Source organism: Haliotis cracherodii, unplaced genomic scaffold, assembly GCF_022045235.1.
Source record: "Haliotis cracherodii isolate W230 unplaced genomic scaffold, xgHalCrac1.p SCAF_39, whole genome shotgun sequence".
In the NCBI taxonomy this organism is placed as follows: domain Eukaryota; kingdom Metazoa; phylum Mollusca; class Gastropoda; order Lepetellida; family Haliotidae; genus Haliotis; species Haliotis cracherodii.
This window is the reverse complement of record NW_027266296.1, coordinates 524,711-585,658: the sequence shown is the minus strand read 5'-3', so window position 1 is coordinate 585,658 and position 60,948 is coordinate 524,711. Positions and strand designations below refer to the sequence as shown.

Sequence of the window (60,948 nt, the reverse complement as noted above, 5' to 3'; positions counted from 1 at the left end):
ATGATTATATGTGTATTCGAGATTGCGAGATCGTTTGCATTCGTATAGAATAAACCCTTAGTGAATGTCAAATTCTTGCATGTCGAATAGTATACTGACTGTAACGTTTCCCAAACTTGGCGCCGGACCCGTGAAAACCCGGGGTAGAATAGGTCTTCAGCAACCCATGCTTGCCGTAAAAGGCTACTGTGCTTGTCGTAAGAGGCAACTTAAGGGGATGGGGTGTCAGGCTCGCTGACTTGGTTGATGCATGACATCCTATCCCAATTGCGTAGATCGATGCTCATAACATCAATCACTGGATTGTCTGGTCCAGACTCCAGGTCCTTTTTGGCCGTAAGCCGTTTTAGCCTAATGCCACCACGAGCTGCGTGGAGCTTGGAACGGCGCGTGATCACAAATACACCTACCGAGATGGCATCCGCAAGAGCGCAGTGAGTACTTCAATTAAGATCAAGGCTATAGCCTATACTAGTATATCGTGTGGCATCTTTGTTAGCGTAGTAATAATTATGTAACAGCTCTGATTTGCAACTTAGGTAATATGTATAGAAACAAAAGTAGAAAAAAATCGCATACGGGTCATTCTCAAAAAATGTCGGAATTTCAACTAAGCAAAAACATCAAAATTGTCTTTTGTAAAATACCTTTTTTATTGACTCAGTACGCAAAGTAACTTCTGAATAACAATGTTAAGCAAAATGACACCTTAATAATCAATGATGTCCTAATTATGATAATTAACACTGAATAGGAAAAATATGTCTGTCCTGTTTCCATGTTAAAGGGGCACTGATCTAACGCAATTCCCCGGACTGGTTGTTGCCTTTGTTATTGTTTTTTCCCCCGTGAGTACCCGGATGATACGTAACGCAACTGAGCGTGACCAGAGACTGGCTACCGTCTGCAAGGACAACTAAATAAACTTGGAGGCTGGAGGCAATATTTGTTTTACGCATTTTTGCATAAACACTGATTGGTTAACTGTGATCTATAAAGATTTCGACAAAGGGCGCATGTTAATTAATTTCTTCAGCCCAAGCAAACAGACAAAAAGAACGGCGGAGCTCATCGTCATTTGGAAATACCCCAGATGGTTATAGTTTAATACTAAAAAAAAATATTCATGCAGTGAAAGCATTTTTGGATTTCGGATTGAGTCTATAATACGATTACTACTCCCTTGTTGTCATCCACGTTTTCTCGTATAACCCTACACTTGTGTATTTGTCGTCATTCACTTGATGCTAAGTTAATGAATTTATTACAGGTACAATTAGTGGTAGCACCACTTAGATTACCTGACAAAGGTTCCCATTTGGCATTTATTGTGTCGGGGGTAATTATTCAATCTAAATCCAGGTTTGAAGTGAGGTGAAATGTGTGTTATGTAATATGCACGTGGCAGCCCAGCAAGAGATGAATGATCAGTTGATTTACTTTTTTTTGTAAATCAACGGATCGTTCCTAGTCATCAAAGGATTAACAGCAAATACGTTGATTGATTAATCACTGTTATCTTGCACAGTTGATATGTCAAAAGTGAGTGTTTACATGTCTAGGTTTACTAAAACAAAGGGAATACACTCATACCATGGCGTGAAGTGCCGATGTAAAAACAACATACTTTGTTCAAAGGGTTAACTGATAATACGTTGATTGATTGATCATTGTTATCTATCAATGGATTTTTTAGGAAACGTGGACGTTATGAAAATAGTTGTCAAGTGGGCTTTCTCAGCCGACCCTTGAGACTTGACACCTATGTGAAACACCTGAAACAATCCAAGTGATCAGTTGAGAAACGAACATGGGTTATAATATCCCGAAACGATATATATCTTTTAAAATATTTGATTGTTACAGAGACACGTGACATCGAATAAGTTTCTTTGTACAGCTGCAGACGAGTGGGATATTGTTCCTTTGTGTGGATATTCACGGATACATTCCTCGAACAAGGAAGCTGCCTAAAATTTATACACATAAATTTGGTAGGTTGAAATTATAGTATTTGCATTTTGTTTTCCTTCTTTTGAACCGATTCGTTCTTGTTTCTCTACGTCTTAGTTGGGAAATTCTTCAATGCGCGATAGACTTTGTTTTCACAGGTCTTTTCCTTTGTAAGCGTGTATATATTACCGTCAATTTTTAAAATGTGATTCTCTCAGGCAATTTATAAAATGTGTTTTTGTCTAAAAAAATCTGTCCAGATTGATTAAGGGCCTATAAACATCACAACAGATTATTTTGTAGTATTAGAAGCCAAACAACATAGAAATGTACTTTTCAACGTAACATTTTCAGTTTCTTAGTGATGATATTAAACATAAAATTGTTTGGAGTTCGTTATTATAATAGTACAGATGGAAATGTTTTTCAGTCACTTTGTAAAATAACTGAATATTTAGACGTTTAATAAATTTGAAAATGTTACACATTTTGACAGTAAAAAAATATACACACTATAAAAAAGCAATGCTCAGGTGAAATATTTACTTTGTGTTACAAGTCAAAATAGTGTAAACGAAAATCGCAAAATTGCCAAGCAAGTTACTTATCAAAACTTCGTCACCATTACCGATGCTACCCACAAAGATACCTACATTTCCTTATTATCTCGAATTTTTTTGTTGATCAATGTGACCATACGCCCTTATTACTACCCATAAAAGTGACTAATGCGCTTACGAATGGCGCTGCAGAGGTCGCGAACTAGTCTAGATTTCTGCTATACATCCGGGTACTCACTGGGGAAAAACAATAACAAAGGCAACAACCAGTCCCGGGGAATTGCGTTAGATCAGTGCCCCTTTAACAATTATATTTTCTGCAGCAATATTTTTCAAAGTTCAACACAAATCATGTCAGTTCTTGTTTTTAAATGTATTGTTTTATATTTCAATGAGTACAATTAAAAAGAGATTGATACATTATTTTATGGACAGATTTGTCCAGCATTTGAGTCAAATGAAAACATTTGAATTCATTCAAATCCAATATGACAAACATACCCTGATTATTGCATCATATATTTGACACATATACTTTATTAGATGACTTATGTTTGAATTCAAATATGTTCTTCTGAAAAATAAATAAAAATAATCAGTATATTTCTATTTTAAGTGCTGGTAACAGGACAGACACCGTAGTAACAGGACGGACAATTGAAAGTAACAGGATGGACAATCGGCTTTGATTGCAGATAACTATAACGTTCAGGAGTTCAAGATTTTGAAATATCTGACAAATACGAAAAAAGTATGTGCAATTGATTACACCTGAACATATAAGGTGTAATTAACTGAATATTTTTGTATGTAATCTGAACTATAGAAACCGGTTGGTAACAGGGCGGACAATTGAAAGTAACAGGACGGACAAACTTATGTTTGCAGTCAACTATCCTGTTCAGAAGTTCAAAGTTTTGAACTCTGACAAATAAGAAAATGTTTTGCTTAATTAACAGTATCTGATCATATGGATGTTATAAACTGAATGTTCTTTTATGTAATCTGAATGTAGAATACTTGTAGGTAACAGCACAGACAGAAGTAACGCCAAAGACAATAACTTTTGCATTTTGGGTTAATCCCTATAATTACAAAGAATATAAATTGATTTAAACTTACACTAAATAGTCATGGGACAGTTTTTGTCATGAAGCAACAACATAATAACCAACTTTATCCATGTCAAACATCAACATAATCTGGAGAAAAAAACTTGTCAGAAGATTTCCTGTTGAAGCTGTATTCTTTTGCAATTGTATTCGCAAATACTCAAATAAACGGTCTGCATGGGTGAATTATAGTTTCCTTAAAAGTACAATTCACTTGTATCTATGATTATTTGATTAGTGCCAAAATTAAATGATGCCTTTCATTCACCCAGAAACCACAGGTTGTTTATTGTTTCTGTTTTATCATATCTGTAATAGCTTCCCAGTAAAAAATTTCAACACTGAAGTGGGAAGCAGTGCCTTCAATCTTCTTTGGTTCAGGAATGATGGTAATAATGTCCTCGTGCTGGTACCAGCATTTGTCCAGCAGGAGTCTTGGCCAGAATAATAATTTTTGATCCCATTTTTTGCCAGGCTTGTGCATGCATTCCACATATATATCATAGGTAGAAACATCTATGTATCCAGGATATGGAAAACCATCATATAACACACCAACACATTTTCCAAGACACTCTTCTGTATCATCTGGAACGGATAGTAAAATGTCACTCTCACTTTTCTCAACCTCACCCTTCTCCACAAAACCACCTGTCCTCTCCACACTTTTCTCAACCTCACCCTTCTCCACCACACCACCTGTCTTCTCCACACTTTTCTCAACCTCACCCTTCTCCACCACACCACCTGTCTTCTCCACACTTTTCTCAACCTCACCCTCCTCCACAAAACCACCTGTCCTCTCCACACTTTTCTCAACCTCACCCTTCTCCACCACACCATCTGTCCTCTCCACACTTTTCTCAACCTCACCCTTCTCCACCACACCACCTGTCCTCTCCACACTTTTCTCAACCTCACCCTTCTCCACAAAACCACCTGTCTTCTCCACACTTTTCTCAACCTCACCCTTCTCCACCACACCACCTGTCTTCTCCACACTTTTCTCAACCTCACCCTTCTGTTGTTTTTTCATCAGATAACTATCTTCAAGAAAGTAGTCTATTTTTTATGTATATATGTTTTTTCTAAACTGTGATAAATTTGAAAACATATCTCTTAATGTTTCATAAAATTAGAATATTTAGTGATTGGATAAGAAAAGTTAGATAAAGATGACCAAATGTCTGTGCTGTTACTTTTAAGTCTTAACCAACTTTTTTATATTTTGCTTGGAAGATTTGTACAACCACAGCCTCTTGAATGCCTGTGTTATTTCAAAGGAATTATTTGTGTTAATATGGTAATTATATTATTGATTGGTTATACTAGGAAAGACAGTTTAAGGTGATGATAAGTCTGTGCTGTTAGCCTGTTACCACAGAATGTCTGTGCTGTTACTTTTTCATCAGATAACTATCTTCAACAAAGTAGTCTATTTTTTATGTATATATTTTCTTGTAAACTGTGATAAATTTGGAAACATATGTGTTAATGTTACATAAAATTTGAATATTGAGTGATAATACAAGAATAGTTAGATAAAGCTGACCAAATGTCTGTGCTGTTACCATGGTTACCATAATTTGTCTCTGCTGTTACTTTTAAGTCTTGAACAACTTGTTTTTATTCAGCTTGGAAGATTTGTACAACTATAGCCTCTTGAATGTCTGTGTTATTTCAAAAGGAATTATTTGAGTTATTATGGTAATTATATTATTGATTGGTTAAACAAGGAAAGACAGTTTAAGATGATGATAAGTCTGTGCTGTTACCACCAGTGTCTGTCCTGTTACTTGTTTGAAGGTAACAGCACAGACAGTAACAGCACAGACAAATTGACATTAATTACAGTTTTTTTTAATGAGACCTCCCTTGAAATGTTGAGACCACATGGCATTGTGAACAGTTCATATTTTCTAATATTCGGAAAAATGCTTTTAGAAAAAAATATTTGTTTTGGCAAAAATGAGCAGTAACAGCACAGACATAAGAAAAGGGTATTCATGATAGGAATAAACGTCGAGCAGAATTATCCAAGGTCTTCTCTCACTTGAAGGACACTGCTGCCATGATAGTACAGGAAGTAAGCTGTATTTCTGTTATTTTGAATTATGGGAATCTTGAAGGATTATCTATTTTTCAGTATTGATCCATCCTGGTAACAGGACAGACACTTTTTTATGTACAAGTGTTTCTTACCAAAAACCAATATAAATAAAAGTGTGTATCTTTAAAAGATAATTTTATTCCAAGAGTTAGAAAGGTAATGTACAATATATCAACATTTTTTACATAATATTTTTTATAATAATGTTGATGTGCAAACATAGGGTTACGGACACACCCTTCAGCTCAATTTAACCGCAATTAAGCAGTTTTAATTAAAATAAAATACATAATAAGAATTACTGAAACTTAACTGCTAGACACCATGGTATGTTCTACAAAAAACACTTGTGTTAAAACATATCTAAAATAAATATTTTAATTGTTATTCAACACGGACTAAAAATCTCACTTTTTTTTTAGAATGACCCATACACGAGAACGATTCAACTAGGCTAACTGAAGCTTGTCATGTAATTTTCCTCGTTGGCCACCTTTGGACTCAAATCGGACCCACATCACGTATAGGCCTATATGTGATTAGTCTGTTTTATGAATATTAAACTAAATGACAGGTTCTGGGGATTCATTGTCTTACTGCTGTTGGTTTTGTTTCCAACTAGCTTTATAGTGTAAACATTTTAAGATTACTTCATTTGCCAAATCGGCAAATTCTTAATTTCTAAGGTAGACGATTAATACAAATGTTCATAGATCTATATACAGTTACAGGATTGATGATCATATGCTTAAAAAATATATATGAGTATTATCAATCACTGATGCTAGTTGACACTAAATTCTCTTTTAATGAAAACATGTTTGACAGTTCAGACCTGAAAATGTGGAATATTAGCAAACACTAAAAGATCTATGTTCAGCTTATCACATTATTTGATACTAATTTTTAACAATTTTACTGACCCATTTTATTAAAAATTTTTTATATAGAACCACCCGATTCAAACTCTTGGAATTGACATGATTGAGGGAAAGTAGTTTTTTTCAAATGTCTAACTACTTTACTGGCTAGCGACCAGTTATCACCATTTTTTTTACGTGTTATTTCTGAAATATTCCATTTACAGAGTTGACAGTACTAAATAACTGTTTCTGTTATAACGTGATAAGAGGGATTCCAGATAGTTGAAGTAGAACTTTCCCGTTGACTAACTGTACCAGTTAATGTCATCGTTAAACAAGACGTGCCACGTGATCACTCTCACCACTTAAGTTACATAAATTACATTATCATCTCTGATATCGCACTCAATTATTATATTCATTTAAATTAATAAGAAATGTTTTTATCAGTTTGTCGTCTGCCCACTCACATGAAAACCTATATTCCCAAAATTTGATCTACACATGCTTAACCAAAACACTATGTACTGGTATAATGTTTCTGCTATTTCTTCATCCTACAAATAAAACAACATTGTTGAATGTGTGGAACGACCTTTGGTCATGACATTGTGAATATCAAAATAACAATTAACAATCGGTAACCATAGCTTCTTATTACTAACATCCAGTTTGGGAAATAAAACACCAGCTGCCCTCGGGCAGTTCCACGCAATACATGCCTGTCAGGGAGAATACCCCTGAGAAAACAGCTAAAGGCATCTTCAGCGTTGTTTTGGGCGGTTGGGTAGCCTAGTGGTTAAAGCGTTCGCTTGTCACACCGAAGACCCAGGTTCGATTCCCGACATGGGTACAATGTGTGAAGCCCATTGCTGGAATATTGCTAAAAGCAGCGTAAAACCATACTCACTCACTTCAGCGTTGTTTTAATGTGATATAAGTTGTGGACACGGAAATCAAATGGATGAACAGACGAAAAAAGACGTAATATAACAATTCTGAGGCAGAAGCAGAGAGACTAGTCGTCGGCCGATCATCATGATTGTTCAAATTGCGCAGTGTTTCAAGCACCAGGAACCCGTTTAAACCCAGGATAAAAGGGGAATCCCTTCAGTGGCGGAACGTTTCATTTGGGGGATGATTTTGCCTCACGTTTTTTATCATCTGTTTTACACTGTTTCCGTTTTTCAAATTTAATTTTGGTCAAGCATTTGTGATTAAGTGTGCCCTAAAGTATTAAAATCTGCAAAGTTGCTTTGTTGACTTCACTTACCCGTTAAGAAAAAGCAATCCATTGGTCAGGAGAGCCAGTTAATATTGGAAAAAATGGCAATTCTAAAACATGACTGTGGACAGACCCCTATGGACAACAAACTACTTAATGGGGTTGATATTGAGGGGAGTGGTTCTTGAGGTCTTCAATGGTGTTTGAATTTAGGGTCCCCCTTAATTTTGAACTTTGAAGATTTGGTTTTATGACAAGGATCCCTTGACTTTCATGCTTAAATTGGATCCCTGCTACTTCATACCTATGTGTCTGATGTGAAGGATAAAACACGTTCCGAGGTTTTGGTTGAAAATGTAAACCCGCCTGGGAGGGAAGATCCTAAGGGCCGTGAGCGTCTCTGTCATAATGTGGACAGCTTACAGTCGAGTTTCATTTAGTGGCAAGATGTGGGAGAGAGAGGAAGGTGACGATTTATTTCTCACACAAACGAAAACTAAAAATGCAGATGACTGTGACACAGGAAGGGGGGCCTTCAAAGAATATCATTGTAAATGTCTACTTCAATTAAAGTGAAGAAAATCTAGTATTGCGGGGTTTTTTTAAAAATAAAGGGTATGGAAGTCCTGGGGACTTGATCTGAAATATGTAACTTTTCATAACGATGAAAATCAAGTCCCTGGGTCTTCCACAGTAAGTCCTGGGTTTTCTACGCAAGTAAAACCTCATGTGGGTCTTTCTCAAGTTTGAAGAAACCTAATGATCAATACAAATGAACACTCTGAGGTTTATAAGTGTAGGCTGTCAACTGACCCTCCAGCCCTTTACTTCAAGTTATAGGATGCCCTCCTCCTTTTCTGGTAGCCACACGTTAAAGGGCCAGCATATTTATTTGCAACTCAGTTTTATTTTATTTTGGTAATATTGAAACCATAAATGACACACCATCCAAGCAACAACATGACTAAAGAAATCCTTTGTTACCATGGTTACCAGGCCAACATTCTGCCGGGGGACTCACACCCTGTCAGTTCCGATGGAACTGTTCCGGGAAAACAGTCGACGCTTGAGTGAACGGCTGAGAAAGAACAAGGACGTCCCTGATGCTGCCTACGTCCTGCTTCAAGGGGGAGAGTCAACGACCAGATACTGCTCGGACAACGAGCCCATCTTCAGACAAGTAGGAAGACTCAGCTTTAGAAAATTATGTGCTCTTAAGACTTGTTGGTTGGTTGGTTGTTTAACGCCGCACTCAGCAATATTCCAGCTATATGACGGCGGTCTGTAAATAATTGAGTCTGGACCAGACACTCCACTGATTGATATCATGAGCATCAATCCACGCTATTGGGATCGATGACATGCTTCAACCAAGTCAGCAAGCCTGACCATCCGATCCCAATAGTCGCCTTTTATGACAAGCATAGTCACATTTTACGGCAAGCATGGGTTGCTGAAGATCTATTCTACCCCGGAATCTTCACCGGTCGCTCTTAAGACTAGTCAAGCTCTTAAGACTAGTCAAAAGGACCAGTGGAAACCTTACTTCACTAGTCCTCAGAGTTTGTAGCTAGTCCTGCTTGAATAAGACAAAAATGTTTTCTATGTTTACAGTTTCTGTCAGTCTTATTTTTATTCATTTGTATAAAAATTGAAGCTTTGAGAACTGGTTCAGAGTTATAGCCCTCATATGTCTTTGGCTGGCGGACTAGCAGGAATTTTGAAGGCTGTGTACTTGGATAACAGAGAGGAATCAGATGCCTTTGACCATGTTGACTCTGGACTTACATTCTTAAATATTTAGTCTATTATATCAGCCTTATAAATTCATTTTTAAGACTTGTCAATATGACAAGTGCAAAACTTGAGTTTGTAACTAGTCCTGCTAGACTGACAGTGATAGAAACTAATGGTTGTAGTCCACTAGTCCTGATAATGATAACATATCATATAGCAAAACCCTTAAAAAGGGAAAATTTCTAATAGTCCTTATTTATAGGATAAAACACGCCTCCTCGGTTTTGGTTGAAAATGTCAAACTGCGAGCGAGGGAAAAGCTCAAATTTATCAACTGTGAAGAGATTGGTTAGAATAGGTCTTCAGCAACCCATGCTTGTCATAAGAGGCGATTATGCTTGTTGTAAAAGGCAACAAATGGGAACGGGTGGTCAATCTTGTTGACTTGGTTAATGCATGTCATGGTATCCCAGTTGAGTTGATCGATGCTCATGATATCAATCACTGGATTGTCTGCTCCAGACACGATTATTTAAGAGACTGGAATATTGATGAGTGTTGAGTTAAACAACACACAATCAAACAAACATGCAATTTATTAACTGCAGGTCTGCTGGTATTTTTTCTATCTGTACACAAACAGAATAATTAATTACTGTGTGAGTGTCAGTGTGAGTGTGTGTGAGTGAGAGTGGGAGTGTGTGATTGTGAATGTGTGAGTGTGTGATTGTGAATGTGAGTGTGTGATTGTGACAGTGTGAGTGTGTGATTGTGACAGTGTGAGTGTGTGATTATGACAGTGTGAGTGTGTGATTGTGACAGTGTGAGTGTGAATGTCAGTGTGAGTGAGTGGGTGTGTGAGAGTGTGAGTGTGAGAATGTGTGAGTGTTAGTGTGAGTGAGTGTGAGTATGAGTGAGTATGAGTGTGAGTGTGTTAGTGTGAGTGAGTGAGAGTGTGAGTGTGTTAGTGTCAGTGTGAGTGAGTGGGTGAGTGTGAGTGAGTGTGTGAGTATGAGTGTGAGTGTGAGTGTGAGTGAGAGTGAGTGCGAGTGTGAATATGTTAGTGTGAGTGAGTGGGTGAGTCATAGTGAGTGTGAGAGTGTGAGTTTGAGTGTTAGTGTGTGAGTGTTAGTGAAAGTGTGAGGGTGAGTGTGTGAGTGTAAGTGTGAGTGTGTGTGAGTGTGAGTGTTAGTGAGAGTGAGTTTATGAGTGTGAGTGTGAGTGCTAGTGTGTGTGTGAGTGTGAGTGTAAGTGTGAGTGTGTGTATGAGTGTGAGCGTTATGGGAGTGTGAGGGTGAGTGTGTGTGGTAATTAATTATTCTGTTTGTGTACAGATAGAAAAAATACCAGCAGACCTGCAGTTAATAAATTGCATGTTTGTTTGATTGAGTTGATCGATGCTCATGATATCAATCACTGGATTGTCTGCTCCAGACACGATTATTTAAGAGACTGGAATATTGATGAGTGTTGAGTTAAACAACACACAATCAAACAAACATGCAATTTATTAACTGCAGGTCTGCTGGTATTTTTTCTATCTGTACACAAACAGAATAATTAATTACCACACACACTCACCCTCACACTCCCATAACGCTCACACTCATACACACACTCACACTTACACTCACACTCACGCTAACACTCACACACACACACTCACACTAGCACTCACACTCACACTAACACTTACACTCACACTCATAAACTCACTCTCACTAACACTCACACTCACACACACACTCACACACTCGCCCCTCACACTTTCATTAACACTCACACACTAACACACTCAAACTCACACTCTCACACTCACTCACACTAACATACTCACACTCACACTCACACTCACTCACACTCACACTCACACTCATACTCACACACTCACTCACACTCACTAACACTCACCCACTCACTCACACTGACACTAACACACTCACACTCTCACTCACTCACACTAACACACTCACACTCACACTCATACTCACTCATACTCACACACTCACACTCACTCACACTAACACTCACACATTCTCACACTCACACTCTCACACACCCACTCACTCACACTGACATTCACACTCACACTGTCACAATCACACACTCACACTGTCATAATCACACACTCACACTGTCACAATCACACACTCACACTGTCACAATCACACACTCACATTCACAATCACACACTCACACATTCACAATCACACACTCCCACTCTCACTCACACACACTCACACTGACACTCACACTGACACTCACACACACTCACACTGACACTCACATGCTCCCACTCGCACAGTAACACTCACACTAACATACATTCGCACTCACACACTCCAACTCTCCCACTCACAGGCTCCCACTGTGATTCCAGGAGTCGTACTTCCACTGGGCGTTTGGTGTGGAGGAACCAGACTTCTACGGGGTTGTGGAGGTGGCAACAGGGAAGACCATTCTCTTTGCTCCCAAATTGCCAGCCTCTTATGGTGTCTGGATGGGCAAGTAAGAGAACCGTTTATCATTTTCAAAGTGTTTATGTCAGCCATGTGTTTCAGAGAGGTAAGCTTAACTCAAAACATTCACTAGCCTGAATAGTGATAACATACCGAGTCTGAAATTCCAATAGCCCTTGGGATACTGATAGCATTAGACAAGTAGTGGGTTGGTGCGAAGTTGCGTCCCTGTTTCCCTGTTTCTGTAAGTTTAAATTTCACTGAATTATTAATCAGAACGGGGGATCCAGATATTGGGGGTGGGGGGGCATTTTGTATTTAGTAAATTATCATTCCCTTTGGTATTAGTAGTTTTTTGAGGGTATTCAATATGTTTTTACTCTCTTGGGTTATTTCCTGTCATGGCCGAAAAGTTGTGGTTGGTGACGTGTCTACACGTGACACTGAAACTGAGACATTTACTCAGTGAAATTTGGTTTGGGAATTTGTCACTCTTTGAGGTGATTTTTTTGTGGTGACACTTTGTCCGACATATATGCATCAGCATCTGAGGCAACTCATCGTCTAAATGCTGTGCAGAGTTACCTCCCTCATTAATGCCAGAATCCTATGATCCTAGGTTCGAATCCCGAATTTGCCCTGATTTTCCATCTTGGTCAGTGCCATACCCATGCTTGTGGGTTTCACCGAAGTGGTGCATATCTGACGTCGGCATCACTTCAGGCCCTTTTCCCAATTATCCCAACAATCACATAGTGAAATTACTGCAATACTGTATGAAACTCACTAACTAGGGATGGGACGGGTAACTCGGGTACTTGGGTCAGGTGGGTCCTGAGTAGGACCCGGTACCCACAGGACTACCCGGACCCGTGGTTAGTCACGTGATATATTGTTTAATGACCAAAACTCACTATAGCTCAGTGGTTACACTACAAGTCGCTAATGTTCGCTTTTCTTTCTGACGATGCACACATTCCTTCTGACTTGTATATGTTTGAGTAAAGCTAAAGCTAAAGTCAACATCAGTGTACGCATGATCTGATCATTTGATACATGTATATAAATAGGTCTTGCCAGGGCTGTGGTAAAACAATTCCCAATCAGACATCTTGTTCCCAATTCTTCAGACCTTCAGTGGGTACCCGGGTAGGGTTGGGTAATAGGGGGTTGGGTACCCAGGTAGTAAATCTGGACTCGTCCCAGCCCTAACACTCAACACCACACATATGCAGTGATCACACTGTTTTTCTTACTAAAAAATCTGTACGATATATTACTCTCTTTTTTCACAACAGATTGCTGACTTGTGAAGATTTCCGTGTGCGCTATGGTGTGGATGAAGTCCATTTTGTGCCTGATGTAAGATTATGTTCATAGTCCTCAGTTGTTTTTTCTACAATAATATTTGATCAGGATTCACAATGGTTGATGCATGTCATCGTATCCCAATTGCGTGGATTGATGCTCATGATGTCAATCACTGGATTGTCTGGTCCAAACTCGATTATTTACAGACCGCCGTCATATAGCTGGAATATTGCTGAGTGCGGCGTTAAACAACAAACCAACAAACAAACAAACACAATCTTCACACTAATATGTTTTGTTTTATATCAGATTTAGAATCATCAAATAAGGTTTAGAAATCTGTAATTCACTTGGAACACAAGTGGCATATTAGTGAAAGAAACTGTGAAATAGCTCCAATATACAGCCAAACCTTGCTATCTCGAACACTTTTATCTCGAATGTGTGGATATCTCAAACATATTCTCCAGTCCCGACCGCCTCACTGTATCTCTATCTTACCTCATTATCTCGAATGTCCGGATATCTCGAAGTTTCAACACGGGCGTTAGGTTTGAGGTAACGGGGTTCGACTGCTCCCTAAATCAAAATGTCATCATGTGTGTGCATCAGACCCTGATAAGGCTGAGATGATACACCAACTGTGCGATAACTATCCCGATACCTTGCTCACGATCTGATACGTAACACGATACCTTGCTCATGATCTAAAACGTATCACGATGCCTTGCTAACAATCCAATACGTATCACGATACCTTGCTAACGATCCGATACGTATCACGATACCTTGCTAACGATCTGATATGTATGACGATACCTCGCTCACGATCAGATACGTATCATGATACCTTGCTAACGATCTGAAATGTATGACGATACCTCGCTCATGATCTGATACGTATCACGATACCTTGCTAATGATCCGATTTGTATGACGATACCTTGCTCACGATCAGATACGTATCACGATACCTTGCTAATGATCCGATATGTATGACGATACCTTGCTCATGATCTTATAGTATCATGATACCTTGCTAATGATCCGACACGTATCACGATATGTGCATGTGCTCTTATCTAGGGTGCATAAGCCATCTTTTTCATAGACAGCAAGGTCAAATACCTGGCACACTGATGATTTACAGTTGCCAGTGTGAGGTACAGCACAATGTAGAGCTGGGATGGGTATCTCAGGTACTTAGGTCGGGTGGGTACTGAGTAGGACTCGGGTACCAACAGGACTACCAGGACCTGTGGTTAGTCACATGATTATATTGTTCAATGGCAAAATTATCTAGAACTCTATAAGTGACAAATGTTAGTCATGTGATATATTGTTTAATGACAAATATTCCCTTTAACTCCATGATAACACTGCAAGCACTATGTTCAGATTTCTTTCTGACTATGCACACATTACTTCTGACTTTATGATGGATGTTTGCATAAAGATAAACTTAAGTCAGCTTGTGTATGCATGACCAGATTGGTTTATAGGTGGATCTAAATACATTTTTACAGCAGTAGGGTCAAACGTTTCCCAATCAGACATTTTGTACATTTTTGGTAATAGGGGTTTGGGCACCCGGGTAGTAAATTTGGACTCATCCCAGCCCCAGCACAATGGATGAAAATATTTACCTTGTCACTACTTATTTTCACTAGTAGTTAATGTTTGATGTAACATTTAGTCATTTATTAAAGAATAATTCAAGGTAAGAACTGTTGCTTTTGGCTCTGTGTGCGATTGTGAACGATTGTATCGAGGAGTAAACAATCGCGATCCACCGATGCATCTGTGTTTCATCCGACTACTACCAGTCATCTAATGGTTAGGATGAACCAATCACCACTAACATACTCTAATCATATCACGTGATTACGGTGCCCAGTTATTTATCAAGCAGACCTGCTTAACATTACTGATCTGTGTCTGTTTTGTTTTTGTCTCTCTGCCCGTGATATAACTGAAATATTGCCCATAGCAGTATTAAACCCAACTCACTCACTCAGTGTATTCTCTCAGACTCATCCAATATGTCCCCACTGTGTCTGTTTTGTTTTTGTCTCTCTGCCCGTGATATAACTGAAATATTGCCCAGAGCAGAATTAAACCCAACTCACTCACTCAGTGTAATCACTCCCTCCTCGGTCTAGTGGTAGAGCGTCCTCCCGGAGAGCGGAAGGTCCGGGGTTCGATCCCCGGCCGCGCCATACCAAAAGACGTTAAAAGATGGTACTTGTTGTTACCCTGTCTGGCGCTCTGCATTAAGGGGCTAAAACAAGGACTGGTCGGCTCGGAGTCAATATACTGTGTCTGAGTGGGGTATTCATGTTAAACTGCGGCATGGTATCTCAGTGAGCTAGCACTATAAATCAGCGCAGTCTGGACTAGTACAAGCAGCCACACACACACACACACATACATGCACGTCGCTATATAAGTGCAATAATCTTGGACGCGACGTTAAACCCCATTTCACCTCACCAGTGTATTCACTCAGACTCATCCAATATGTCCCCTCTATGTTGGTGTAACATTAATCTGGCTTTATTTTATTTTCAGATTGCCAAGGTGCTAAAGGAAAAAAATCCATCTGTTATCCTAACCCTGGTGAGTGAGATGCTCAGCTTCATGTGGATTTAATAGGATAAAATTAAGCATTTCAGCTGAACGTTTCTGTTTCTGTTTTTTACTGTTCCACGTTTGATGGGGATATTTTTATCTTCTTGTGTCATTATCCCTATCAAAAGTATATTTAGAAAAGTGTTGGTTGGTCTGAACATTGTGCAATGTGTGCAGTGTTAGTTAAACCTCTCTTAGTTTTAACCAGTTGTAACCTTTTGTGTTAGTTAAACTGATATATCACAATATGTTACTGGTAAATACATACGTTTGAATTCAAGAGAATAACAAGAGTTTGCCACTAATGTGGCTATATCCCCCGCCCCTGTTGCAGAATTTATAACATAATTAAATCTAAACAAACCCTCACCTTTTTTAACCGAGGTGGAACTTGCCATGGAAACGTAAAAAATAAAAATTTCTAAAATTTCTAAATAGCAAAAGGCACCAGTTCATCATGTACCTCACAGACCTGCAAAGTTTGATGAAAAAATATTGAACGGTTATGTTATGGTTATGCTCCGGAAATGAAATGTGACGGACAGACGGACGAACGGAGCCCGTTTCTATATCCCCCGCCAACTTTGTTGGGCGGGGGATAATTAAGAAATAGCCTCTCAGATTTATCCAGTATCAATATGGCCATTTTATTATGGCAAATACACTTGACCCACTCGCCACCATAGCTGTGTTTTGAATACTGCTTCAACATGATGAATGATGCTGTGCTTGAAATAGCTTTCCAATCAAAGTGCTTATAAATGAGAGACATTTTGTGCAAAGTTACCCATTGGAGAGAAGGAGTTCGTGAGGTCACATCGGAAGTGAAGCTATGGTAGCAAATGGGTCCAGTGTTACGAGGTGGTTTCCAAATTGGTATCCAAACTGCACTTGGCAGGTAGACCTTTAAGAAAGTCTTGATTTTCCCTCCTCCCTACTAGAAACTGTCCCATCCAGAAACTTCTTGAATGATCAAGTCTGCCCTGTTCATGTAAACAACAAAGGGCAGATAACTCTAAATTTTCATACAAAACATCTGAAAAGTTCCACTCACTGCGGTTCAAATCCTGTCACGACAGTGGAAAAGACTACCAGTTGTCGGACTTTCCTTTTTGTGGAAGCTGAGTGGGTTAGATCGCTGACTTTGTGTGCTGGCAATTAGGTGCCTCACTCTGGCAGTGTGGGTTCGAATCCCAAATGGGACTCAAAAGTGGGTACGAAAAATAATTCAATTTTTTTATCTGACTAACCCAACATCGATCGTTGAATACACTCAGTACCTCAAAGCTTTATTGTCCAAACTTAATAGATAATCCCTTCATGACAGATCTGAGATGTGCCATCTGTTTCCAGTTTATGCATCTATGTTTAACTATGTTTGTTTTGATTGCTGTAAATACATCGTACCTAGAATGATAGTCCAATCGGTCAATCACTGTAATAGGCAATAAACTGAGTTGACACTGATTAATCGAGGATTTATTACTGAGAACATCTTGGAATTTGAGTAAAGTGTGTTTACTAAAACACACTGTTTGAAGGGGGCGTGGCATAAATGTAAATGTCCGATTGGGATTTTAAATTTTCCGGACCCCTGGTTTAAACTTTGCTAAATTTATGGAACCAGGATGCAGCCTGGTTTTGTCTGATGCAGCCTTGTTTTGTCTGATGCATCCAGGTTTTGTCTGATGCAACCAGGTTTTGTCTGATGCAACCAGGTTTTGTCTGATGCAACCAGGTTTTCATGTCAACATGCACTTGGTGCAAGTTAAATAACGTTCCTTAAACTGAGCCCTGTCTACAAATTTCAGCATGGGTTGAATACTGACAGTGGGAATTACAGCCGTGAGGCAGCATTTGACGGAATCGGAGAGTGAGTAATAATAATATCTAACTTATCAAGTCATAATAGGGCAGAAACATTGTCAATGTGAACTAAATTTCTCACTCAAGCAAAACCCCTTACATACATTCTAACCTATTTCTGGTGTGTCATGTTGGAATATTGTGAAAGGCAGCATTTAATACTTGTAACTGGTACTGTTGACTGTTTGACTGTGGCTGAAAACTAAGAGGAGAATCCTCCGCTCGATATCCTTATTAACATGGATATATATATCCTCCTGCTACGGGTTTTCGAGCCCCAATTAAATATTCCTGATTACGTGTCTGATAACAATCCCAATACTCTAAAATTAGAATTCCTTTTGTTCACATTGTTTCCTTTTTTTTCAGATTCAAAGTTGACAATAAGCTACTTCATCCAGAGATCACGGAGTGGTAAGGAGAGAAAGACTAGTTTTCTTGTAGTTATATGTACGCATATTTCTCTACAGTTCTCTTTTTTAAGCCATAAAGACCCAGGTCATCATGTCTCAATTGCGTGGATCGATGCTCATGATATCAATCGCGGGATTGTCTGGTCCAGGCTCGATTACTTACAGACCACCATCAAATGGCTGGAATATTGCTGAGTGTGGCCTTCAACAACAAAAAACAAACAAAATCATATCACTGAAATATTGCTGACAAACAAACAAACAACCCTTATTTTGACGTGAGTGGAAGTTGGGTCACACAGGGCCCCAAATACCTCATGCTTGTCAAATGAAGATTGGGATTTCAGGCTTTGTGATGGCTGATTGTGAGTCGTCATACCCTGACGGCAAGGGACGTTGCTCAACCACGGGTTTGCCTGGCCAAGACTATTATGTCGTTACATAGCTTTGTAAAGTTACATGTTTGGCCATATTTTCTTGTGGTTTGCACAATTTGAATGATTAAGGTGTTATCTCCCTTTGCATTCCACACGTCAAGCTCCTACCAGTTACACTCTTGGTCAAATTGCTGACGTCAGTGTGGGAGCGGCCATTACAAGGAGATTGAAATTTTCCCTCTTACCCCAAATGTTGTAACATTTATATTTTTGTTTATGTCTTTGGGAATGCCATCATAGTGAATTTTGAAAAGGTCACGACTGACCAGATTTCCCAGATGAATTTAAATTTTTGTTTGTTTGATCAAATTGGTTTGAGATTGCAAACGGAAAATCACCCAACTTACAATGCCATACTTGTTATACCAGTTACATGCTAGCTGAAATGAAATAGAAATTCAAAGTGACAAAACTGACAAGAGTTCAGGTAGGGGAAGATTATTTGGCATCCCACGGCAGTCATCACTTGTTTGTTAACATAGGGAGCGTCGGGTGGCCTAGTGGTTTAAGTGTTCGCTCGTCACGCCAAAAATCCGGGTTCGATTCCCAACATGGGTGCAATGTGTGAAGCCCATTTGTGGTGTCCCCTGCCATGATATTACAGGAATATTGCTAAAAGTAAAACCATACTCACTCACTCACTGTTTACATAGCAGTCACTCAGTTGCGAGTTCAACTTCAAACATGGCTGTGGCCACCTATCACTGTGGGGAGCTTTCACTGGTAGGGACAGCTCTGTGAACAGGCAAAAGCTGTGAGGATCTTGTCCACACGTTATCACTCTGTTTCTTTGAATGTGATTAGTATCCTAGACCTTGGATTCTACACATTGTGGGGCTGGCAAAAAAGATCGATAATCAGAATTATCATCGATGAAAGAAATATTTACGATTATCAATTTGAAAACTGTCATCGATAATACCTTACATATAATATTGTGATGAAATAAAGTTTAGATTTTCCAAAACAGACTTGTTATTGTCAACAATTTTAATTGCTAAAGATGGAAAGTAACTGTTTTTGTTATCTCTTAAATGTCCACAAAGTAATCTTGTGCCACCACTCACCAGTGGAGTGAAATATGTAGATTTATTTTGGATTTTTTTTGAGCATATTTACTCTATGATACTTCTCCAATATTTTTCGATAATTGATTGATATTTAGTTAAAGATTATCGATCTCTATGATCTGTATCGATAGCCAGCCCTAATACATTCTGTTTTGGGTATGTATGTATATATTCTATGAGATTATGATGTAATTGTGTGACTGAGTGGGTTGTTTTTTTTCTCAAGGGCAGAGTCCATTGTGTTTCTGTCTGTGTGTTATTGACAGTAAATCTGTTTATCGAAATAGAAGTGCAACTCTTGTATCCTGTGTTCATGTTTTAATTCATTCACCTTGAATATTTCTGATTTCCGTACAACAAACACACCAAACTTGTCACTTCTGCTACAGCCGGGTGTTCAAGACTGACTACGAACTGGATGTGCTGAGATACGTCAACAGAATCTCCAGCGAGGGACACAAAGAGGTAGGCTTCTAACACAGGGCTGGGATGGGTAACTCCGATACCAGTCCACTTCGGGCTTTCCTCCCACATTAAGCTGACACGCCGCAATATTACTGAAATACTGTTAAAAGCGGCGTTAAACCAAACTCACTCACTCACTCACTCACTCACTACGATACCAGTGTTCCCGCTGGCTTTTGCAACCACCAGTCCTGGTGGACTGGCTACTCCAAAAATTACCAGTCCCCCCTTAATTATTGTCAGTCTCATCTTTCAACGATGTATGAAAATTACCTCGTTTTCATTCTTTCAACGTCAGGTTCATTGCAATGACTTCATGTCTGAACACATGCTGAAGTAACTTAGTTAGATCTGCACGTCATTCACCCAAAGTTCAGTCAAAATTTTCTACCCTGTTTTGAATATTTCGAGACTAAATCACAACAAATATATATTTAACCTTGAAGCAAAGCAAAATGTTTTTCCTTGCATTAAAAAGGGGAAACCCTGATGGTAACAGACAAGATGACTTTGTAAAAAAATATACTTATTTGAATATCGCTAATGTTTTGTTTAACAAGAAAGAATTATTAGGTACTTTATTTGCTGATCTGGCAGTCTCACGAGATACCGGTCCAAGCCTAATTTTACCGGTACTTCCCGGGAAACAGGAACACTGGGTACTTGGGTCAGGGGGGTACTGAATAGGACCACGCTACCCACAGGACTACCTTGACCTGTGGCTAGTCATGTGATATATTGTTTAATGACAAATATTCCCTTTAACTCCATGATAACACTACAAGCACTATGTTCACATTTCTTTCTGACTACGCTCGCAATACTTCTGACTTTTGTGTGTTTGAAAAAAGATAAAGTCAACTTCGGTGTAGGCATGACAATATTGCTTTTTACTTGTCTGTAAATACCTTTTGCCAGGGCTCCGTGAAAACAATTCCCCCAAAAACATTTTGTCTGTAACTCTTGATACCTACTGCGGGTAGGGTTGTGTAAAAGGGGTTGGGTACCGGGGTAGTAAATTTGGGCTTGTCCAAGTCCTATTCTTCAACACAATGAAAGGGCACAATTGGTCCAGTTGTCTAGTTCACTGTGTAGAGTTGCCTCCCTTAGGTGCACCAGACAGCTATGATCTATGCCCAGTTCATCATCACTATAACTAAGCTTGGAGTTTGCTCCAAAGTGCTGTGCATGTACAACCTTCTGTTATGTAATATATTTTACTTGTGAATGTTTACTTCAGTGATTTAGTTAATACAAATTAAGGACCCATGAAGATCTGGGTTGGAATAGGTATTCAGCAACCAATGCTTGCTGTAAAGGGCAACTATGCTTGTTGTAAGAGGCGACTTATAGCTGGAATATTGCTGACTGCGGCATTAAACAACAAACAAATAAATAATACAAATTAAGACAAACCTCCACAAAAATCATGTTATGTTTTGACGCCTATCACTAGTTTGACACCAAATAGAATTAATCACATGACTAATATTATGACATGTGGTTGGTTAATTGTGATGGTAGAGTGAGTGAATAAATGTGACAGTCAAGAAATAGAAGCATGTGTTTTTCTGAATATACATCCCTCTCACCAAGGGGGGCTCAGGTGCCCAGTCGTCTAGGGCGCCGCGATTCGCTGTGCAGAGTTGCGTCCCTTGGGCACGCCAGAAACCTATGATTGTGGGTTCGAATCCCGGTTCGCCACGATTATGTTTCTAGGTTTGTCAGCACCATACCCGTGCTCGTGGGTTTCACCAAAGTTGTAAACGTCCGAGACTCGCATCACTTCGGGCTTTCCTCCCACATTAAGCTGACACGCTGTGATATAACTGGAATACTGTTAAAAGTGGCGTTAAACCAACTCACTCACTCACTCACTCACTCACTCACTCACTCTCATCAAGGTGCAGACCCAATCACATAAAACTACGTAAGTTTTCATCCTAAATTAAGCTGCCCTGCCATAATGTAACTAAACACACTGTGGCATCACGCCCCACTTACTCCTCTAGAAAAGGGGAAAAACAGAAAATTTCATGAAGATAATTTGCATCATGTCGCTCTGTGTTTCAGATCATGAAATGCATGAGGCCTGGGCTCTATGAGTATCAGGCAGAAAGGTGAGATCAACATCATCAACTTGAAGATTTGTAATTATTTTGTTTATTATAATAATCAAATGGGAAATAAAATTTTAAAGAATTATTCATGTTATTTGTGTAAGAAAAGAAACCCCAAATGAGGTCAATATTACAAGCAATGTAGTCCTCTCACTTGTCATTACCAATCATGCTTTTCATTCTTTCTTTATCTCACTTCCATCTTCCTGAGGCAAGGGAGTTAACTGACTATAAAAGTCCAGTTTCCACCCTTGCCTAACTAGGCTGGTATTATGGTGTTACATTTTGACTGGAATAACGAGTCTATGTATAGTCCAATCAAAATCGCGCAACATAATCGAAATCCGGTTCGTAAACTGTCGCATAGATTACGGTCAATTGCAGGATTTTCGACTTGTTGTCAACAGATATTTGCCAAACCTTTTCATGTTTTTAATGAAAGTGCTCGCGTGATGTAAGACCCGTTTTATCACAACATAGATCTTGATTATCGATCAGTCGTCTTGACTGGGCGCCACCGTTTTGTTTGAAACAAATGAAAGTGATGGAATCTGATTGGTCCATAGGAGAGGCTTAGAAGGGACATTACTCAAAATAACCACTACGATCAAGCCAAGGAATTCCAGCCAAGTTCAGAAAGGGTGGAAACTTGACTTTTCAAATCAGTTAACTCGGGAAGATGTCTCACCTCAGGCCAAAATTACTGAAAATCATTTTTTTTTATATTTCATATGTTGACTGTTGACCCACACTTTTGAAAAATATTTCTGTAAAAACAAAACATCAATACCAGAGAACAACTAGCCTTGATTATCCACCGAAACAATGTGAGATTAATGTCTGAAAACATTCTGGAAATGTCCAATATGATACTAAGACCTCTACACATACGACTTATCTGGTCCATCTTCTTTCTCTTTCATATTTCCACAATTGGCCACACAATTTCACCAAATTTATCCTTCGCTCATCATTCAAAACATCAATCAGTCATATCATAAATCCCTCAAAATATCAATCTCCCAAAATATCAGTACCTTAAAGCATGCCTTCTGCATGTGAAAGTCTTGGGTATTTTTCAGCCTGTTCCATAACTATCTTTCCTTCAACGGTGGACTAAGGAATTTGGCGTATACCTGTGTCTGTGGAAGGTTAGTGTGAGATCTTGCTGTCACTCTGACTTAAATTTGTTTCAGTGTATTCTGTCACTATATTTACTTCAATGGCGGACTGAGGAATATGTCCTATACCTGTATCTGTGGAAGGTTGGTTGACATCAGTTTCTTTGTTGAAATAGGTAGAAGCCAGATACACCAGCATGTATGCACTGTGTGAATCATGGTAGGATGCTGACTGACCTTAAAGATCCGGGTTAGAATTGGTCTTCAGCAATCCATGCTTGTCGTAAGTGGCGACTAACGGGATCGAGTGGTCAGACTCGCTGACTTGGTTGATGCATATCATCGTATCCAAACTGCTTGGATCGGTGCTCATGATATCAATCACTGGATTGTCTGGTCCAAACTCTATTCTTTACGGACCGCCGTCATATAGCGGGAATGTTGCTGAGTGCAGCCTTAAACAACAAACCAACAAACAAATGGTTGTTAACTATGTATAGGTTCACAGCAAAGTACTTTCTTATACTACAAAATATAGCACTAAATCTGAGGATCAAATTGTGATGGTTTGTTTCTAGGACTATGCGTTAGATATGTTCTCCAGGAACATGTGATTTTTGTGAGAGAAGACGGACAACAGAATGATACCAGGTGGTGGTGGTGTGGTTGATGCATGTCATTGTATCCAAAATGTACAGATTGATGCTCCTGATGTCAATCACTGGATTGTCTGGTCCAGACTTGATTATTTACAGACCGTCATCATATAGCTGGAATATTGCTGAGTGCAAAACAACAACAAACACAACATGAACAAAGTTCTTATTATTAGCAGAATTACTTGGCAATTATCTTGAAGATTTTAATATCAGATAAGGCCATTTAGAAGGCAAATAAACAATTTTTTATTGTGTGTTGTTATAGTTGTAAAAGGTATTTGTTGTGAAAGTTAGACACCAACACATCAGCAACTCTACTGATAAACAACTAGAAACCTTATATTTCTTTTGTTTGGTGGTGATAATTGATGATTTTGTTTTGCCAGTGGTGACAATGGATCGATTCTACATTATGGCCATGCTGGAGCCCCAAACAGCAAACTGATCAACGATGGCGACATGTGGTGAGTGTGCAGCAGACAGTGTGCTTGCTGGAATTCTCTAGCAGGTTCACTAGGGGATGAGTACAGTGTCTGGCAGGGTTGTTGTCAAGGAAGCTCCTTGTCTAACTGTAGGGGAAATGCTTTGTCTGGGATGAACATTGTCTGGGATGAACATTGTCTAGCAGGTCACTGTCAAGGGATGAACATTGTCCAGGATGAACATTGTCTGGGATGAACATTGTCTAGCAGGTCTCTGTCTGGGATGAACATTGTCTAGCAGGTCTCTGTCGGGGATGAACAATGTATAGCAGGTCTCTGTTGGGGATGAACATTGTCCAGGATGAACATTTTCTGGGATGAACATTGTCTAGCAGGTCACTGTCAAGGGATGAACATTGTCCAGGATGAACATTGTCTGGGATGAACATTGTCTAGCAGGTCTCTGTCTGGGATGAACATTGTCTAGCAGGTCTGTGTCTGGGATGAACATTGTCTAGCAGGTCTCTGTCGGGGATGAACAATGTCTAGCAGGTCTCTGTCGGGGATGAACATTGTCCAGGATGAACATTTTCTGGGATGAACATTGTCTAGCAGGTCTCTGTCAGGGATGAACATTGTCTAGCAGGTCTCTGTCGGGGATGAACATTGTCTAGCAGGTCACTGTCGGGGATGAACATTGTCTAGCAGGTCACTGTCTGGGATGAACATTGTCCAGGATGAACATTGTCTGGGATGCACATTGTCTGGCAGGTCACTGTCCAGGATGAACATTGTCCAGCAGGTCATTGTCATCTATGAACATGGTATAGCAGGTCATTGTCCAGGATGAACATGACCGCCTCCGTGGTCTAGTGGTAGAGCGTCCGCCCGGAGAGCGAAAGGTCCGGGGTTCGATCCCCTGCCACGTCATACCAAAAGACGTTAAAAGATGGTACTTGTGGTTACCCTGTCTGGCGCTCAGCATTAAGGGGCTAAAACAAGGACTGGTCGGCTCGGAGTCAGTATACTGTGTCTGAGTGGGGTATTCATGTTAAAATGCAGCATGGTATCTCAGTGAGCTAGCACTATAAATCGGCATCAGCCCGGACTAGTACAAGCAGCCACACAAACACATACACGTACATGCACGTCGCTATACAAGTGTAATAATCTTAGACGTGACGTTAAACCCAATTTCACCTCACCTCACCAGCATGAACATTGTCTAGCAGGTCATTGTCATGGGTGAACATTGTCTGGGATGCACATTGTCTAGCAGGTCATGGTCCAGGACGAACATTGTCTAGCAGGTCATTGTCATCTATGAACATTGTCTAGCAGGTCATTGTCATATATGAACATTGTCTAGCAAGTCATTGTCATATATGAACATTGTCTAGCAAGTCATTGTCAGGGATGAACATTGTCTAGCAAGTCATTGTCAGGGATGAACATTGTCTAGCAAGTCATTGTCAGGGATGAACAATGTCTAGCAGGTCATTGTCCAGGATGATCATTGTCTAGCAGGTCATTGTCATCTATGAACATTGTCTAACAAGTCATTGTCAGGGATGATCATTGTCTGGCAGGTCATTGTCAGGGATGAACATTGTCTGGCAGGTCATTGTCATAGATGAACATTGTCTCACAGGTCATTGTCAGGGATGAACAATGTCTAACAGGTCACTGTCAGGGATGAACATTGTCCAGCAGGTCACTGTCAGGGATGAACATTGTCCAGCAGGTCACTGTCAGGGATGAACATTGTCCAGCAGGTCATTGTCAGGGATGAACATTGTCTGGCAGGTCATTGTAATAGTTGAACAATGTCTAACAGGTCATTGTCAGGGATGAACATTGTCTGGCAGGTCATTGTCATAGATGAACATTGTCTCACAGGTCATTGTCAGGGATGAACAATGTCTAACAGGTCACTGTCAGGGATGAACATTGTCCAGCAGGTCACTGTCAGGGATGAACATTGTCCAGCAGGTCACTGTCAGGGATGAACATTGTCCAGCAGGTCATTGTCAGGGATGAACATTGTCTGGCAGGTCATTGTAATAGTTGAACAATGTCTAACAGGTCATTGTCAGGGATGAACATTGTCTGGCAGGTCATTGTAATAGTTGAACAATGTCTAACAGGTCATTGTCAGGGATGAACATTGTCTGGCAGGTCATTGTCATAGATGAACAATGTCTAACAGTTCATTGTCAGGGATGAACATTGTCTGGCAGGTCATTGTCAGGGATGAACATTGTCTGGCAGGTCATTGTCAGGGACGACAGGAGAGATGTAGTTGTAGTTGTAGATGTAGATGTAGATGCGTTGTGTTGCAGCTTGTTTGACATGGGAGGGGAGTACTACTGCTACACGTCCGACATCACCTGCTCCTTCCCTGCTAACGGCAAGTTCACCCCCCAGCAGGCTGGCGTGTACAACGCTGTGTACAAGGCAAGTCGGGCCGTCCTTGACGCCATCAAACCAGGTACAGTTGGCCACTCAGGCATTTGTAGAGTAATCACATGGCACAGAAAAACTAGGGATGAGGTTAAAGGAAGCCATCTATTCATACATAACGGATGGTTGGTTGGTTTGTTGTTTTACGGCGCACTCAGCAATATTCCAGCTATATGATGGCGGTCTGTAAATAATCAAGTCTGGACCAGACAATCCAGTGATTAATGTCATGAGCATCGATCCACGCCATTGGGATCGATGACATGCATCAACCAAGTCAGCGAGCCTGACCACCCGATCCCGTTAGTCGCCTTTTACGACAGACATAGTCACCTATTACGGCAAGCATGGGTTGATCTAACGTGCCATGTGACCTGAACACGTAGCTTTAGAATTCCTTTTCTGCATATTCCTGGTTTTGGGATTAAGCAGCCCTAGCAGGCATTTATCTTAACCTGCTCAGAGGCCAATATTCAGCCCCAAGTCTGCAGCAATGTGAGGAAAAATTCCAAAATTAGCATAAGAGGTTGCCAATTCAAGTCACCATGTCATGTTGGACCCAAATTGGATTTATATATTTCCCAATTCATGTAATAACTAATAACAAATTATATGGCTGATATCAGTGATAACAGGACGAACTGGGGATATTTGTTTAGTCGATTACAAGTTCTTAATTTCAATGCTAAATGGACGGCCTATATATAATTTGGACCTAAGACAAAGTACTACATCCCCTGACTTCCTGCAGGTGTGAACTACGTGGACATGCACAAGTTGGCGGAGAGGGCGATGTTGGGGGTGCTGAAGGAGCTGGGGTTGGTGCAGGGTGAGGTGGAGGACATGATGGCTGTTAGGCTTGGTGCCGTCTTTATGCCACACGGCCTCGGCCACTTCATGGGCATCGACACCCATGACGTGGGAGGATATCCACAGGTATTCCTTACACATACAACATAGGAGTGAGTGAGTTAGTATGGTTTCACGCCGCTCTTAGCAGTATTCCAGCAATATCATGGCGGGTACACCATAAATGGGCTTCACACATTGTAACCATGTCGGGAATCGAACCCTGGTCATCAGCATGACGAGCTAACGCTTTAACCATTAGGCTACCCAACCGCCCCATACAACGTGGAAGATACCCACAGGTATTGCATAGACATGCAATGTAGGAAGATACCCACAGTTACTGGTTAGGCTGGAAATACGCTTGATTTTAAGCTTTAAAGAATTTTGAAAATACTTAATGGTTCAGAATACACCAATATGGGTTGAAACACCTTTGCAAAGTATTTATTTAAGCTTAGACCAAGATTCAAAGGCATATTTAAAATTTTCTATTTTTATTTTTATTACTATTAAATATTATGAAATTGCAGCAATACAAAGGTCTTTCTGTTGTTTCTGTCTGATCATGGCTGGTGAAGTTTCTTTCCTTCCTGGTTCAGGGTAGTTCACGGTTATAGAAATGTTGCCATGTCGAGATGCTGAGGCCTTTGTTACAGGCCAGCTTGTGTTGTCGCAGGGTAACCAGGTCCTTGCTGATGCAGTAACCATGACTCTTGTCTTCAGGGAACAGAGAGAATTGATGAGCCTGGGCTGCGATCGCTCCGGACAGTCCGTAACCTGGAACACAGGATGGTGCTGACGGTGGAGCCAGGGTGCTACTTCATAGATCAGGTGGGTCTGTCAGTAGAAGTGACATGCCATGTCCTAGGGTCCTCATAGGTCATCAACAGAAGGCTATGGTGTACCATGTACTAGGGCCCTCATAGGTCATCAACAGGAGGCTATGGTGTACCTTGTACTAGGGCCCTCATAGGTCATCAACAGAAGGCTATGGTGTACCATGTACTGGGGTCATAGGTCATCAACAGGAGGCTATGGTGTACCATGTACTAGGGCCCTCATAGGTCATCAACAGGAGGCTATGGTGTACCATGTACTAGGGCCCTCATAGGTCATCAACAGGAGGCTATGGTGTACCATGTACTAGGGTCATAGGTCATCAACAGGTGGCTATGGTGTACCATGTACTAGGGTCCTCATAGGTCATCAACAGAAGGCTATGGTGTACCATGTACTAGGGTCATAGGTCATCAACAGGTGGCTATGGTGTACCATGTACTAGGGCCATAGGTCATCAACAGGAGGCTATGGTGTACCATGTACTAGGGTCATAGGTCATCAACAGGTGGCTATGGTGTACCATGTACTAGGGCCCTCATAGGTCATCAACAGGAGGCTATGGTGTACCATGTACTAGGGTCATAGGTCATCAACAGGAGGCTATGGTGTACCATGTACTAGGGTCATAGGTCATCAACAGGAGGCTATGGTGTACCATGTACTAGGGTCATAGGTCATCAACAGGAGGCTATGGTGTACCATGTACTAGGGCCCTCATAGGTCATCAACAGGAGGCTATGGTGTACCATGTACTAGGGCCCTCATAGGTCATCAACAGGAGGCTATGGTGTACCATGTACTAGGGTCATAGGTCATCAACAGGTGGCTATGGTGTACCATGTACTAGGGTCCTCATAGGTCATCAACAGAAGGCTATGGTGTACCATGTACTAGGGTCATAGGTCATCAACAGGTGGCTATGGTGTACCATGTACTAGGGCCATAGGTCATCAACAGGAGGCTATGGTGTACCATGTACTAGGGCCCTCATAGGTCATCAACAGGTGGCTATGGTGTACCATGTACTAGGGCCCTCATAGGTCATCAACAGGAGGCTATGGTGTACCATGTACTAGGGTCATAGGTCATCAACAGGAGGCTATGGTGTACCATGTACTAGGGTCATAGGTCATCAACAGGAGGCTATGGTGTACCATGTACTAGGGTCATAGGTCATCAACAGGAGGCTATGGTGTACCATGTACTAGGGCCCTCATAGGTCATCAACAGGAGGCTATGGTGTACCATGTACTAGGGCCCTCATAGGTCATCAACAGGAGGCTATGGTGTACCATGTACTAGGGTCATAGGTCATCAACAGGTGGCTATGGTGTACCATGTACTAGGGTCCTCATAGGTCATCAACAGAAGGCTATGGTGTACCATGTACTAGGGTCATAGGTCATCAACAGGTGGCTATGGTGTACCATGTACTAGGGCCATAGGTCATCAACAGGAGGCTATGGTGTACCATGTACTAGGGTCATAGGTCATCAACAGGTGGCTATGGTGTACCATGTACTAGGGCCCTCATAGGTCATCAACAGGAGGCTATGGTGTACCATGTACTAGGGTCATAGGTCATCAACAGGAGGCTATGGTGTACCATGTACTAGGGTCATAGGTCATCAACAGGAGGCTATGGTGTACCATGTACTAGGGTCATAGGTCATCAACAGGAGGCTATGGTGTACCATGTACTAGGGCCCTCATAGGTCATCAACAGGAGGCTATGGTGTACCATGTACTGGGGTCATAGATCATCAACAGGAGGCTATGGTGTACCATGTACTAGGGTCATAGGTCATCAACAGGAGGCTATGGTGTACCATGTACTAGGGTCATAGGTCATCAACAGGAGGCTATGGTGTACCATGTACTAGGGTCATAGGTCATCAACAGGAGGCTATGGTGTACCATGTACTAGGGTCATAGGTCATCAACAGGAGGCTATGGTGTACCATGTACTAGGGTCATAGGTCATCAACAGGAGGCTATGGTGTACCATGTACTAGGGTCATAGGTCATCAACAGGAGGCTATGGTGTACCATGTACTGGGGTCCTCATAGGTCATCAACAGAAGGCTATGGTGTACCATGTACTGGGGTGATAGGTCATCAACAGAAGGCTATGGTGTACCATGTACTAGGGTCATAGGTCATCAACAGGAGGCTATGGTGTACCATGTACTAGGGTCATAGGTCATCAACAGGAGGCTATGGTGTACCATGTACCAGGGTCATAGATCATCAACAGGAGGCTATGGTGTACCATGTACTGGGGTCATAGATCATCAACAGAAGGCTATGGTGTACCATGTACTGGGGTCATAGATCATCAACAGAAGGCTATGGTGTACCATGTACTGGGGTCATAGATCATCAACAGGAGGCTATGGTGTACCATGTACTGGGGTCATAGATCATCAACAGGAGGCTATGGTGTACCATGTACCAGGGTCATAGATCATCAACAGGAGGCTATGGTGTACCATGTACTGGGGTCATAGGTCATCAACAGAAGGCTATGGTGTACCATGTACTGGGGTCATAGATCATCAACAGAAGGCTATGGTGTACCATGTACTAGGGTCATAGGTCATCAACAGGAGGCTATGGTGTACCATGTACTAGGGTCATAGATCATCAACAGGAGGCTATGGTGTACCATGTACTGGGGTCATAGATCATCAACAGGAGGCTATGGTGTACCATGTACTAGGGTCATAGGTCATCAACAGGAGGCTATGGTGTACCATGTACTAGGGTCCTTATAGATCATCAACAGGAGGCTATGGTGTGCCATGTACTGGGGTCATAGGTCATCAACAGGAGGCTATGGTGTACCATGTACTAGGGTCATAGATCATCAACAGGAGGCTGTGGTGTACTATGTACTAGGGTCCTTATAGATCATCAACAGGGGGCTATGGTGTACTATGTACTAGGGTCCTTATACATCATCAACAGGGGGCTATGGTGTACTATGTACTAGGGTCCTTATAGATCATCAACAGGAGGCTATGGTGTACCATGTACTAGGGTCATAGATCATCAACAGGAGGCTATGGTGTACCATGTACCAGGGTCATAGATCATCAACAGGAGGCTATGGTGTACCATGTACTAGGGTCATAGATCATCAACAGGAGGCTATGGTATACAAGACAGCAACTGGCCAATCAGATAGCTTGATTCTTTGTAGGGCAGGAATACACTTACATCATGCACATGGCCATGCTGACATATTTCTAATGTTGTAGGGTGGTCATTCATCCGACTTTGATCATGCCAAACGTATTTCACAGGTGCTGGATGAAGCCCTTGCCAACCCCGTCCAGGCCAAGTTCCTGAACCGAGACCAGATTGACAGACACAGAGGTTTGGGAGGGGTAGGTCAATGTTCTTGCATTGTTAGATTGGAATCACATATGCATTTGTGCAGAAGTATTCCACCTCAAATTTAGGAAGTTCCTGATTCTCGCTGATCAATCAGAGGTTCACAGTATCTATCTCAGAGAAACAGACATGCATTGGAAAATATTTCTTCCCGATTCAAGTTTAGCTCGAACTGTCAAAGGTAGATTTAGTTTATGATTTATCATCCAAAACTGGCTCCCACAGGAGATATCAAGGGTGAGATAAAGTGATATCTACAGTGTAGATATCGCTGCAATAAAATTGCATCACAACGCTCTACAGACCATTGTGACGACATTGGTTACCATGACGTCACAATCAAATAACATCACTAATGGCTCTGCTACCCTAAGCTGTTAGCAGTACTTTTTACACTTAAGGCACTACTTATTACTGTCTACAAACTGAAAGTTGGAAGAATGATGTTGGATGATAAATAAAATCTCACCCTCATGTCTTTTGATATCAAATATATCAACACTCGTTGATTAAAAAGTGGAAAAACTCCTTGGCAAGCCTCGGAGTTTTGCCACTTTTATCAACCCGTGTTGATATATTTGGTATCAAAAGACACTTGGGTGAGATTCTATATATTTTGAGACCTTGCTCTTCAAGTTTTCAGTATTCCATGCTTGTTGCAAGAGTCAAACAAGTACTAGTGGGACGATACACTGATGCATCAGTGGATCACGATTTTTTACTTCCTGATAGTATCGATCACACTGAGTTTTAAAAATATTGATTCTTACCTCAAATGTTTACTTTAATAACTCTTACACCAAACACTAGTAGTGAAAAGGTAAATATTTTTATCCATTGCTCAATACTTGACACTGCCAACTGTCAATCGTCAGTGTGCATGTTATTTGGCCATCTTGTCTATGAAAAGTATGGCTTACACGCCACAGTACATGCAAGTATGGTGATACGTACTGGATCATGAACAAGGTATCACGATACGTATCGGATTGTATAGTGTATAGGCCAAGCCCAACAAATAAGGCTGTCACAATGTGTCTTGACTGATGGTGTTGGTCCTCATACCCTATGGCTATCGACCATCCTTTAACTGGTGATGAGGAAAGCTTGATCTTGATCTCACAATCCATCACTCTTGTGGTGTTTCAGGTGCGAATCGAAGATGACGTTCTGGTCACAGAGGATGGTGTGGAAATTCTTACCCGCGTACCTAGAACAGTGGAGGAAATTGAGGCCTTGATGGAGCAAGGGAGACAACTACCTCGGCAGCCCCTGCCCCAGGAAACAAAGAAATAAGAAAAACAAATTTTTGCCATTTCACCTCAAAAAATCCAATGTGATACAAATATGAAATTATATTCAATTCATTTAATAAAAATCACTTATCATGTTACGGCACATTTCCTTTTGCTACAATACTAGTGTTTTGTTGTCATGGAAATATGAAAGTGGCAAGCATGGTAAAATTCCACGAGTTTGGAAAAATCAACTTCTGAATCTAAAATGTCCTGCTTATACTGAGAGACCCGAGACATAAAGACATCTCCAAACTATAAGATGTATTAAGAGTGTTTTAGGTTACCAGTACTCAAAACTGTAAATCAACTAGAAAAATGCTTTTTGCCCGTTAAAACTGACTAGAATGTTTCACTGCCTATTGTCTTTGAAATACAGAGAAACTGCCGATCTACCTACCTGTGGTGTGAAGTATTTGACTCACAAGAAGTCATATCAACAATTTTACAGGAGAAAAGTTTGAAAGAAAATGGAAAATTATATTTATTCAAAGTCCAAAGAAGGAAGTCTGAAACGGACCATAGAAATATACGCATCTGACTCCTTCATACTACTACTGCTGCTCTTCCTACTCCTCCTCCTACTACCAATAATAATGTAGTCTGTGCGAATGCACTGCACAGGTTGGTGTGAGGTCATCACCTCGGGACAGGTGTCAGGCTATAGGCTGTTTCATACATGCATGACAACAAATATTTTCTAAGTTTATCATTTTACCTGTAAAGGTACCTTTTTAGGCCAATCACAGTGTCAGATAGGATAGGGTAGATTTCTTTTTTTTGATATATACAATTTCACAGCCCTATGATTAGTATTTAATTAATGAAGCCAGAAAAGCATTTTTCTAGTATTTTCAACACTACTTTAGAGCCCTTGGTAAGCAAATGTGGGGGAAAATATATCTTGTTCACAACTGAGAACTTTTTTTTAATTCAGGTCCTTTAACATTCAATTTTGAAAAAAACCCGGATTTCTTAGATGATCACTGATGACGACTTATCAGCCAGTATTGACAGGCTTGCGGAAATTTGAGATATGGAAGAACCCAAGTTTCATAGTAGGAAAACTAATCCCATCTTGATATTGAGACTTGGCGGATTCCGCACTTAGTGTCCTTAGCAGGCAAACTGGGGGAACTTGTTGGAAATGTTAAAGAACCAAACAATTTTGAACTAACTATTTCAGAGGTATTTTAAAATTGCATTCAATTCAATAATTCATTAATTAATAAGCATCTTGCCCTTTCTGTTATCAATGGAACAAGTTATCTTAACCAATCTCCACATCACTATATTTACATGAAATCGGAACTTTTGATTCAAATTTTGGAATTTTTACTGACAATTACTGCAGACTTGTGGCTAAATATCGGCTTCTGAGTAGGTCTAGATAAAGCCATTTAATTTATTGATTTATGATTATGACCAAGATGATATTAAATATCCTTTTAAAATTGCAATGCAAACAAGAGCTCTAGGAAGATGTATTGAGACATTTTAATCCAGAAATGTTGCAATATTTCCTTCATGTTTTAGCTATGAAGATGGCAGTATATAGATCACATTATCAAGATGAAAATATCTACCCAAGGTCAAGCATGCTAAACCAAACTATCTCATTTTCACTGCAATAAAATTGTTAAGTTGCAAGATTACTTTGTTTTGTTGATTGTGACAGAATAAAATTGAATGTGTTACTTACCTGAATGAATCCTACAGCAATTTTTGTTTGTTTCCATGGACACAAGTCAAGGACTTTAAGCAAGGTTTTGACCATTTTAAGAACTCATCTTAATACCATTGAATGTTTCTCCTCTGAACACTACATGGAGTCAGTAGCTACATTCGTAAGAGGCAACCAACAGGATTGGGTGGTCAGGCTTGCCGACTTCTTTGATGCATGTCATATTATCCCAATTGTATAGATTTCACTCAAATGTATTTTGTGCAATTCATGTGATAACACAACAAAAGCTAATAGACCCTATTAATAATCAAGATTTCCGCCCAGTGTAGCATTTTGTACATTGTTGGAGAAAAGAAGCAAACACAAGATTTAGTCTGTCAATCTGTTTCAATAACAGTGCATATTTGATAGTGTAACTTTATTCTTTAAATATAGGATTAAATACAGAATCTCACCCAGGGGTCTTCATATCATACATATCAACAAGGGCGAATCCAGCCTTTTTGAAAGGGAGGGGTCCAAAATATCAAATCCTCTCAGATAATTTACTGCCTACAACATTCATTTGGTCTTCAAAAGGGCAGGGGACGGGGGGAAAAAAGAAGAGTCTAAGATTCCAAGGTTTGCTGTGGAGTTCAACTCTTATCAATAATGTTAAAAGACCCTGTGAGATTCTATTCATCGTCCAAAATCATTCTTCCAACTTTTTCGGTTTTGAAATCAATAATAAGCAGTGTGTAAAAAGTAAAGCTAACCAGAGTGAGTGAGTTGTGTTTCACGCCGCTTTTAACAGTATTCCAGATACATCACGACGTGTCAGCTTAATGTGGGAGGAAAGCCCGAAGTAATGCAGGTCTAAGACGTTAACCACTTCGGCGAAACCCATGAGCACGGGCATGGTGCTGACAAACCTAGAAACATAATCGGGGCGAACCAGGATTCGAACCCACAATCATAGGTTTCTGGCGCGCCCAAGGGACACAACTCTGCACAGCGAATCGCAGCGCCTTAGACGACTGGGTCACCCGTGCCCCCAAAGCTAACCAGAGATTAGATTGGAGATATCACCCATAGAGGCCAGTCTTAGATGACAAACATTACTACACGAATGGCTGTCAAAAACCATTTATCTTACGATTTGTTTCCAAATGTATCTAACTAGCGGAATTGATTTTGATACAGTTGGAAATGTTTTCCAAGATAAATGGTACACGACAGGCAGGAGTGTATTAATCTGATTCTCACACACCCTAAAATCATCTGGGATCTGGTGGTCAGGTTCACTGACTTGGTTGATGCATGTCATCATATCCCATATATTGCATGGATCGATGCTCATGATGTCAATCACTGGATTGTCTGGTCAGATTTTCAGACTGCCGTCATAGCTGGAATATTGCTGGATCATAATCAGGGCTATGAACCCACCACGGGCAAATTCAACCTGAACGAGTATTATGCTCAACAGATTGTGGTGCCACCAGCCCGGACAACGACTAATGGCAACAACGTATGGAAACAGAACCTATGGTAGAACGGGCGTTGTTCTATGGAATGAGTCCAGTGGATGCCAGCTTTTGCTCAACCCTCCAGACCATCTTCTTCAAAAGATCATCTGACCGAGCACTCTTGAGCAGTAACTACGTAGATAAGATGCACTTTGTAAATCTATAATCTATTAATATGACAACTAGGATAGTAATTTTTGCAGCTCCTTAGCAGCTTAAATTTAGCTTGTTAGATAAAGAAATAACTGTTTTTGTATACACATTCACAAGGTGAGTTAAGTTCACTAATATCACATGTCAGCTTTATCATGTTAATGTGGAAAGACAGTGTACAGTGCTGACAAACTAACAGGACGAACCACAGATTTGATCCAACAATCAAGTTTCTGGCTAGAATGGAACCCAGCACAGAAAGCATGTGGCCTAATGGGCATCCTAAGTAATAATTCCAATGTATACCAGATCTACAATATCAGTTACTTTTTCCTTAACAAACAAGCTAACTTTTAACTTGCATCCTAGTTGGGGAACCAGTTCAGAATTGGTCCTCACAGATCTATAGATGTAAGCTAAAATGGGTTGTGTGGTCAGGTTCAGTAACTTGGTTGATTGCATGTCATCATAATTTGATTGCATATTATTAAATTAACCACTGGATTGTGTGGCCCAGAAATGGTTATTTACCGACCACTGTAATGGTTATACAGCTGGAATATTGTGGAATGTGTTGCTAAGGCCGCATATTTGTTTTTAGTCATCTTCCCGAGGCAAGGGAGCTGACTGACTATAAAAGTCCAGTTTCCACCCTTGCCAAATTCAGCTGGAATTTTGGAATTATTACATTATATTACAATTTAGATCCTGATTATTGATCTGATCGTTTTGACTGGGCGCCACCATTTTGTTTGAAGCCTATGCAAGTTCTAAGATCAGTGGAATCTGTCAATTGGAGGAACATAGAAGGGACATAACTCATAGCCACTGGTGGCGCCACGAAATTCCAGTGCAGTTCGGCAGGGGTGGAAAGAACTTTTTTTTATAGTCCGTAAATTAGAAGAGAAAAAACTTGACCCCCCAAAACAAGATTTTATCACTGCTGTTAGTGAGAAATGGTGAATAATACCTATAAAGATACAAAAAATTATCTTTCGGTATTGTTTTGCAATCATACATAGGGTGCTTTTCATTCATTAGTAGCGGTACTAATCTGAAGTTAGATTTTAAAAAATTAAAAACGTCAACAACCTACTCAAATTTTGTAAAGAGACTAATGAAACAATCTTCGCTCACTTGCATCCTAAAAGCAAGAACATCCAAGAGACCTGCTCAGTAAATGTTGCTCAAATGCTTTAACACAGACATATGTAATGCATTTATTTATTTAATTTACACTGAATTTAAGACTTATAGATAAAACGAACTAATAAAATACATGTATGTATGTGAAAAAGTTGCCATAAAATGACAGGATCAATGTTTCATTTACAAATGAAATTGAGTGGTGGTGTTTAGTCAAGTTGATGTGTTCTAATACAATACAGCCCAAAAAATTCAGGCATCCAAGAACGGGTGACGAAGATACAGATCCTTCTACATATATTTAATAGGTCGTTTGGGGTGGAGTGTCCCATTGTACACATGATACCAAATGTACAGCTTAAAACAACATGCAGCTGGACACATAACCAACATGTTGAAAGACGCACACTATACAGGAGTTATAATCAAGATTAATATTCTGTTGCATTTGTTTATATTCAACTAAAGAACCACAAGCACAAGTGTTGTAAATATGACGGAAATATTTAAATTTATGTTATTTCACATTTTCAACATCAATGAACATATATTATAAACATTTAGATTTCTCTGCTTGTATGACCTGTTTCCAATGAAATCTACGACATACTGATCAGTATATACAGGGATTGATTTATAGGACATGAATCTACAGGAACCAGATGTAACAAACTTAATATCCACAGGAAGGGCCTGCTGTATGCAAATGCTTGCCCTTCCCAAGGACAGATGTTGTAATGCTGGTTATACTTGAAATGAGGACAGAAGTCTACACATTGAAACTGGACACACATTAATATGATTAAATGCATTACAAACACTGTGAACTGAAAGCCTACAGAGTACTCCATTTACATGTAGAGAATACATAGCTGATAATTACCATCCATTCATCTCATGGTACAACACTCGCATCATAAAACATGAAAAACAAATTCACAGTTTGTGCAAATATTCAAGCCCCATACACGGAACCATCAATCTTTTCTTGAACATTTTAAAATAGTAGATATTTCATATACACAACAAACTGTGACAGTCCTCTTGACAAGTTTGTCAGTGAGAAACAGTTCATCCTCATTAACTTACAGACATGCCTCTTGTTGCATTAGTCAATATCCATGTTGACATGTTTCAAACAAGAATGTTCTCTTCAACTTGGAAAAACTCAGCTATTCAGAGTTGTGACAGGCTAGAAAACATCTACCAACTCATCCTGTTCACTGCCTTCTAACGTGGTGCTTCTTCAACAGCAGCAGGTATTCGATTAGTTATGGGTAATCGGGACTCGTAGTGTCCAAAACAGATTTAAAAAGGCATGTCACAGTCGCATCGATTCTACAGTATTGGTTGAACCTAACAAACACCTTGACATTCAAGGCGTGGGAAGATTTGTACCAACAATGTTGAAAAGTCAGATTCCAATAGCGTTCTTGTTTTGACCTTGCTGAGTTCAGATCGACATCCTCTGCAGTTAAATATCCAAGAGTAAAAAATGTCTTCTCGTAAAATGTGAAGGTAATAAATTACTACTGATGAGCACATTGTACTCTTGGCCCATGGTGATCTTCATCATCGTCCTCATCATACGCCTCGCCTCGACGTCCATCACTACCTCGTGTATCTTCAAAGTTGACTAGATCAACATCCTCAACATGATCACCGATGGGTATGTCAACTTTCTCTCTGACAGGAAGCAAAGTCTCCAGTTCCTATAACCAAATGAAGGCTTTCATGTCATGGATTTTAAAAGGGGGTTGTACGCCACATTCAGAAATCACTGACTAACATAACTACACGAGTGTCTATCAGATACCATTTACCTTACAAGTTGTAAAATAAATGGTAAATGATAGGCAAGAAAGCAGTAATCTGTTTCTTATACTCTAAAATCACAACATTTTAGCTTAGAATCTATGCATATTTTGTCTATTCTCATGATTGCTGTGGTGCATTTATACATAACACATCATTATTCTGGTTAAAACTCATATATAGCCCTTCTCTGCCCTTGTTATCTGTGAAAAACATTGTGAGGGAGTGAGTATGGTTTTACGCCACTTTTAGCAATATTCCAGCAATATCACGGCTGGGGACACCAGAAATAGGCTTCACACAGCGTACCCATGTCGGGAATCAAACCCGGGTCTTCGACGTGACGAGCGAACGCTTTAACCACTAGGCTACCCGGCCCCCCCACCGGAAAACATTGTGTAGTATACCACTAATATACACTTGAAAATGAACTGGCATGTAAATTATTGATCTAATATGGGGGCACTTAAAAACAGACTGGTCCAAACATTGTTCAGGGGTCGCTTACTGGAGAAGGGATCATAAAACAGCGAATACGGTACTAGAACGAAATGAGCTGTAGACTACCGGTAGTTGGTTTTGACCATTGGGTTTCAATTTGATTTAGATCTTGTCCACCATCAACTGAGTTTTTAAACAACATTGTATGATCACCAAGTACCGTCACTTTCATTAATCGTATAATACAGTTCCACTCTTACCTTTAGTTTTGCTTCTGTTGTGAAGTTCTGTTTCGGGAAAGTGATGTCAAATTTTATGTACAAGTTTCCTTTCTCGAAGGGGCTTCTGTAGATTGGCATGCCCTCACTGAGCACTGACTTTATCATGCCTGTAATAAATAGCTGAGTATCAGCCTATACCATGACAAAACATTATAGAGCACATTAGGGCTGTTACGATTCACTCTCGTGAATCAAACCATATCCCTTCATGAATTGAATTCGTTATTCGTGGCCACTAGAATAAAATTTATACAATTTATTTGAAAAGATTGTTTTTTTTCACTTGAACTCATCAATTATCTATGAAAGCAAGATATGAAAAATAGTACATATACAAGTCATGCAGTAGCGTAACTTGTGTCAGACTGCCAAAGCCCCTGTTTTTTTCCACCAAGACATGAGGCTATAAGCAGCATTGTTGCAATGTATTGCTAGTTTGCTTCACAAAAAATATCACGGAAATGTTTCAACCTGAGCAATTCCCAAGACATACATTACCGTACATTTTTAATAAACTCAAGTTTTACACTGAAACAATGCCCCCCCCCCAACACAACACAAAAACAATACCAGCTGATTATTACCATGAGCATGTAACTCCGGAAGTTATTGTATTAGTGAATAAATATTTCGTATTTGTTACACTATATTCAGGATGCGTATCATACTCGCCTCATAGTGTATTCGTTGCAGCCCTCATGCACATTTCCTTAAGTGTACAAGTTTTATCATTAAATGCCAGCTATATGTGGAAGGAAATCCAAATGACGTAAATCTGAGTCATTTTCAACTTTTGTGACACCAATGAGTACATGTATGAAGCTGATAGATCAAGGATCACTATCAAGGTACAGGATTTGGACACAGGATGTAGGAATCCTGGCAAGCCTAAAGGCAATGTATATTGTAATGAAGTCACTTCTATTAAATAAGAGGACAAAGTCATCAATATCCCCAGCAATGGTAAATACTTTTCAGGACTAAATATGTGAAACTTGTTGCCATGGAAACTCAAAAAATTATTTACAAAATCAAAACCAAACCATCAAAGGCACCAGTTCACAACTAGACCTATTATGTGCCAAGTTTGGTAAGAAATGTTGTGACGTTTTCAAGATCTGCTCCGGAAACCATTTCCAGCCTGAGACAAATCTTTTGCCAAGGTAACTCAAAAAATAAATTTAAAGAAAATCCCAAACTTATCAAAAGGTACCAGTTCACCACTAGAACCATAAATGTATTGTGTTTAGTGAAGATATATTGTACGGTTTTCAAGATCTGCTCCGGCAACAAGCATTACAACCATTTTCAACCAAAGTCAAGGTTGTTGCCAAAAACTAGAAAAAGAAGATTTTTTTAAAATCCCAGAGTAACAAAATGCACCAGTTCACCACTAGACCTACTTATGTACCATGTCTGATGAGAAATATCGTACGTTTTTCAAGATCTGCACCCCCTTGCCCCATGTGCGGGAGATAAAAAAGCACATGCCTTGTAGTAAACCTTGCTTATGTTTCTACTTACTCAAGTGTTATTAAAACCTGCTTGATAATAGTTACTCAACTCCTCACCATATGACCGAGACACTACAGCTGCGAGGGGGGATGAACAGAAGAGTGAAGGTAAGTGCATACATTCACACCATACACACAGTAACATCAATTGGGTATTCAGCTAGATCATGTACATCATGACAGGGGAACCAAAACTGGCTTCACACATTCCAACATAGTGACTTACACCCTAGTGTTCAGCATGTGACCACTTTAACCATTAAGCTATTCTGTGTACCTGGGTGTATGACCTCTCCTGGAGGGTTCTTGATTACCAGTTCCCGGCCGTCTAGATGTTTGAGGGAGAAGTGGAAGCCGCACAGAGCCTCTGTCAGTCCTATAGTGTGAGTGCAGTAGAGGTCAACACCATCACGGGAAAACACAGAGTGTTCCTTCATCTGGAGTACGATAATCACATCACCTGGTTCCATGTCGGGCTGCAGGGGAGAAATGTTAGCATTTTGTTAACAGACTGTTTGTTGTTAACGCCAAACTCAGCAATATTCAAGCTATGTGACGGCAGTCTCGAAAAAATCCATGTGACTGACATGAGCATTAATCTACACAATTGGTATACGATGACATGCAGAAACCACCTCATCAAGCCTGCCACAAACAAGCATGTGTTGCTTAAGGCCAATTGTCATGCAGATCTTCATTTGGGGACATTTGTTAACAGTTAAGTGTCCCTTAAAAAAAAATACACATTTTTTTGACATTTCTTTAGTCATATTTATAATTATATAAATAACATCAAGCAGACTGTGAAATTTGTACAACAGTTGATGACCGTTATCCAACAGATCCAAAGAAAACCATCAACTAATCCTTGATTGTTACTTGCTTTTGTGCTTTATGCTCATTCATTAACAAGAGGCGACAAACAGGATCGGGTGGTCAGACTCGATGACCTTGTATCTCAATTGCGTGGATCGATGCTGATGATGTCAATCACTAGATTGTCTGGTCCAGACTCGATTATTTACATACCGCCGTCATATAGCTGGAATATTGCCGAGTGCCGAGTTAAACAACAAACAAACATTAACCAACCTTCATCTTCTCAACCAAACTTTTTTTTCTATTTTCGACTTTGTTTAAACAACCAATATTGTCTGCATTATATGTAACACAGATATGGGTCAAAGAAACTGTGGTATTCAAAAGTCATGGTCACCTTGCACGGCAAAGGTTCGCGACTCAACCAGTCACTCATGTCCCATGGAAAACTGACAGAATGGTCTTATTACTTTTATACAGAGTTCCAGATAAGCTTTTGGTCTTATGGGTATTTTACCCATGCATTTAAAAGTCATTGAGTATCAGTAATTCTATCTGGGTATTCAAATTTCTGTTACCCACTAGTATTTACACATGTGGGTATTTAAGTTAAATATTTAAAAACACTTCATCTACATGATCTAGGCCCTGCAAACTGGTTTCGTGTGGGTTCGAGAGCTTTATAGGACTAAAAAATACCACGATACTTCCACAAGAAAGTGTGATGGCCAATGATCATGATGTAACTGTCATCATGGAGTTTGGCAAGGTTGACGGAATGCCCGTTTATAATTTCAAAATAAGTTGCTGATTTGCTAATCGAATATGCAGTGTTATTTCACAATATTTTGATGATACTCACAAATGCTATTTTTGTAGCGTATCTGTAATGTTCGTTGTGTGTTTGATACGCTTTTCATTTTACTGCGTATTTCTGCATTTCTGATGCGTATTTTACGCAGATACGCAGCTTATCTGGAGCTCTGCTTTTATAGTTATAACGAACAGTACACTATGTACTGTACAGCATGTACACTACGATCCATCACAAAGGGTTATTCCACTCTACCTGCTGATCCCCCTCTCCTCTGAATGGAATCTTCTGGCCATCTTTCATTCCTTTGTCAACATGCACTTCCAAAATCTTCGTCTCATTTGTCACTTTCTTCCCCTTGCATGACTTGCACCTATCCTTGTCACTAATTGTCTCACCTGAATAAAACAGTGCACACCATGATTCAAACTAAAGCTCGAAGTAAGATGAGAATGTGTTTTTACTCAGTATATGTAAATATATATAACAATACTGGCAAATTATAGACTGGAAAGATAAAGGTTTCATTAAGAAATATTCATTAGCAGTAGTTTGAGAGTTATGGCTGTGTTCGGGACAAATTGTTTCCAATGAAATGTAATAAAATAAAATTAAAATGGAAAGATTTAAAAATAGCAAAAAGAACCAATTAAGCTAATGAGCAATGTACATGCCAAGTTTTGTTAAAACATGTAGAAAGGTTTTGAAGTCATTGCCCCGAAATGAACCCTACCCTCATTTTTGAAATTGTTTCCATTGAAAAATAAAATTTGGAAAAAATTCAAAATAACCACACTCATTAACAAAAGTTTAAACTTGAGCAGACATATCAAGAGACACTCAGTGAGGTTCTACACTTTTGTCAATTCATATGATAAATGCAACAGACTGTAACATAAACAAAAACAAAATTTCAAGTTGAAATACAGCCTGATACCATCTTCCAGTCAACATACCTTCACCATGACACTCATTACATATAGACTGCATCTGCTGCACCATCCCTGGCCCCAGCTGACGCAGTGTGATCTTCACGCCCCGCCCCTGGCAGTTACGGCACTTTACCGTTGCTCCCTGCTTACCCCCCATGCTGCAAAGGACAATTCTTGTTCAGCACTATGACAAAACTATCCATTCCACACATACCAAGATACTCTATATCCAATAAAGTAGCAACTTATGAGGTGAGGTGAAATTGGGTTTAACGTCGCGTCCAAGATTATTGCACTCATAAAGCGATGTGCATGCACTTGTGTGTGTGTGTGTGTGGCTGCTTGTACTAGTCCGGACGGATGCCGATTTATAGTGCTAGCCCACTGAGATACCACGCCGCAGTTTAACATGAATATCCAACTCAGACACAGTATACTGACTCAGTCAGTAGCAACTTATAAACAAAGAGATCTTTCCTCAAGTAAATGCACCAACAAATTTTCTTCGATCATGTTGAAATATTTAATGTCTATACATTCATGATATTAGAAGATCTACCATGTTTTCCAACCACATGTACATGATATAAATTTATGCAACCTTTAGTTCTGGCAACTAAGTTTACATCAGGGACAACTTGCACAAAGCAATCTTAGCGCTACAACTATCATAAATTTATGTTAAAGTATGCAAGATACGATCGTCGTAGTGCCACGTTCGCTTTGTGCAAGTGGGATCCACAGACCCTTGAGTCATTGCTTAAATGTTTCTAGATCAATCAATATCACGAGTGTCCTAAACGCACTATCCTATCATATCTTTACACAAGGCCAGACATTCCATACAACACTGATTGCCTTGTATCGCCATTTTAAAGCCCTGGCCCTAGCCTACCAAACATACCAAATATTGTAGGGAAAACTGGAAACACAAACTACAATCACAACATAAGCTCTCCTCTCGCCAACTGAACTGTAACCAACATTGAAAATAATATTTAGCTTTTTTACAACAAGAAGCAGTACACTGTACAATTGCTGGAAACCATTGTGTAAGCATTTATGACTCATAACTAATCTTAGTACAAGCTAAAATGTGCCTTGCTTCAACACACTTGTTGGTAGCATACTACATGATCAAGTGCAGTGAAGCAAAACAGGGATCATCTCAAGAAAAAAATATCAGAATAAAATATAATGTTAACAGTTTAGACAATATCTTAAAACTGTAACCTGCACTCAGTGTACAGGCTAAACATAATAATATAGGAACAACTGGAGAGATGGTCAAATAATGAGACAACTGGTGTTGATATCTATATCATAGAAATCATAACCATTTGATACAGACCCTCCTATCCATCCTTCTTACAGGTGAACTTATGACCGCAAGTTAATGTGACCTGTTTGTGCTCTACATCTTCAATGCAAGTCTTTTGAAGGCTGATGACTTCAGTAAAATGTGCAAACATGACAATGTTTAGTAAACACCTTGAATTACCCCCTTCATTACATTATTAATTGCATAAGTTTTAAGAACTCAGGTTGAATAATTTTCAATATATTTGTGTATTTCTGTTGTACTGCTATGAGATGAGTAGTGCTAACAGTAATAGTGAAGACATGGCCCAAAATAAATATTGTTCTCTGTTCCTGACAGTAATTCCTTAATAGTACAACAGAGAATTCACGGAATTGTTGCATCATAAGCAGATAATATCAAACACAGCTGACTACAGTGGAACAGTGTTCTCAACCAACAAAGTGTTTGCAAAACCAGAAACAGACCCTTTAACACCATGTGTTTCTAGTCTGCTACCATTACCTTTAGATAAGGCAACACATGACTACTACATCTACAAACTGAATTCAGCTATGTATTATTAACATACTGCGGTACCCAAGTACATTTCCGATCTTGAGATTAATTGACAAAAGCCCCATTCCTATTGTAATGTAATTACACAAATTCACACAACACTCTAATGACATCATTTCCAGGATGACAAGTTCAGTTCAACTAACTTTCCTTCAGGCCAAGACCATGACTGTTGAAAGGCTGACTGATATCTCAAAAACGTTCTCCAGGGCTATAATTTGTAGAATGCTGAAGATAAGTTTATGTGATATCACTGACAAAAGCTGGTACTGTGAGGTGGTCCAAGTATATAGATAGATGTTTTTTGGTAATTCAAGGCTTTGTCAAGACACATTTAATACATTTCAAGGCCTTTTCAACAATGTCAAAGATAGAATCTAAATTCAAAACGTTTTCAATCCTGTGCAAAAACTGTTAAAGAACAAAACATTACATCAGAAATAAATGAAGAAAAATGCTGTAATTACCCATTGCATTTTCCACAAATCACAGTTTTGCTTAGTTGAAGTTTGGCAGTTTTACCATTGTACAAGTCTTCTAAAGACACTCTGAAAAAAAGTTGTATTATTAAAAACATACAAATCGAACAAATATATAACATTGTCATGGGAAGTATGCTGGTGACTATTCCATGGTATGTGATAAATGTTCAGCCATGTGATACATTCTATGGAATTATAACCCACAAATCACTTTCTTGGACATTTTTTAAAAGATGGAAATCAGCACTAGCCAAGAGCTTGTTTCAGGTCGGTTCATTTTCTTGGACACTGAATGATTGTCATCCAAAATGTACTACTGATTTAGTAGAATCATGAAAATGTTCTAATTCTTTAAGTCTAGCAAAATCATTGTGGTTTCTATTTTATGGTCGCATATGAAAATATTGAACATACTTGAGAGGGTGGAAAGTATCTTCCCCACGCCTCCTGCGGTTCCTACCCCCGCCGCCGCCACCGCCTCCCATACCCGGGAAGCCAAAGAAATTTCCAAACAGGTCATCAAAGAGACCGCCTCCAAATCCACCCCCTGAAACAAACACACAAAATCATACATGAAGTCACAATAGGATTAAGTAATTTGGGGTTTACGTCACTATCATCAAAACATCACAGAGGACACTCAGAATGTACCAATACCAATGTTCCTCTATGAGGAAACGTACGCAGGCCTTCAGCATGAGAAAGTGTTTCAAGCATTAGGCTATCCTCCACAACACAATGAGAGAAGGTGAAATGGGGTTTAACATCACGTTCCAAGACCATTGCACTTACATAACATGCATGGTTGTCTGGCTGCTTGTACTAGTCGAGTCATTTGCTGTTTTGTAATGCTAGCGTACTGGATATCATGCCACAGTTCAACATAAATTCCCCATTCAGATACATTATACTGGCACCAACTGAGTCAACCAGGCCTTGTCTTATCCCCATAATGCTGAATGCCAGACAGGGCAACAAAAGTACCATCCAACCACTGGTATGATGTGGACAGAGTGAACCAACAACCTTTCACTCTAAACAGATGCTCTATCAACTCGACCACAGAGGTTGTCACCACAATAGGAGTGAGTGGTGTTTACTTTAACGCTGCTTTTAACTGTTATATTGCAGTGTGTCATCTTAACACTGCTTAATGTGGGAGGAAAGTCTGAAGTGATGCAGGTCTCAGACGTTTACCACTTCGGTGATATCCAAACACTGGAAGGGCACTTTGTTTCAACTCTAAAATAAACTTTCATGGACATTCGTAAAATTAAAACAGGAAATCCATCAGTATTTTTTTTTAATTCAAATAGGGAAAGAGGCTACCGCATGAATATTCACACGCTTGGAAATATCAGATGCATGAATATTTCACATTGTGATGTACTGTAGCTTAGGATAGTGCTGCAGTAAATGAATATGACTCCAATCTGTTTTGAAACAATGATTAAACTTGAGAAGGAAACAGTCTTACCTGCAGATGCACCTTCCTTCAAACCCTGAAGACCAAATCTGTCATATGTCTCCCTCTTCTCTTGGTTAGATAGAACCTCGTATGCAAAACTTATTTCCTTAAACTGAAACAGATTCAAGTGTGTCAGATCATGACGAGGAAATAGTGTATTTGCTGCATAATGTGAAACAAAGAAGAAACTTTTGATTCTCTACCTTGTTATTTATAGCTAAATTGAGTACCACAATTTTGCATGTTGCTTTCCCTGCTATCCATGCAACATGATGTTTAACGTCGCACTCAGCAATATTCGAGCTATATAGCTGTCTGTAAATAATCAAGTCTGGACCATGCAATATGTACAAGATCTGAAAGTCATTTACAATTCAAATTATCAATGTTTTAAATTCTACAAACTCTCAAATATTTTACCTATATTATTTGATGTCTAAGGGATCATTTTGAACACGTTTTCGATGAAACAAATTACTTACCTTTTCACCAGATTCTGGGTTTTTGTCAGGATGAAATTCCTTTGCCAATTTGTAGTAAGCCTGCAACAAGACAAATTTCATTATTACCCAATTCATAAAAACGTATTACTGATCAAAAACAAAAGTCATCAGAAGATGATAAATCACCTGACCCTACACTAGCAAAAGGCACCACTTCAGCCCCTGGTTAATACATCTACCAAGTTTGAATGAAAAACCTTTCACAGTTTTCAAGTTATGCTCTGTAAACAAAATACGGACAGACAGACCAGATGATGGCTATCCTCCCACAATATATGCAAGGGGAATGAAAGACTATCATCGAGTCCAGGAGCATAGCATGACAAGCCCAATGTTAGTCATCATTCACTTCCCATTTAATACAAAACTATGTCATTTTACCATGGAGGATTAATTATTGGCTCTGTAACCATGGTTTCCAGCAACCATCATAGCAAAGTACCAGAATGTGATATGAATATTTTTTCTGCTACTGCAACACTAACCATGCTAACAGGACACAAACAAAAACATTTATGTTCTACATCTGATCATGCAAAGAAACCAGACATGAAGCAAATTTGTAATACATTAACTTGTTACATATTCAAATAATTAAACTGCTATTGTGATTCTTTAATGGTACTAGTACACAGGAAGGTTATAGCCAATATTGCAATATTGTGTTAAAACAAAAGGTTTACCATCGATCACTGGTCATGATACAAGAATGGACAAGCGTTAACATGATAGAAAATCATGATAGTAATGCACAGACTGAAATAATTAAAAGAATCAATTCAAAATATTTTCAAAGATATGGCCCTAACTGGGACCTGTAATTTATGACAAAATTTGATAGTTATGTGTGCTGGATTACATCAGATCTGATAAGCTTCCCAGATGCAAATGTTGCTCTGTTGAGTTGAACATGTTGATTGACATGATTTACTTCAACTAAATTATCAAGTTACATTCTTGACATGGGCCTTATCCTTGAGAAAATATTCAGCTCATATAAACATCGCATACTGAAAATTATTATGGAGATAGCGTTTTTGAAGAGCCTTAAATAATCTAGCAGGCGGCCCTGTGAAGTGTTTATTGTGCCAGATAGAATGTGAAATCAAAATACCTTGAAAATAGGGTTGCCATGGCAACAGGTGACATCACAGTATGTGAAGGACCATATATACTAATTGAGGTACCAACAATGCATTTTGGTAATAAAAATGATGTATCATACACAGATCTGAGGATATCACCAGCCTAAATCAAATGCTCACGAGAATGTGGTAACAAAAATGGGTTTTTCTTTTTAAAAAGTGACAAAACCCTTTCCATATTCATAAGAAATCTCTCCTAAAAGCAGAGACAAATGTATGATTTTGCTCATACATCATGTACACAAGCATGTGTAATATGAATCACTATCAAATAGTGATGATACCAGGTGTTCACAAAAAGGTGAGCACATCCAGACCCATCAAAAGTTGGAAACACCTTCAGTTTTTTACTTGCCCTCAGGCTGAGGACACTGAATCTCAACTAGCAACAGGAAGTATAAAATTCTGTGTTTCTTTATAAAATAGGCAGAAATTAAAGAAATATATGAGTCACCTAATGATCGTGTAACCTGAAGTGCAAGATAAATGAGAATAATTAATTTTCTAAAAACAAATAAACAAAGCTCATCGTGGTGTGTAATCAGCCACTTAGCATTAGTTAGGCCTACATAGTGGTCTGACACCACAGTCGAGTGTTACGTCAATGACTATTTAGTAATTACAGTCAACATCTTCTAAATTTTAGTCACAACAATATTCACTTTGAACAAATGAATGTATTTGTATGTTGTGCATACAAACTCATTAGAATCTAAAATACGCTAGGTGAATGAGCAAGCACATTTTGTTATGCGTTTGATATGTTTGATAGCTACGTCTGAACATGTAGCCTAGCATTCGTTCAACCCATTTCCGAACATTCTGCCCACATGAAAATAACCTTACAATACATTTGAAATTCTTCGAAAATTGGGTGGGGAAACCCCGTGTAGTTTATGTAAAAATAATGTGATGCGAATAGGTGGCTATGAATGGCTACATGACGAAAAAATACTTCTAGAAACGGAAGAACATTCTTTGTCACGTGCAAAATGACAGCCAAAAGCCAACAAAAGCCCAGATTTCCGTCGTCGGGACTGTGTTAGCTTATACGAATATACGTTCCCCTTTCGAAAACCGTTCTTACCTTTTTGATTTCATTATCGGAAGCGTTTTTACTGACGCCTAAAATTTCGTACAACTTTGTGTCTGCCATCTTACACGAGGTTAGCGAGAAGGATATAAGTGACGTCACCCAACAGCGCCCTCTATTATGAAAATCGTATATCTAAGGGAGGTTATCCTGTATTGCACCCAATTCTTCATGAGGATATTAAAACTGTCGGTAAGGAGATGAGTTCGGTCCCACATTAAATACATCTATTGAACAAAATAATTATTGAATCTGTATTTATTTTTGTATGTCTATAATTCACGGTGACAGTACATCCATTATTTGAAGATAGTTTGCCAGTAATAGCAACGAATGTTTTCATTATTTGTTCCATCATGCTATATTCAACCGATGCACACGTAAAATGACCAGGAAGTTGCTGGACAACTCAATGATCAGTGTTAAAACTCAGCATTCGCCAAACGGTAAGATTTTATGTTTGTTTGTTTGTTTATTTGTTTTTTAACACCACACTTAGCACTATTCCATATTCATGCCATACGACAGCGACCTGTAAATAATCGAGTCCGGACTTCACAAACCAGTGATTGATATTATAACCTTCGTTCCGTTCAGTCAGAGCACGATGGGATGCAATCAACCAAGTAATCTAGCCTGACTACTCGATCCATTAAAGTCGCATCGTAACAATCACATGTTGCTGTAATGAAAAGAGTAGGAAGCTACATCGAAACGTCGCTATATACATATGCAATACATGCAATAAACCAGAAGTTGTTATCCATAAAGTTGTACGTTTTCTTACTTACTCGCCAACTTCTAGAATGCCAATGAAACAGTCAATGAAAAGATGCTCAATTATCTGTGGCCTTCCGTCATATAGCCGCAATATTGCTAAGCAAACGAACAAACAAGCAAACTGTAATAATACGAATGTAACTATAACTTAGCATTATTTGACCAGCAAGAAAATGGTGACGCTATTTCGGCGATTATTGGAGAAAACCACACAAATTATTAACCTGCTCGCCTACCCTACTCAACTCATCTACCAGGAAGAAAGAGTCGTATTTCTCCCGATTTGCCAGGAACACAACATTCATCTGCCCTCGATCAACCGCGAACAATATTTATCAGCCCCCGATTTGCCAGGAACACAATATTCATCTTCCCTCGATCTACCAGGAACACAATATTCATCTGACCCCGATTTGCCAGGAACACAATATTCATCAGCCCTCGATCTACCACGAACACAATATTCATCTGCCCTCGATCTACCACGAACACAATATTCATCTGACCCCGATTTTCCAGGAACACAATATTCATCTGACCCTAATTTGCCAGGAACACAATATTCATCTGAACCCGATTTGCCACGAACACAATATTCATCTGACCCCGATTTGCCAGGAACACAATATTCATCTTCCCTCGATGTACCAGGAACGCAATATTCATCTGACCCCGATTTGCCACGAACACAATATTCATCTGACCCCGATTTGCCAGGAACACAATATTCATCTGCCCTCGATTTGCCAGGAACACAATATTCATCAGGCCCCGATTTGCCACGAACACAATATTCATCTGCCCTCGATTTGCCAGGAACACAATATTCATCAGCTCCCGATTTGCCAGGAACACAATATTCACCTGTCCTCGATTTGCCAGGAACACAATATTCATCTGCCCTCGATTTGCCAGGAACACAATATTCATCAGCCCCCGATTTGCCAGGAACACAATATTCATCAGCCCTCGATCTACCACGAACACAATATATCATCAGCCCCCGATTTGCCAGGAACACAATATTCATCTACCCTCGATTTGCCAGGAACACAATATTCATCTGTCTTCGATCTACCACGAACACAATATTCATCTGCCCTCGATTTGCCAGGAACACAATATTCATCTGCCCTCGATTTGCCACGAACACAATATTCATCTGTCCTCGATCTACCACGAACACAATATTTATCTGCCTTCGATCTTCCTCCTTCTTATTGCAAAATTTTAATATTAAAATACTTCCAGCACTGAATTCTGGTGCAGGAATCTGGTGATTTTATCCATTCTCCGACATTAAACATGTTTATGATGCTTTTTTGTAAATATGTCCCCCGCCTTGGCAGACATACACCTAGTTTGGCTGCAAGGTATGGACTCAGTCGGTTCCCACTTCGAGTTGGTATATATATGATATCATTAAATATTAGATTAGGACTATTTCACCAGGAAGATAACGTTATTCTGCAACAAGTACATTCTTATCAATACAGTTCAGCAGAACGAGGTTCCGATTGCGATTAAAACTTTAATATCTAAATGTATCTGCGACTATGTATGGGTTAACACAAATACTGGCTATAAACAGCCAGTTTTGAGTAGATTTAAAGAAAGACTTGCAGCGACTGAGCAGCAAGAATGGCTTGATAATATTAAGCTTATCCCTAAACTAGATTTGTATGACTTAGTTAAATTTGAATATTGTTTTGAAGTGTATTTATCTGCAGTGACTATACCTGAGTAAAGAATGGCATTAGCAAAGTTCCGATGTTCTGACCCTGTTCTTATGATTGAAAAGGGTAGAAAGATTGGTAGAGCAAGAAATGAGCAGCTCTGTCCACTATTTGTAATACCGGTAATTGAATCTCCGTATCATTTTGTCTCGTATTGTGCCTTTTATCATGACTTGATGTAACATTCTGCCAACTTATTTCAAGTTTTCTACGGCATCCCACGTGTTGAACCTTATCATGTCATTGTGCTGCGCAAAGTACCGTTGTCCCCTTTACTGAAATCAACACACTCCTTCACTCACCCAAGCTGCCCGTGAGGAGATAGAAGGTTAACAGTCATCCTACCGGGTACCCATTCACTGCTGGGTGAACAGAGGCATATTTCGAACACGCTGACTTGCCATGCATAACGTGTTCTTCACTGCGGGACAGGACCGAAGCCATAAAAACTCTCAGGAGTCAAGGGGCCGAACACGGTCACCCATCCAACTACTCTCCGCACAAACGCTGCTTAACTTCACCTGATTTGTGACCGGTGCGCTGAACACCACGTGCAACAACAATTTCACGATGGTCGACCGTGGCACAAAAAAACAATAACTCACTAACCCATTTTCAAGAGGGAAGTAAAAACTTATATTTTATTTATGTAGTGTGGATTCGAATCCCGAATGGGACTCCACACAAAACAGTACAAGACTTTGTACTTTACTAAGGAAATGTATCCCAAACATAACACATGTTACTTTTGATCACTTCCTCAATCGCATTGTCTAGCGACCTTTGATCTGCTAACTGTACTGTAACGGTGACACTAGACAGTCATACAGCTCAAAGTATGCCCAAAGTAGAAATATTAAATATATTTAAAAACAGTTAATTTTTTTCACTTTGAAATTCTTAAATGGACAGGGGCGGTCGGATAGCCTAGTGGTTAAAGCGTTCGCTCGTCATACTGAAGACCCGGGTTCGATTCCCGACATGGGTACAATGTGTGAAGCCCATTTCTGGTGTCCCCCGCCGTGATATTGCTGGAATATTGCTAAGAGCGGCGAAAAAACCATATTCACTCACTCACTCCACACTCATAACCACCTGAAGGTAAAAATTCAAAATGTGTACCACATCCTTTAATAGATACATTCCTTGTTTCACCTCTAGGGGGCACGGGTGGCCCAGTCATCTAAGGCGCCGCGATTCGCTGTGCAGAGTTGCGTCCCTTGGGCACGCCAGAAACTTATGATTTTGGGTTCGAATCCCGCTTCGCCCCTATTATGTTTCTAGGTTTGTCAGCACCATACCCGTGCTCGTGGGTTTCACCGAAATGGTAAACGTCTAAGACCTGCATCACATCGGGCTTTCCTCCCACATTAAGCTGACACGCCGTGATATAATTGGAATACTGTTAAAAGCGGCGTTAAACCCAACTCACTCACTGATTTAACTCTTCGAGGGGTGCCGAGGACAGACTCTCCACCGGAATCGCAACGGAGAATGCAGCACTAAATATAGACTAACATCTAGTCTCTCAAATAAACATATTTTACAGAAAAAAACAGTTGTTAAATTATAGTTATAAAATATAATGAAAAGAAGCACAGAGACTTTCCCCATTTTCAGATACTGCAGTAATCTAAACTTGCCAAACATTATAGACTTGCATGGGGTTTATTGGATATATTTGTTTCAAGGTCTGTATGACAGACGAGACTAAATAGTGCCTTTTCTTGACATCTTATTATAGAATTATGAAAGAGGGGAATATACCTGTGGGGTAAGACTGGTTTAGGTACAGCTGGAGGTAGCAGACGAATTAAATATGATCTAAACTCAATTGAGGATGGAGAGGGTGGCCGCCCCTTTTTTTCAGCCACCCTCCATGTGGTTTTTGGATACTTTGACCCTAGCCAGATACCCGTTTAATAACACACTCGCATCTAGCATGTTTTGTTGTTGTTATTTAACGCCGCATTCAGCAATATTCCAGTTATATGAAGGCGGTCTCTAAATACATGTAATCGAGTCTTGACCAGGCAATCCAGTGATTGACATCATTCGCATCGATCTCCACAATTGGGATACAATGACATGCATCAACCAAGTCAGCAAGCCTGACCACCCGATCCCGTTAATCGACTCTTGCAACAAGCATGATTTGCTAAAGACCAATTCTAAATCGGAATCTTCACGGGGCGCATCTCGCATGTAGGTACCGGGATGAAATGAAAATGTGTCAGTAGTATTTTTTGTTTGTTTGTTATTTAACGAAACACTCTGCAATATACCAGCTATATGACGTTGGTCTGTAACAATCCAGTGATTCACATCATGAGCATCGATCTACGCAATTGGGATACGATGACACGCATCAACCACCCAATCCCATTAGTCAACTCTTTACAAGCTTAGTCGCCCGGGCAAATGTAGCTTCAATCGATCGTGGAATCTGACAGGTATCTACTCATATATACAGTAGATATAACACTGAGTGACAGACTTGGATAATAACCAGCATATCTGGGGCAGTGTCATACATTAGTGTTACGTTTCCCAACTGCAGGGATATAGGTGGGGTGAGATGAAGTTGGGTTTAACGTCGCGTCCAAGATTATTGCACTTATATATAGCGACGTGCATGCACGTGTGTGTGTGTGTGGCTGCTTGTACTAGTCCGGACTGATGCCGATTTATAGTGCTAGCCCACTGAGCATATACACGACGTCCAAGCATGTCCAACACATGTTCAATCGGATTCAGGTCTTATAACAATCTGATCTGCTTGAGGGAAAATATATTTGGGAGAGGGTAGGTTGTTCTTGCACAACACACAAAAAAACGCCTACCCCCACCCACCTTGAATATCATATATCGGTCCTTCAGTCGGCTCTCACAACACGGATTGCTCACTGGGGGTAGTCTTAAGTTAAACAGTAACAGTTTGCCATGTCAACCCCGACCCGTGAAGATCCGGGGTAGAATAGGTCTTCAGCAACCCATGCTTGCCGTACTCAGCAATATTCAAGCTATATGACGGCGGTCTGTAAATAATCGGGTCTGGACCAGACAATCCAGTGATTTACATCACGCAATTGGGATCGATGGCATGCATCAAACAAGTCAGCGAGCCTGACCACCCGATCCCGTTAGTCTCCTTTTACCACAAGCATAGTCGCCTTCTAGGACAATCATTGGTTGCTGAAGACCTATTCTACCACGGATCTTCACGGGCAGTCTAGTGGTTATAACGTGCGCTCGTCACGCCTAAGACTTGGGTTCGATTTCCCACAAGGGTACAATGTGTCCAGTCGTGATATTGCTGGAATATTGCTAAAAACTACGTAAAGCCATATTCACTCACTGACTTTATTAATAACTTCCATGAAAGTTCTCTCACGCATGAATGAAATTTGATAGGACAGTTCAGAGACCATATACCAGTATAATTACAATCGTAATTGTTATAATTACACGTCTTCACATTCGAATCGGACTCTAAACGAAGCATTTGGTATAGCGAATTCATACAGGGTATTTATCATAATAGTATGGATACTTAATACACCAGACAATCTCGACCAGAGATTAATACAACCCGACGGGTTATATTTACTTCAAGGGGTGAGATAGGATTTATATCTATATTCATGTCGTCAGGACATGAAATATACATATCATGTGACCTTTGAATCCTTAAGCTATAGGCATTGTATTTATAAAGATAATACAGACCCCAAAGCATTTTAGACTGTTCAGTCTTCTAATATATAACCATGCGGCTGCGCATTACATCATCGATACCAGTTTTAATATAGTGCAACCGATATGTATGTAATTCAGTATCCTTGCGCCCAGCTGTGACCTCGTCAACGAGAAAACGCGTTATGCATCTGTCTTTGAAACAGTACGCCCTAAGTTGGTTAGATATGGCAATTAACAAGTCGTAACCTTCTGTAACCACCCGTAATGCTTAGCTAGTCTTACATCACGACGGCAATGTTCAACAGTGTTGAGTTAATGGCTGAGTCGTTCAGCCATTCATTAATGATGTCACTATAGTGGTAAGGTTTTGGTACCCCGAGCTGTCGAGACTTATGTTTAAGGTTAAATATAATAAATATACAAAGAAAGTATCGAGTACTGAGGAATCCTTGAGGTGGAAAATAATATTATGAGTAATGGTTAGTGGAGCTGAGATGGTAATAGGGAGGATTGTTTTATAAAAATAATACCATATGCTCTAGCGTCTTTAAGGGAGGACCACCTCCGTGGTGTAGTGGTAGAGCGCCTGCCCTTAGACCTTTTGTTTGTTTGTTTGTTTGTTGTTTAACGCTGCACTCAGCAATATTCCAGCTATATGACGGCGGTCTGTAAAATAATCGAGTCTGGAACAGACAATCCAGTGATTGACATCATGAGCATCGGTCCACGCAATTGGGATCGATGACATGTATCAACTAAGTCAGCGAGCCTGACCACCCGATCCCGTTAGTCGCCTATTACGTCAAGCATAGGCCCCTTTTACGGCAAGTATGGGTTGCTGAAGACCTATTCTAAACGGGAATCTTCACGGGTCGCCCTTAGAGCGGAAAGTCGGTGGTTTTAACCTCAACCGACGTTAAAAGAATACTTGTTGTTTCCTTGCGTGGCGTTTGACATTAAGGGGATAAGGTGTCCATGACAAACAGCGTCATGGTATTTAACTATAAAACCGCACACACACGTGCATGCATTCACGTCGCTATATAAGTGCAATAATCTTGAACCTCGCCTCACATGTAAAAGAGTTCGATATGAAATATGAGATGTTAGTTCACGTACAGTGAATCTAGGTTGATTATATATATGTAAGATGATTTTGTGTAAGAAACTTCACAAAAGCCTCTGAGTCCGCAAAGACTCGGGTTAGAATAGGTCTTCAGCAACTCATGCTTATCGTAAGAGGCAACGGGACGGGTGGTGAGGCTGGCTGACCTGGTTGATGCATGTCATCGTATCCAATTGCATATATCCATGTTGATGTCAATCACTGGATTGTCTGGTCCAGACTCGAATATTTACAGACCGCACTGGATTGTCTGGTCCAGACTCGAATATTTACAGACCGCCGTCATATAGCTGGAATATTTGCCGAGCGCGGCGTTAAACAACAAACAAACAAAACATTAAGAATCTTTGTTAAATTACAGTTAATTACCTTTCAAACAATATAGGCTTAAAAAAAACCCAAAAAACAGTACAGGTTTTATGGCCTTGTCTATCATACTGTGAAGTTTAAGAAGCACACAATTCAAACTGCTAATTCGTTAAGATTATACATGTATGGATGCGTACTTGGTTTTGGTATATTTATTGTTTTTCAAATAATTCTTTTTCAAATTAAAGTTTAAACGAGGTCAAAATTTCAAATTTATATTCTGCCTGGCAATTTTGTGTAACACACGTTATGGTGAAATGATATTTTCATTCCCACTTGGAGATCAATTTTACATGTAAAGAAGATTTAAGAGTGACTTCTTCCCCCTCCATTATACCATTGTAACGGTATCAAACTATCCTCGTCTGTCTTGACACGTGATTGTTGTGTACACAGCGAGAAGACTGACCCGTTTATAAAGCCGTAAAGTCATTATCATAATTATGATAAAGTTTCGGTTATTAATAAACTGGTTTGATCACATTTACTATTTTCTTTGGATATAAATTATTACACATGTTCCCGACATTACTTTGTTCATAAGAAACGGTGAAATCGGGTGACGTAGAGGAGTTGCATCCCTTTAGCTTCTAGGATCCGCTACTTGTCGGATGGAATCTTACATACCCGATTATGACCGTTGGTCTATCAGCACCTTACTCCACGAGGTGTAATCACGTTTACGTCAAACTTTGGGCTTTCGTACACTTAAATGGCGTTGAACAATGATTTACACAATCCTTGATTTAATGGAGACCGGGCCGCCTCCGTGGTCTAATGGTAGAGCGTCCGCCCGGAGAGCGGAAGGTCCGGGGTTCGATCCCCGGCCGCGTCATACCTAAAGACGTTAAAAGATGGTACTTGTTGTTACCCTGTCTGGCGCTCGGCATTAAGGAGCTAAAACAAGTACTGGTCGGCTCGGAGTCAGTATACTGTGTCTGAGTGGGGTATTCATGTTAAACTGCGGCATGGTATCTCAGTGTGCTAGCACTATAAATCTGCATCAGTCCGGACTAGTACAAGCAGCCACACACATAAACACATGCATGCACGTCGCTATATAAGTGCAATAATCTTGGACGCGACGTTAAACCCCATTTCACCTCACCTAATGGAGACCGAATCCGTGGTCTAGTGGTAGAGCGCCTGCCCTGAGAGAGGAATGTCAGGGTTCAATCCCCGGCCGCGTCATACCAAAAGACGTCCAAAGATGGTACTTGTTGATACCTTGCCTGGTGCTAGGCATTGAAGAGGCTAAACAAGGACTGGTCGGCTTGGAGTCAGTATACCGTGTCTGAGTGGGGTATTCATGTTAATGTGCGACATGGTTTCTCAGTGGGCAAGCACTATAAAATCGGCATTAGTCCCAAAAGTAAAAATAGACACACACACACACACACACACACACACACACACACACACACACACATTCTTTTAAAAGAATATTGCTATATGTGGCTACAAATGCACCGTACTCTTTTGACCTGAAGACTTGCCCCTTGAGACTGATGAACTAAACATTGCTAATATGGTCTTTGGTGTCACGTGGTACTGTGCACAGGTCACAGGTCACAAATCAGGTGAAGTTTAACAATGTCTGTCGAGGATTACCACGTTAGGCAGCTTAAATCGTAACAGTTTCTAGGACTTCGGTCCTGCCCCACAAGTACAACGCAAGTGGGTGTGTCCGAAATATGCCTCTGTTCACCCAGCAGTGAATGGGTACCTGGTACCCTCTAGCGCCTCACAAAGCAGCTTGGGTTTGTATACTCCCCAGGGAGTTGAGAATGAAACGAGAGTGCACGCTGATCCATTGCCCGGGGTAATAGTAATGTGGCACCATGATCATTCGCCATGGGTGGATTTGGTGCATTATAAATGGACTTACTATTATTTACAGTTCATAATATATACGCGATAAACCCTCGCGTCTACAAAACATATTAGTGAAGAAAGAAGCGGTTATCGAAATGGACCAATAGAACAAAGAAAACTAGCATCAGCTGTTTACTCATGTAAATGATGGAATGCTTGACTTCATACGGCGACCTCTCACGCCCACAGCAGAGCACAGGTCAACAAAGGGTCACGGCTGATCACACTTGCGGACATATTCACCATGTGATATATTTATATATTTCGTTCTGCCTCAATAGGCATGATAGGCGACAACTC

At 39.9% G+C, this 60,948-nt stretch overlaps 2 protein-coding genes across 4 annotated transcripts; one reads left to right on the top strand and one right to left on the bottom strand.

The window, feature by feature from the left end:
* Positions 1–377: 377 nt before the first annotated feature.
* On the top strand, positions 378–33,478 carry LOC139478145 (xaa-Pro dipeptidase-like). 3 transcript variants are annotated; one of them, XM_071260478.1, is made up of 17 exons: positions 401–434; positions 1,867–1,994; positions 8,820–9,003; positions 11,941–12,068; positions 13,318–13,381; positions 15,902–15,949; positions 17,773–17,834; positions 18,197–18,241; positions 20,137–20,212; positions 22,286–22,332; positions 23,529–23,597; positions 24,499–24,576; positions 26,877–27,025; positions 27,749–27,933; positions 28,573–28,680; positions 31,998–32,081; positions 33,238–33,478. In XM_071260478.1, the coding sequence occupies exons 3-17, from the start codon at positions 8,860–8,862 to the stop codon at positions 33,382–33,384; spliced, it is 1,434 nt and encodes a 477-aa protein (XP_071116579.1). In that variant the 5' UTR covers positions 401–434; positions 1,867–1,994; positions 8,820–8,859; the 3' UTR covers positions 33,385–33,478. The 3 variants fall into 3 exon arrangements, with proteins under 3 accessions (XP_071116577.1, XP_071116578.1, XP_071116579.1); XM_071260476.1 differs by lacking the exon at positions 1,867–1,994 and having other exon boundaries at positions 378–434; XM_071260477.1 differs by lacking the exons at positions 1,867–1,994; positions 23,529–23,597 and adding an exon at positions 23,415–23,483 and having other exon boundaries at positions 378–434.
* Positions 33,479–37,954: 4,476 nt separating this feature from the next.
* LOC139478146 (dnaJ homolog subfamily A member 2-like) lies at positions 37,955–51,164 on the bottom strand. The gene is made up of 10 exons (XM_071260479.1): positions 51,058–51,164; positions 48,805–48,864; positions 48,332–48,434; positions 47,269–47,401; positions 46,840–46,920; positions 44,518–44,651; positions 43,817–43,959; positions 42,206–42,404; positions 40,394–40,521; positions 37,955–39,589 (listed from the first exon to the last, which is right to left on the bottom strand). The coding sequence occupies exons 1-10, from the start codon at positions 51,124–51,126 to the stop codon at positions 39,407–39,409; spliced, it is 1,233 nt and encodes a 410-aa protein (XP_071116580.1). The 5' UTR covers positions 51,127–51,164; the 3' UTR covers positions 37,955–39,406.
* Between the last annotated feature and the right edge of the window lie 9,784 nt (positions 51,165–60,948).

Bases quoted from the DNA above. Each gene is read 5' to 3' on its own strand.
- LOC139478145 (XM_071260476.1), top strand. From the start codon at position 415: ATGGCATCCGCAAGAGCGCA. The intron at 15,950-17,772 runs GTGAGTGAGATG...TACAAATTTCAG, and splicing joins CATCTGTTATCCTAACCCTG to CATGGGTTGAATACTGACAG. The intron at 20,213-22,285 runs GTAGGCTTCTAA...TCTGTGTTTCAG, and splicing joins CCAGCGAGGGACACAAAGAG to ATCATGAAATGCATGAGGCC.
- LOC139478146 (XM_071260479.1), bottom strand. From the start codon at position 51,126: ATGGCAGACACAAAGTTGTACGAAATTTTAGGCGTCAGTAAAAACGCT. The intron at 48,435-48,804 runs GTAAGTAATTTG...AATCTGTTTCAG, and splicing joins ACCCAGAATCTGGTGAAAAG to TTTAAGGAAATAAGTTTTGC. The intron at 44,652-46,839 runs GTAATTACAGCA...TGTCCTTTGCAG, and splicing joins ATTTGTGGAAAATGCAATGG to CATGGGGGGTAAGCAGGGAG.